This window comes from Oncorhynchus keta, chromosome 13 (assembly GCF_023373465.1).
Source record: "Oncorhynchus keta strain PuntledgeMale-10-30-2019 chromosome 13, Oket_V2, whole genome shotgun sequence".
Classification (NCBI taxonomy): Eukaryota; Metazoa; Chordata; class Actinopteri; order Salmoniformes; family Salmonidae; genus Oncorhynchus; species Oncorhynchus keta.
The window spans coordinates 48,568,600-48,640,688 of NC_068433.1; the positions used below are offsets into that span (position 1 = coordinate 48,568,600).

The 72,089-nt window shown below is 41.8% G+C and overlaps 3 protein-coding genes across 4 annotated transcripts in view; 1 reads left to right on the plus strand and 2 right to left on the minus strand.

The window, feature by feature from the left end:
* Window positions 1-8,019: 8,019 nt before the first annotated feature.
* LOC118373077 (synaptotagmin-10-like) lies at window positions 8,020-33,648 on the plus strand. 2 transcript variants are annotated; one of them, XM_052460462.1, is made up of 7 exons: window positions 8,020-8,296; window positions 10,108-10,510; window positions 18,792-19,353; window positions 27,624-27,744; window positions 31,090-31,261; window positions 32,150-32,279; window positions 33,135-33,648. In XM_052460462.1, exons 1-7 carry the CDS (start codon window positions 8,110-8,112, stop codon window positions 33,204-33,206), a joined length of 1,647 nt encoding a protein of 548 aa, XP_052316422.1. In that variant the 5' UTR covers window positions 8,020-8,109; the 3' UTR covers window positions 33,207-33,648. The 2 variants fall into 2 exon arrangements, with proteins under 2 accessions (XP_052316422.1, XP_052316423.1); XM_052460463.1 differs by having other exon boundaries at window positions 8,099-8,296; window positions 10,191-10,510.
* A 26,916-nt stretch (window positions 33,649-60,564) lies between these two features.
* LOC118373079 (troponin T, cardiac muscle isoforms-like) lies at window positions 60,565-62,319 on the minus strand. Its single transcript, XM_035759147.1, has one exon. It carries the CDS (start codon window positions 61,695-61,697, stop codon window positions 60,918-60,920), a length of 780 nt encoding a protein of 259 aa, XP_035615040.1. The 5' UTR covers window positions 61,698-62,319; the 3' UTR covers window positions 60,565-60,917.
* A 4,952-nt stretch (window positions 62,320-67,271) lies between these two features.
* Window positions 67,272-72,089, minus strand: part of LOC118373074 (nectin-1-like) — an 8,761-nt gene continuing 3,943 nt past the window's right edge. Inside the window, exons 2-8 of the mRNA XM_035759140.2 lie at window positions 70,926-71,037; window positions 70,472-70,819; window positions 70,000-70,314; window positions 69,788-69,896; window positions 69,558-69,694; window positions 68,738-68,862; window positions 67,272-67,835 (exon numbers count right to left, since the gene is read on the minus strand). Coding sequence (XP_035615033.1) covers window positions 67,812-67,835; window positions 68,738-68,862; window positions 69,558-69,694; window positions 69,788-69,896; window positions 70,000-70,314; window positions 70,472-70,819; window positions 70,926-70,992 — 1,125 coding nt within the window. The 5' untranslated portion in view covers window positions 70,993-71,037 and the 3' untranslated portion in view covers window positions 67,272-67,811. The remainder of the gene's footprint in view (window positions 67,836-68,737; window positions 68,863-69,557; window positions 69,695-69,787; window positions 69,897-69,999; window positions 70,315-70,471; window positions 70,820-70,925; window positions 71,038-72,089) is intronic.

Consider the following 72,089-nt stretch of genomic DNA (forward strand, 5'->3'; position numbering starts at 1 on the left):
TTACTAAAGCATTTTTTCGGCTCATGGAGAAACAAGTAAATGTCATTGAGCATGTCCTTGAATACATCTAGGAACCGGAACACCTCTAACTCTTGTTAGTTCACTGACAAATCCATTGATATTTCACTTGACACTTGACATTTACATAACCCTTTAGTCCTCCAAGCTAACAGACCTGAGAATACAGTGTTTTCCCCCAATGGCCGTGAGCTGGGCTGTCTCACTCCTGTATTTATGCAGCACAAAAGCCTGCCTCCGTCATTTAATAGTCATCACAGGTCTCTCTCCGCCTTACAAACAATGGCTTTTAACAGGGATCTTACAACTCGCAGCCGCCATAAAATCTCAGATGATTGATTTATGACTCTAAGGGCTATTTTCCTGCCTCATTCTAAGTAGCAATTTCAGCCTTTTTCAATCTCTGTTGGTCTAGCTGGCTCTGCCCCAAAATAGACATATTTTAATGCAAAACTCTAGGGTTTTTTTCATCAACAACCTCAGTACCCATTGGGGACAAACTGGTTGAAGCAACATTGTTTCAATGTAATTTTTCAACATATTGTGACGATGAATCTATGTTTGAAACACATTTAGCTTTTCAAAAAGTAATCAACCAGTAGTTTTCATACCATTTCAACCAGCGTTGCAAACATTGGAATTATGCTAAAACTTCAACTTTAAAACAATGACTAACAGGTTGTTACATCAATCTAATTTCAACATAATTATAAAAACGATGTATATGTTGAAATTGCATTGAAAATTCCACTTAGAATGGTTGAAAATGTCATGTAGAATCTATGTGGAAATTACAACACAATTAATGTTATGTGGTGTTGTAAATGCAATAAACATGCAACATCAGATCGACATCACATTTTCATCATATTTGAGAAATTTCTGCATATTCTCACTGTTTAATCATTGCCAGATTTTCATCCTATATTCACTATACACTGAGTATACAAAACATATTTCCATGACAGACTGACCACGTGAATCCAGGTGAAAGCTATGATTCCTTAATTATGTCACTTGTTTAATCCACATCAAATCAATCATATGTATTTACAAAGCCCTTTTTACATCCGCAGATGATACAAAGTGCTATACAGAAACCCAGCCTAAAACCCCAAACAGCAAGCAATGCAGATGTAGAAGCACGGTGGCTAGGAAAAACTCCCTAGAAAGGCAGAAACCTAGAGAGGAACCAGGCTCTGAGGGTTGGCCAGTTCTCTTCTGGCTGTGTCGGGTGGACATTATAAACCTAGAGAGGAACCAGGCTCTGAGGGGTGGCCAGTCCTCTTCTGGCTGTGCCGGGTGGAGATTATAAACCTAGAGAGGAACCAGGCTCTGAGGGTTGGCCAGTTCTCTTCTGGCTGTGTCGGGTGGAGATTATAAACCTAGAGAGGAACCAGGCTCTGAGGGGTGGCCAGTCCTCTTCTGGCTGTGTCGGGTGGAGATTATAAGAGTACATGGCAATTGAGGCAATTGTCTCAAGGCTTTAACCTGGATTGTGTATCTGTGCCATTCAGAGGGTGAATGGGCAAGACAAAAGATTTAAGTGACTTTGAACGGGGTATGGTAGTAGGTACCAGGCGCACCGGTTTGTGTCAAGAACTGCAACGCTGCTGGGTTTTTCACGCTCAACATTTTACTACGTTCATCAAGAATGGCCCACCACCCAAAGGACATCCAGCCAATTCGACACAACGGTGGGAAGCATTGGAGTCAACATGGGCCAGCATCCCTGTGGAATGTTTTCGACACCTCGTAGAGTCCATGCCCCAAGAAATTAAGGCTGTACTGATGGCAAAGGGGTGGGGTGCAACTCAATATTAGGGTATTCCTAATGTTTGGTATACTCAGTGAACATAGCACTACACTTACATTACAATTTAGCCATTCAGCAACCTCTCCCATCCAGAATGACCCACAGCTAGTGCATTTATCTTAAGATAGCCAGGCGAGACAACCACATATCCCAACCACGTATCACATGCATAATACAATACATAATAGTCACGCCCTGATCTGTTTCACCTGTCCCTATGATTGTCACCACCCCGTCCAGGTGTTGCTTGTTTTCCCCAGTGTATTTATCCCTGTGTTTCCTGTCTCTCTGTGCCAGTTCGTCTTGTATGTTTAGTCAAGTCAACCAGCGTGTTTTCCCCATACTCCCTTTTTATTCTCCATTGATTGTCTTCCCGGTTTTGGCCCCTGCCTGACTCTCGACAACTTTCCCGCCTGCCTGATCATCCTGCCTGATCATCCTGCCTGCCCTGACCTTGATTCTGCCTGCCCTTCGGTACCTGTTGGACTCTGGTTTTGACATTTTGCCTGCACACGACCAGTCTCTTGCCTACCCCTTTTGGATTAATAAACATTGTAAGACTCCAACCATCTGCCTCCTGTGTCTGCATCTGGGTCTCGCCTCGTGCCTTGATAATAATGCAATGCAGAATACAACACAAGATGCATAAAAATGTCTGTGTGTCTCTTCACAGTCCCTGTCGTGCCATAAAGTGTCCTTTCATAGTTTTTCTTATCTGGTTTAATTAATAGCTTGAGTTACCGGAGGTGGCAGAGTTCCATTTAGTTGTGGCTCTATTTAATACTGTGCATTTCTCAGCCTCTGTTCTGGACCTGGGGACTGTGGAGAGATATACATCTCCATTGATAGATTCTGAAGTTTCTTGTATTTCAGGGTTTCCATTAGATTCTATGCATATGGTGTGCTTGGGTGTCGTGAGGAGGATGTTGATTTTCCTTGAACGAGGCCCTAGAACATACAGACTGTCTCCATCTCAGAAAACCAAAAACAATTTGCCCGACAACCTCGGTCACTGGCATAATCCATTGGTATAAGTGACTGTCTGAATCAAGCAAAGTGAAACATTCTGCCAAGAACATCCAACCTTGCATCAAGAAAGACATATGAGATGGTTACTTCCTCCTCCAGGACCAATATGCATTTGTCAAAGAAATAAGAGACGATGGAAACCTTGTCTGTGATGTCATTGACCATACTCAAACTGGCAACTACTTCCATGTGCCTCCAAAGACTCCAAAGACAACATTGCAAGTATCTCAATTATCTGCAAATGCAAGATCAATTATTTATCCCCAGGGCCTTATCACAACAAAGCAGTGTCTACCCTATCATAGGCAATACACAGTGATCTCTCTGTTGCACAGTTTTGCCAAGGAAGATCACATCTATTGGAATAGTTGGGTTTGCAATTAGGCCTTTTATTATATTGACTGTCTATTTCCCCAGGTTGTCATCTCAGAGGATGTGGGCCAGAGCAGAGTGGATGGAAAATGAGAAGGAAGGTGTCATTCCAGAGCACTGGATCAAAGACCAAGCTGTGTGGTGGCCCCCAAATCAATAGGACAAAGCAATAAAGGATTGGTCCACACCCTCTCTGAAATGGAAGTAATTTCATACTTCTGAGGATAAAACTGACATTAGATAAATAGCAGATACATTATACTTGAAGATGCAAAAAGTAAAAAGTACCAAAAAAAGTAGAAAATGACTTTAATTGAAAGGTATTCTAATTGTATAAACAATTGGCATTATGTTGTCCAATCTTTTATTGCAGAGAATCATCTTGTTCTCTCACATGGATTAATCCTGGAGAATGAGGGCTCGGTCACCTTCTTAATTGAGGGATCTCCTCACCAAATCGCTGTAAAGGATCAGACCTTTTTCCAGTGACAAGACGCAAGTATGAAACTCTCCATTTATCATTTTGGTTTAAAGTTTGGTTGAAATTAGATTGTGTTTAGGTTGCCTTTTACATTGCCTTACAAATGTGTGTAAATTTTTTGGGCCTACCCAAGTCCCCACTAAAATCTGTTCTGAAGCGCCTGAAAACCAGTGCCATTAAAGCTTTGTTCACACTGTAGATGTGAATGCTCAAATCAGGTTTGATTTTCAAATCCGTTCTGGAATACTGACTGTCCAAACTGTAAGTTACAAGTGACCACATAGGATTTGTGTGTTCAGAAAGCAGTCATTTGCTGACATGCCTGAGCTAGTTGTCATAGTAACGATGGGTGTGTGCACAGTGGTGTAGGCTGATTGGTGGTACTCTAGCATCCTATCACTTAGAAGTTACAGAATGTAGCAAGCTAAGGTGACAAAAATGCTTTCCATGGACGTTTTCATACTGTCAGAAGACTTTTAAAGCCTCAAAGGATAAGATGTGACATGTGCTTGTCAACCAGTCAACAGACGAGACTCGCTAGCAAGCAACAATATATGAAAGTGGTTTGAAATGTGGCTTGAAATAGCCAATTCCATGTGCTTTTCGGCTGTCCAGACAGCAGGAAAAATAACGGATACAAATAATATATGCAAAAAGAATAGGATCGAGTCCCTTCAAACTGCCAATGTGAACAAGACTTATGAAGCAAAAGGCTACAATGCCCTGCCAGACAGCAAGTATTGGTGGTGAGGAGAAATAGCAAACTGAACTCTGACAAACGGCCTTGTGTTCTATACAGAACCCTGACAAATGGCCTTGTGTTCTATATAGAACCCTGAAAAATGGCCTCATGTCAACGATGACTATGAAAGGTAACAAATGGAAGAGGGCGTTTGAGGACTCCAAGCTTTGCAGTATCATTATAGGTACAGTGGAGTACAAATCATGACCTTTTACATGACGTGAATACCTTGTCGAGCTAATATTTGTTTTCTTCCTTTACAGCAGGTATGTCTTGGCGAGTCAAAGGCGACAGAGGCAGATGTATTACAGACGATGTCAACCTGCCTGAAATATGCACCTGACCGCAAGGGGGCCAGTGGTTGGGCCAATGAGAGTTCTTAAGAAGCTAAAGCATCAATGCCTGTTCTGACAGTACATTTTGTTGATTTATTGTATATTATAATTTGGTTTCCAGAAGCCTGTTCCAGAAACAGATTTTTTTTGTCCCTCAAAAAAAATGATTGGCTTTTACATCTATTTTGTGGTGCAATCCTTTTTCATTTCAACCATTCTTGCATTTGTTTTTACAAGGACAAAGGTTTACAGAATGATGTTCAAAACTACAGCTCTAACTGTGTTACACAGAATGACTATACCCTACAGTAATGTAGACCCTAAATCTAGAAGATACATTTTGCACCATGAGTAGAATTGTTTTATACACATCAGGGTGCTTTTCAAGAGTTGATACTGTTTGTTTTCCTATTCTTAGCTCAGGCTCTTATCCTTATTTAATGTAAAGAACCCTACATCCCAAAATGGCAACTGCTTCTAAACAGCTTATCGACACACTTCATAGATTAATTATGGGGTCAAAATCAGTGTTTAGGTCAAGTCAGATCATTCTCAACGCTGCTCCAATATCTGAATGTAGTTGATTTACTGGTCAAGTATAGTTTTCAAACTCTGAAGTACCAAAATAAAATAAAATAAAATAAGTGTTGCCTTTTTGAGTGGGTGAATAAAAGTTGAAATCTCATTGCTCAATGTCTTCACAATCTGTCAGATGTGTGCGTACTGGTAGCGAAGTCAGGTGCAGGAGAGCAGATATTTGTGAACAGGCGCACACTTTATTTGGCAAAAGTGCAAAATGCGCAAAACAGTCACAAGAATTATGTTTAACAATAAACATCTTCGTGAAAAATAACACGGAAAAAACAAGCCAGTCTTGCCCGTCAACAATACACACGTAACACAAATAATCTTACACAAAGACATGATGGGGAACAGAGGAGTAAATACATGTAGATTGATTGGGGAATGAAAACCAGGTTTACAGGGAACAAGACAAAACAAATGGATACATGACAAATGGAGCGGCGATGGCTAGAAAGCCAGTGACGTTGACCCCAGAACGCCGCCCGAACAAGGAGAGGAGCCCACTTCGGCAGAAGTCGTGACACCATCAAAATAAATTATTTTAAAGTGGTACTCCAGTCTCATCTTCACCTCATTTAACCCCTGGTTTACTTAACAAAAGTAACATCGCAATAGGTGGTCCAGGTATGTCATGACAGCACAAATGGGGGGATGGGCCTTTCCTCTTTTGTCCTCTATATTTACTCAATCAAGGGGAAAGGCTGATGACATCATGGATTCCCATCAGACCAGATCCTTGAATGCTCTGCCCGCCTCCTTGAAGTTTGCAGGTGTCTAAAAAACAACATTTACCTGAAAAATATTTATTTTGTACCCTTTAGTGTGGTACTTCACTGTATTTATACTTGGGATAAAACTTTTCAACAGTAATAGTTCAAAAATCACTGGAGGACGTCTTTAAAGAATATAGTTGTGTCACGACTTCCGCCGAAGTTTGTCCCTCTCCATGTTCCGGCGGCATTCGGCCATCGACGTCACCGGCTTTCTCGTCACCACCGATCCATGTTTCATTTTCGTTTTTGTTTTGTCTTCATTATACTCACCTGGTTTTCATTCGATAATCAGCCTTCCTTATTTAACCCTCTGGCTTCCCCTGTTGTTTTGTGCGTGATTGTTTTTGTCAAGATGTTCCGTATACGTGATCTGGATTGTTCATGTTTATCCTAGTTGGATTAATGTTGAATTTTAGTAAATATCGTGGCTTTACTCATACTTGTGTCCGCCTTATTCCATTCACCTAGACTACTTGACAAGTTGTTAGAATATGCCTGTAGAATGTAAATGTGACTGTAGAATATGGCTACAGTGGACGTTGTGATGAATGCAGCTATCAGTGGGACAGACCATACAGAGAAAGACATAAGATAGAGACAGACAAAATAGTCTCACAAATAGAAGTCAGTGTTGTCCTTACACAACCCTTTGGGCACAGTCAAGGACATGTTCAGAGAATGTTCCAGTGGAAATCTGTCAGAAAGTGGTACCCTGTGACTGCTAGTAAAAACATATTAGATTACACTATTAGTATTCAAGCCCTTAGTCCCTGACAGTTGCCTTATCACCCATATTTAAATATTTGCCACTTTGCCTACCAAGACTGCAAGAGACGGTGTGTGTGTGTGTGTGTGTTTGAGAGAGAGAGAGAGAGAGAGAGAGAGAGAGAGAGAGAGAGAGAGAGAGAGAGAGAGAGAGAGAGAGAGAGAGAGAGAGAGATGAATGAACAATGTGGGGGCCAGTTCTGCCCATACACCATCGCTCTCAACAGTTTCAGCAAACACTGATAGGGGAAGTTAATTTTTCCCAAGGAAGCTGCTCGTTATTAATGTCCTGTTGTCTAGGAGACTGTCTGCCTCTGCCGTTGCCTGAGTGGCACCTTACCTCCTCCTGGTCATGAGCTGTCATTGTGTTGCATTATGGATTCTTGGCAAAGGATCCTACTTTAGCAATTGCATAAATTCATTTATAAGTGAAAACTGCCCCATGCATGTTCTCAAAATACATTAATATTCATGAAAAAAACGACCTTTTCATGGCTCTGTGGCTGTGAAACTGATTGCGTTGTTGCATATGTAATTCACATATTTAAAATGTTGAATTGTACTGGTACTGTAATATTCGATTTCAAGCTGTTGTCCCCTGTGACTATTTTGTTGATACTGTTCTTACTTTGCCCTTTCAATATCTGTGGGCTCTTTTGGTAATTTAGTTGGCTAATTAAGATTCTGGTATTAGGTTGATATTATCATGACTATGTGATTCTGAAAGGAATATTTGTCCTCTCAAAAAAAGAGTAGTATAATGTAGGTTGAAGGAACCTAATCTTTGTTATTCAACCAAGGTTAGTTAAAATAGTATTTGTAGATGTCATTATAGTAAACTTTAGGCACCGGAATAATATTTGGAAGACTATTCAGGCTTCTGCTTGAAATTGTGGGCATTCACAGAAGTAATGTCAAGCTTCACCGGTATTAGTCCAAATCTAATGATGTCAAAAGGCTATTTGTCAGCGCAATAGCGTGTAATTCCAACACTAGGGTCTTGCTTAACCGGTGCTTCATTCCTATTGGACAGTGGCTGGTGGACACTAAGTGCTGAAGAATCTTTTGTTCAAACACAAGAAGCGCGCTGTAAATCAGTCCCGGCATTGCGCAGTGGATATGGATGTGGACGCCTCGTGCGCTCTGATCTTTGGCGCGGAGAGGCTGCACTCAGCGGCGCGCAAGGTGGCCAAATGAATCACCGCCCTCCCGGCTCCTCCAGCGTGCAATGGCTTAACAGAAGAGACATGAGTGTCCGAACGGAGGACAACTTCAGCTTGTGCCAAAAGGCCCTTCAGATCGTCACGGAGCTCTGTCTAGCGGGGCATGTAGATGGGGAGAAATGCTCGGCTATATTTCCCTTGGAGAGCAACATACAAGGTAAAGGGAGCGCAGGTAAATAGGTCAAAAGCAACGTTTTCTTCCTATCCCTCTCCTTAAAGCTTGCATCCTTCTATTGTGTCATGGTTTGGTTTCTCTGGCGTCAACCTGGTGCACAAGGTTGTGTGAGAATGATGAGTTGAACAGTGTTAAGTTCAACTTCAGCCTACTCAACTTTCCCCTTGAAGCGCTGCAATATAATCATATAAAATGCGCGACTAAGTATAGGACTAGAATAACTTCTAGGGGAAAACATGTTTAAAATGTTGAATAATCCTGGAGGTTGTGCTGTGTCCTCATGTCGCTTTGAGCTACGCTCAACAGGTGACACATCTGTGTGCAAAGGGAAAAGACTGCACCCGTTGCAGCATCAGCGTATGCTCGTTTTCCCATGTCATTGTGCTTGGTTCTGGCGTGTGCTATCTGATGGTGTGATAGTCTGATTGTGTGTGACTGATAGCTTGTTGAAAGAGGAGATGTGTTCTCAGTGATCTTGCATTCATTCACTCCACCATGCGCCAACTGACCGGCATGTCTGAAATTAGTCATACTGTTGGCTACCAGTTCGTGTTCTAAACATAGATCCCCTTCTGTCAAATAAACCCATTTGTTTGCTTGATAATGTCTCTCTCATTGATTTGGTGAAAGTTATGTTGTAGCCTTTTAATTTTATGGTAAGGCTTGGATAAGATGTTGAAACAGTTCTAAATTCTACATGTGTTTTTTTGTAGAGTTTACCATAAATAATAAGCTATATCATAACATGTCATTATTATTCCCTCTGGGTTGGTGTGAGGTAGCAGTGTTGTTTCTGATGCAATAATGTCTCTGATTTTGAGTAAAAGCCTAACAGATGGAAATTCAATTGGTCCGTCAGTCAGTCTGTCAGTCAATCAATCAATCAGCGAGATTGCATTTATTGCAGTAGATAGTTGCTCTTCTAAACTAAATGGCGTGAAATCCGTGATAATTACAACACAGTTACATCATGGCTTATATTACTTGAAGTGATAACTGCCGAGGCCTACAGAGCTTGTGTAATTTCCATAACTACACTTACATTTGCAAACAAATTCAAATGAACTGTAAATCTCAGCAGTCGAGCATGCCTGTTAAAAGTTATTAGCCTGAAAAAGAAATACATGGTTTTAGTGTCACGTCATATAAAGTGGACTGATTGTTGCCTATAGATCTGGATTCTTGTTTTCATGTAGGCTTTGGCTTTGAGATGGTGCACCACAAAGCATAAGTGTCCTTGTGAGAGTGAATGAGCAACAGGAGAGGGAATAACACGGAGACAGAACACAGCTAAGAACATGACGTCATGCAGTGATATCAGTGAGAAAGGACATATCTCCTGCACATTGCAATCCACACACAGGCGTATACTGTCCAACTTTATTTATAAGAAACCATACAATTGTGTAACATGCACACAATGGAATGCATCATGCATTTTGTATTATAGCCTGTGGTACATCTTGGTTTGTGCATAAAGCCTTGAACCATTATATATAGTTGCAGAAGAAGGGATTGTGGTTTCTGAAAGTTGATTTGTCAACTTGATCAAATATGGCCACGAAGAGCTATTTGTCTTTCCTGTCCATGTGAATGTCTTGCAATGACGCTGTATGACTTTCTAACTTCCTCTGATCTTTACCAAACGAGGGCATTTGCAGCCTCCTCTTTTACAGCTTGCTTTTTCTCTTCTCTTTTTTCTCTTCCATGTTTGTCTGTCACGCTCCGTCCATCGCTTGCCCGTCCTCTCTCTCCCTCTATCTGTCACTGTTGATCCCTGTGGTCGCTCGTAGACATCTCTATCAGTCTCCTTGCTGTTGTCGTGGGTTTCTGTGGACTCGCCCTGTTGGTAGTCTCTCTCTTTGTCTTTTGGAAGCTGTGCTGGCCCATCTGGAGGAGCAAGGCCCTCTCGTCCCACGTCGACAATGGCCCCCGTGTCGGGCTCCCTGAGGCCCCTCCGCCAGCCCCTCTGCCCGTCACACCCCTCCACAAGGTGGCACCAATGGAGGAGATGAAGCCTGTGCCAGTGGTGAAGGTGAACGGGCGTTGCAGCTCCGTGAAGCTGCTAGAGGCGGCCATGAAGATCAGCCAGACATCCCCAGACATCCCTGCTGAGGTGCAGACGGCTCTCAGGGAGAGGCTGGGCCAGCAGGCCAAGATTCAGAGGCAGACCACCGACCCCACCTCGTCCTCCAGGTAACATTATTGGACTTCTCCCAGAGTAGTGTCCCTGTCACTTTCCTGTTTCTAGGTCTTAACATTCTGTTGGTGTACATTTTTGGTTGCACTGGGTCCAAGGATTTCTGTGTTATGTTGTGTGATATGCATGCAGAGCTGTGCACACCTATAGTGAAGGCAGTGGAGGCTGCTCAGGGGAGGACGGCTCATAATAATGGCTGGAACTGAGCAAATGTAATGGAAACCATTTGTTTGATATATTTGATACTATTCCACTTATCCCGCTCCAGCCATTACTACAAACCCGTCCTCCCCAATTAAGGTGCCACCAACCTCCTGTGAGTGAAGGTTATGTACATGATGCTTTCAAGCAAGTGACAGGTGGCATAAAGTAGCAAATGATGACACTTGATCTGTACACATCAAGTATAGCCATGACAAATGTCAAGACAGTTCAGGAGAATTTGTGACGAATTACCTTAAAATGGCACAATAACTGCGAACTGGACGCTCAGTAGCGTCCAGTTCTCCCATAGTGCTCATCAACGGGGCGACAACACGCCCCCTTGCTCCTCACACACACAAAAACCCTGTAATCACCCCAGGCCACGTCTTGTGTTGGGCGGGCGTGAGTCACGCTGCCATGGCAACAGCGGTAAGCGACCCCGGTAATGAAACAATCAGCTCCTCGTCTTTGTTTTCGGGGACTGTGTTTAAACGAGCGCGTCTGTAATTAGCGCCACCGCAGGTTGAGAACTGACGTGCTGCGAGGCACTCGTCCTACCGAGACCCACTGAGCAGCTGCACTCCATCTCCTGCAGGAAGCCATTATTGACACTTGCTTTAGTTTGGCATTAGGAACGTTGATGCAATTTATCGAGCCTGGCACTTTTCATGAATTACACACTGACGAAGGGGGCAGACAGAGCTAATTAAATACAGTGGGGGAAAAAAGTATTTAGTCAGCCACCAATTGTGCAAGTTCTCCCACTTAAAAAGATGAGAGAGGCCTGTAATTTTCATCATAGGTACACTTCAACTATGACAGACAAAATTAGAATTTCTCCTCTAGAGCAGTGATGTTTTGGGGCTATTGCTGGGCAACACAGACTTTCAACTCCCTCCAAAGATGTTCTATGGGGTTGAGATCTGGAGACTGCCTCGGCCACTCCAGGACCTTGAAATGCTTCTTACGAAGCCACTCCTTCGTTGCCCGGGCGGTATGTTTGGGATCATTGTCATGCTGAAAGACCCAGCCACGTTTCATCTTCAATGCCCTTGCTGATGGAGGGAGGTTTTCACTCAAAATCTCACGATACATGGCCCCATTCATTCTTTCCTTTACACGGATCAGTCCTCCTGGTCCCTTTGCAGAAAAACAGCCACAAAGCATGATGTTTCCACCCCCATGCTTTACAGTAGGTATGGTGTTCTTTGGATGCAACTCAGCATTCTTTGTCCTCCAAACACGACGAGTTGAGTTTTTACCAAAAAGTTCTATTTTGGTTTCATCTGACCATATGACATTCTCCCAATCTTCTTCTGGATCATCCAAATGCTCTCTAGCAAACTTCAGACGGGCCTGGACATGTACTGGCTTAAGCAGGGGGACACGTCTGGCACTGCAGGATTTGAGTCCCTGGCGGCGTAGTGTGTTACTGATGGTAGGCTTTGTTACTTTGGTCCCAGCTCTCTGCAGGTCATTCACTAGGTCCCCCGTGGGGTTCTGGGATTTTTGCTCACCGTTCTTGTGATTATTTTGACCCCACGGGGTGAGATCTTGCATGGAACCCCAGATCGAGGGAGATTATCAGTGGTCTTGTATATGTCTTCCATTTCCTAATAATTGCTCCCACAGTTGGTTTCTTCAAACCAAGCTGCTTACCTATTGCAGATTCAGTCTTCCCAGCCTGGTGCAGGTCTACAATTTTGTTTCTGGTGGCCTTTGACAGCTCTTTGGTCTTGGCCATAGTGGAGTTTGGAGTGTGACTGTTTGAGGTTGTGGACAGGTGTCTTTTATACTGATAACAAGTTCAAACAGGTGCCATTAATACAGGTAACGAGTGGAGAACAGAGGAGCCTCTTAAAGAATAAGTTACAGGTCGGTCTGTGAGAGCCAGAAATCTTGCTTGTTTGTAGGTGACCAAATATTTATTTTTCACCATAATTTGCAAATAAATTCATTAAATCCTACAATGTGATTTTCTGGATATTTTTTTCTCATTTTGTCTGTCATAGTTGAAGTGTACCTATGATGAAAATTACAGACCTCTCTCATCTTTTTAAGTGGGAGAACATGGACAATTGGTGGCTGACTAAATACTTTTTTGCCCCACTGTAGTGTCTCATCACTTTTAGGGTTGAATCTCCCTCAGATGTTTTTGCAAGCTTTTCATCTAGGGGAAAAAATAACATAAGGAAAGATTCATAGAAGGGGAGGACTTGTTGTACAGTGCCATGCGAAAGTATTCACCCCCATTGGCATTTTTCCCATTTTGTTGCCTTACAACCTGGAATTAAAATGTATTTTTTGGGGGAAATGGAATCATTTGATGTACACAGCATGCCTACCACTTTGAAGATGCAACATATTTTTTTTATTGTGAAGTAAACAAGAAATAACACAAAAAAACGGAAAACTTGAGGGTGCATAACTATTCACCCCCCCAAAGTCAATACTTTGTAGAGACACCTTTTGCAGAAATTACAGCTGCAAGTCTCTTGGGGTATGTCTCTGTAAGCTTGGCTCATCTAACCACTTGGATTTTTGCCCATTTTTCAAGGCAAAACTGCTCCTTCAAGATGGATGAGTTCCGCTGTTGTACAGCAATCTTTAAGTCATACAACAGATTCTCGATTGGATTCAGGTCAGGACTTTGGCTAGGCCATTCCAATACATTTAAATGTTTCCCCTTAAACCACTCGAGTGTTGCTTTAGCAGTATGCTTAGGGCCATTGTCCTGCTGGAAGGTGAACCGCCATCCCAGTCTCAAATCTCTGGAAGACTGAAACAGGTTTCCCTCAAGAATGTCCCTGTATTTAGCGCCATCCATCATTCCTTCAATTCTGACCAGTTTCCCAGTCCCTGCTGATGAAAAACATCCCCACAGCATGATGCTGCCACCACCATGCTTCACTGTGGGGATGGTGTTCTCACGGTGATGATAGGTGTTGGGTTTGTGCCAGACTTAGCAATTTCCTTGATGGCCAAAAAGCTACATTTTATTCTCATCTGACCAGTGTTCCTACTCTATGTTTGGGGAGCCTCCCACATGCCTTTAGGCAAACACCAAATGTGTTTGCTTATTTTTTTTAAGCAATGGCTTTTTTCTGGCCACTCTTCCATAAAGCCCAGCTCTGTGGAGTGTATGGCTTAAAGTGGTCCTTTGGACAGATACTCCAATCTCCGCTATGGTGCTTTGCAGCTCCTTCAGGGTTATCTTTGGTCTCTTTGTTGCCTCTCTGATTAATGCCCTCCTTGCTTGGTCCGTGAGTTTTGCTGGGTGGCACTCTCTTGGCAGGTTTGTTGTAGTGCCATATTCTTTCCATTTTTAATAACAGATTTAAATGGTGCTCAAGGTTTCAAATATGTTTTATAACTCAACCCTAATCTGTACTTCTCCACAACTTGGTCCCCTCAACTTGGTCTTCATGGTGCCGCTTTCTTGGTGGTGCCCCTTGCTTGGTGGTGTTGCAGATTCTGGGGCCTTTCAGAACAGGTGTATATATAGAGGTCATGTGACAGATCATGTGACAGATTGCACACAGGTGGACTTTATTTAACTAATTATGTGACTTCTGAAGGTAACTGGTTGCGCCAGATCTTATTTTGGGGCTTCATAGCAAAGGGGGTGAATACATATGCACGCACCACTTTTCAGTTTTTTATAATTTTTTGAAACAAGTCATTTTTTTTATTTCACTCCAAAAATGTGTACTATTTTGTGTATGTCCATTACATGAAATCCAAATTAAAATCTACTTAAATTACAGGTTATAATGCAACAAAATAGGAAAAACGCCAAGGGGGATGAATACTTTTGCAAGGCACTTTATATGATTGAAACGTATGATCAGTAGAGTTGATGGCAGGTCAATCATCATGTTACTGTTTATATCTCTTGAAAGTACGTTTCCCAGTGCTCTGAGTAAGACACTTAACATTTTACTGCAGTGGGCTAAATCGGGGACACAGTGTTTTTTGGTAGTCTAATACAAATCTCCTTTGAAACAAAAGTGTACACCTCACACACATGGTTATAGGCTTAAAAAAAGACAACTGTACCATGTCAGATATAGAGTTGAAATGTATACAATTTGGAGTTTGCATCCCAATATTACACTTAATATATACACATTGTTGAAGACTGAAATATAACAAAACTGTTTGACATAGAAACACCAGATTTTCAGCTGTTTTTTTGATAATGTTTATTAATTATGAAATGATGAAAAATAGTAATAACATTCCACCCATGAGGCCCCGAGGTCATTTGACTGCAGGAAAGGGCTACGAATATCTAAATATATATGCATCAGTTCGGCTGAATCTAAAGCACAAATCTTCAATACAAATCATCATAATCACAACACAAGGAAGGACTGCATCTATAGTACACCCAAGTAATTAGGAATCATTTGATGATGATACACTGCATGAAGCATCCATTTTAGGAGACGTGGACAACGTATTCATTCCAGACGAGATGGGAGGAGACGCTTGGTGTCACTCTGGCCTTCGGGGCAAATCTATGAGGCTTTGCAAACATGTGACTTGCAGAGCGGGTGATTACCATGGAGAAGAGCAACAGATACATTCTTTTAACATCGATCCTCTCCAACAGCTACATCAGTATTCACTGCTCATGCATTGTGCAGACACACTCTAAACAAAGGCAAGGGCAAGGGCAGAGAGAGAGAGAGAGAGAGAGAGAGAGAGAGAGAGAGAGAGAGAGAGAGAGAGAGAGAGAGAGAGAGAGAGAGAGAGAGAGAGAGAGAGAGAGAGAGAGAGAGAGAGAGAGAGAGAGAGAGAGAGAGAGAGAGAGAGAGAGAGAGAGAGAGAGAGAGAGAGAGAGAGAGAGAGAGAGAGAGAGAGAGAGAGAGAGAGAGAGAGAGAGAGAGAGAGAGAGAGAGAGAGAGAGAGAGAGAGAGAGAGAGAGAGAGAGTCTTGTACATAATGTCTACTCTAATTGTGATTTTCAGACATACCTCCACCAATCGTCTCTGATGAAATGCTACAGAACAGTACATCACATCATCATATGTTCCATCCATGCACAGCGCCAGGTGGTATGAGATTAGAGATTTGTCATGCTGTTTTATTACTGTACAACAACTATGAGAGATTTTCATTGGTTCCTTTTTTACGGGCGGAAACAGAGATCTCTGAGACATGCGAGAAGTACCATATTTTGGGGGGCTCCCGAGTGGTGCAGCGATCTCAGGCACTCTATCTCAGCACTAGAGGCGTCACTACAGACCCTGGTTCAATTCCAGGCTGTATCACAACTGGCCATGATTGGGAGTCCTATAGGGTGCTGTCCGGGTTAGGGTTTGGCTGGGGTAGGCCTTCATTGTAAATAAGAACGTGTTCTTAACTGTCTTATCCAGAGCAACTTAAAGTAGTGAATGGATACATTCTTGTACTTGTTCCTCATACTAGTCCCCCCTGGGAATCAAACCCACAACCCTGTCATTGCAAGCACCATGCTCTACCAACTGAGCCACACATGCTCAATGTGAGTATTGAGACTGAGAGCCCATCCCTGATCCTGTAAGATTGAGAAAGTGGAGGATATAAAATTGGTTATCTTATGGAAGAAAATAATGAATGTGGCTCTGGTGAAGAAGTGTATGTAGGGAGAGGTAGAGAAAGAGAGAATGCCTTTACTGGAGTTGGGATGGCAGGCCTGATAAAACTGATTCTGGGTCAGGGCTGACACAACAGGGAGGAATATGTGGGCAAATGTGGATGAAATCCGCCAGCCTCCTCCATTATCAACTCTTCCAGTGTATACTATTCATCCTCTTGGATGCCGTTCGCTGAATGCTGTAGGAATCATGGGAGGTTGTAAATTGATGTCCCTTGTCTGAAATAATAGGACTCCCAAAGTATCCTTCACAAAGAACATTGTGTCTTATTATGTCCCAGAAAATGTGTTAGAACATGCAAGGCACCTCTTCATATGAGGTTTGAATATAACGTGATGTTTTTTTCATATCCCATATGTGTTGTCTTTCCCAGATTTGTATCATTTGTACCAATACTAACCGTGTCGGATTAATGTGATCTCCTTATTGGCGTCAGTAGGGGGGGGTGTTATCAGTTGCTAGTGACAACCAGGAGAAGTACAGAGCAGTGGTTTGCTCAAAAGTATGTAAGTTATTATCAGTAGATGGACCTGGGCTCAAGGTATCTCAGGTAATGTTATTTTCCAAAAGAAGTCCTGTGAAAAACTCACTCAGTCACGTAGCTCCTCCGTAAGTGTTCAATCATAAAATAACTCCCATCACTTTAAACCCAAAGCCGGTAACATCTTTCTCGTTAATGCTGAGAGAATAGCTTAACAACATTAAAGTATAAAAAAAATGTACAACAAACATTTTCCTATCAACAGTAATGCTATAATTACAAGAAGAAACAAGGAATTGTAAAAACACTTCTGAAGAATAGTAAACTAGTATCATCAACATGAAAAAATAATTGCAGCCGCACACACAACCATGCATCTTTTGTCTTATGGGTGGTGTTGGTTTCCAACATTTCAATAAGAGTAAGATTTAATAACTTCTCTCTCCTGAATCACTAGCTATGTTTCCTTTAACTGTTTCCTTAGATTTTTTTTGTCTACATTTAAAAAGTTTGCATAGAAAATAGAGTAGACAATTGCCTGCTACGGGGCGTTTCCATTGAAATGTTTTGTGTTTATAAAAAAGCTGGAGTTAATGACATCTGCCCCCCAGTGGTTGAAGTGTTCAAATTATCCATGAAGGAAAGTTGGTGACAGCTTGTATGCCATCCCACCTATCTGTTTCATGTCTCAGGTAGCCATCCCACCTATCTGTTTCATGTCTCAGGTAGCCATCCCACCTATCTGTTTCATGTCTCAGGTAGCCATCCCACCTATCTGTTTCATGTCTCAGGTAGCCATCCCACCTATCTGTTTCATGTCTCAGGTAGCCATCCCACCTATCTGTTTCATGTCTCAGGTAGCCATCCCACCTATCTGTTTCATGTCTCAGGTAGCCATCCCACCTATCTGTTTCATGTCTCAGGTAGCCATCCCACCTATCTGTTTCATGTCTCAGGTAGCCATCCCACCTATCTGTTTCATGTCTCAGGTAGCCATCCCACCTATCTGTTTCATGTCTCAGGTAGCCATCCCACCTATCTGTTTCATGTCTCAGGTAGCCATCCCACCTATCTGTTTCATGTCTAAGGTAGCCATCCCACCTATCTGTTTCATGTCTCAGGTAGCCATCCCTCCTACCTGTTTCATGTCTCAGGTAGCCATCCCACCTATCTGTTTCATGTCTCAGGTAGCCATCCCACCTATCTGTTTCATGTCTCAGGTAGCCATCCCTCCTACCTGTTTCATGTCTCAGGTAGCCATCCCTCCTACCTGTTTCATGTCTCAGGTAGCCATCCCTCCTACCTGTTTCATGTCTCAGGTAGCCATCCCTCCTACCTGTTTCATGTCTCAGGTAGCCATCCCTCCTACCTGTTTCATGTCTCAGGTAGCCCGCAAAAGCAAGCATGAATAGCATGCAATAAATTACTAATATTTGCCGTATTCTCATTTGCCAATGTATCGCCAAAGTCCATGCCATGGTGAAATTTGCACTCATGTAGATAATTGGATGGTGATACTTCCATCCAGCCAACCAGAAAAACAAGGCAACGCAATTCAGGAATTCTTGAAAGTCACTCCTTGTCCTTGCAAAGAAACATTTGAATATATGAAGGTAGATTTAGCCAGCAGTATGCATTTACAATGCAATGTGGAGTGAAGTTTTAAAGTTCTGTGATGACATCACATGCCGCACATACCTTCATTTATTAAAAAAACACAGTTTCCGTTATCATTTGTCGCAATAAAGTTAAGAAAAATCCACCCTGTCAAACAGATAAAAATGTTGCCGATCTTTAGTACATTTCCATAGCTGTTGTTTCCATTACACGTCTCAATGTTGTTGTTTTTGTTGCAACATTGCTTTTGTCTAATAACCCTGGGTCAATGGAAACCTGCCGATTGAAAGGTACCAGGAACCATAGATGACTGATGTCCTTTTTCAACAGGCACAATTCATTCCGCCGCCATCTGCCTCGCCAGATGAACGTGACAAGTGTGGACTTCAGCATGGACACGATCCCCATCCGCCAGTCGTCCACCGTAAGCATCGGCCGCATCAAGCCCGAGCTCTACAAGCAGAAGTCTGTGGACTCCGAGGACGGGACCCACGAGCCGGTGGAGACGTGCGGTAAGCTGAGCTTCTCCCTGCTCTACGACTACGAGGAACAGGCGCTGGTGGTCACGATCCTCAAGGCCCTGGAACTGCCGGCCAAGGACTTCACTGGCACCTCCGACCCTTACGTCAAGATCTACCTGCTGCCAGAGAGGCAGAAGAAGTTCCAGACGCGTGTCCACCGCAAGACGCTCAACCCCACGTTCGACGAGGCCTTCTGCTTCCCCGTGGAGTACGACCAGCTGTGCAACCGCAAACTGCACTTCAGTGTCTACGACTTTGACCGCTTCACCAGCCACGACATGATCGGCGAGGTGGTGGTGGACAACCTCTTTGAGCTCTCCGACCTCTCGAGGGAGGCAGTGGTGTGGAAGGACATTCACGCTGCGACCACGGTGAGTGGGCTGGGCCTCAGCTAGTTGAGATAGGTGTAGTACATGGAGGATATCAGTATGTGTGGAGATCATTGGATCAGTGATCTCAACAACTGATCGCTCTGTAAGTCGTAACTGTTAGTCGCTCTAGATAAAAGCACCCGATAAATGACTCAAAAATGACTCAATGATGGTGGAGTAGATTTCAGGGTGGAGCTGTGGTCAGTCTGCCATAGTTAACATTAGCATCATTTCTGATGGGGTCGTGCACTGCACATGGTCTGACTTTTTTAGGGAAACACTTGACAATGATCTCTCCATTTTCAAGTCTCTGTGAATTATTATTATTTGATTGGATGAGGTTTTAAGTCCTGGAATCATCCGCACTGTATTACATGACTGGTAAGTTGCATGTGTTGAATAACCCCATTGCCAGGAGCAGTGAATTTAGAATCCAAGCACCCACACAACACCCCTGAAAACTGAAGTACACACTGTAGACCTAAATATAGCCACAGGCACAATTCTCCTTTGTTCCTCACCTTTATCCCTTCACTAACATACTTGGGTATGATAGTGCAGTTTTATCTCAGCCCACTTACTTACTCCTCCCACTTACTTACTCCTCTACTTACTCCTCTTACTCCTCGGTAGCGTTATCACAGTTTGTTTACTCAACAGCTTCTGTTTATGAATATTATTGTTTGGTTGGTATTTATTGTGTCTGATGGTCATGGAGATGGATTAATGGTTAATTAATCAGTTGATCTCTGAACAGTGTACTGTGGAAAATCAAATCAAATGTATTTATATAGCCCTTCGTACATCAGCTGATATCTCAAAGTGCTGTACAGAAACCCAGCCTAAAACCCCAAACAGCAAGCAATGCAGGTGTAGAAGCACGGTGGCTAGGAAAAACTCCCTAGAAAGGCCAAAACCTAGGAAGAAACCTAGAGAGGAACCAGGCTATGTGGGGTGGCCAGTCCTCTTCTGGCTGTGCCGGGTGGAGATTATAACAGAACATGGCCAAGATGTTTGTTCAAATGTTCATAAATGAGCAGCATGGTCGAAATAATAATAAGGCAGAACAGTTGAAACTGGAGCAGCAGCACGGTCAGGTGGACTGGGGACAGCAAGGAGTCATCATGTCAGGTAGTCCTGGGGCATGGTCCTAGGGCTCAGGTCCTAGGGCTCAGGTCCTCCGAGAGAGAGAAAGAAAGAGAGAATTAGAGAGAGCATATGTGGGGTGGCCAGTCCTCTTCTGGCTGTGCCGGGTGGAGATTATAACAGAACATGGCCAAGATGTTCAAATGTTCATAAATGACCAGCATGGTTGAATAATAATAAGGCAGAACAGTTGAAACTGGAGCAGCAGCACGGCCAGGTGGACTGGGGACAGCAAGGAGTCATCGTGTCAGGTAGTCCTGGGGCATGGTCCGAGGGCTCAGGTCCTCCGAGAGAGAGAAAGAAAGAGAGGAGGAGAGAATTAGAGAACGCACACTTCGATTCACACAGGTCACCGAATAGGACAGGAGAAGTACTCCAGATATCACAAACTGAACCTAGCCCCCCGACACAAACTACTGCAGCATAAATACTGGAGGCTGAGACAGGAGGGGTCAGGAGACACTGTGGCCCCATCCGAGGACACCCCCGGACAGGGCCAAACAGGAAGGAAAACAGAACAAGAGTGGATTAACTTGAAAGGCAGGTTTAGGTGGGTTTAAAGACTGGGTTCTTAGCCATTGGAGGGGGACAGGCTGGTCATTAATGCAGTTAGCCCATGTCAACAGTCATGGTGTTTACTTCAACGTGTAGTTTGTCTCCAGGAAGTTTATACTGTTTATGTTACATAATGTTTACTGTGTGCTGTGAGGAAATGACACGTTTAAAAGCTTGAGCATCCATACAGACATCAAGTTCACTGCTACTTTGACTGTTGTTGATAGTGTTGAACATGAGAGCTACAATTGACCTCGGCTATTGAATATAATGTGAGACTTCTTTTAAGCTTGCCGACAGGATAGAAGAAAAATTAAGCAATTATAGTAAATATTCAAGGATCTATTTTGTCTCCCAACATTGTTGTTGATTGTTAGACATATCTTTTGTCTGGTATTCGGTTGTTATTTATGTCCATCTTGGGATAATTTTCTCTCACCTTCCAGCATTGATTTTGTTGATACTGTCCCTAGGCAATTAAATTGCCTGAATTGCCGTCCAGAGGGGAATGAGGATAAGGATGTTTGAATGGATATTGACTCATAGCAAATGCAGTTTGCCATACATTTTATTATGACAGTGTTTCAATCCACCTTTTTTAATTTAGATTAATGAGAGTCCTTTTAAAAGTGTCTTCCTTTATGAAATGTATTTGGAGATGATCATTTACGGTGACTGTACTCATCACTGTCTGACAAACAATGAACTGTTACAGACCTCTATCATGTGCTCTGGTGTATCAAAGTACTGTGTACTTTGTTGCCTCCTTCCTTGAATTCTCAACAACAACCTAAAAAGTATGCAACTACATATGAACAGAAAAAACACAAGAAATTAGCCTAATTCGAAAAACCCTCTGTATTTACACTTCAAGCAATTTTCTATTTAATGTGGAAGCAAAATTGCAGAAAAGTAATTTGCCACAACAAATGACATTACATTCAGCTGAAGATTAGTATGTATTGTATTTCAGAACCGAATTTCCCTGGGCTAGATTGATGTCTTTTTATGCATGTGACCTTTTGTGTCAATAGCATGGGTAGAAATATGGCAGGGAAATGAGAGGGGTGTCAATGCCTAAACCAACCTGTGACCTGCCTATGAGGGTCACGGTTTGATGAGACGTTGAGTTTTTCCCACCTTGCAGCTGTTTGTGTGGGTGTCCATGCTGAGATTGACAGTAGGGGACACAAAGGCAGTTGGACCCCACAATGGTTAGGTGGGTGGGGGTGGTGCTTTGGAACACACCATGGATGGAGGGCTGGGGGGGTATTGACGCTCTGTTATGATGTGCAGAACATCTGCTGAATGGCCAGAGGAGCTGGGTTTGGGAAGTCCTATTGCCTGTATGTGAGAGCTTCTAGGACTGGGAAGATATCCTCTGTTTCACATGTTATATTGTAATTGTGAAACTCCTGCATGTCAATACATTGATGACACTGGAAGACTTCGCGCAAACATATCTCAAGTAAGGATTCTGTCCATGGAGAGCAACTCTTATGCCACCCTTATTCTATTTTTATATGGTGACATTCTGCAGTCTTAGCACTAACTACAGTCTTAGTCTAGAACCTAAAACAGTTATTTGGCTGTCCCCATAGGATAAACCCTTTGAAGAACCTTTTTTGGTACCAGGTAGAACTCTTTTTGTTCCAGGTCAAACCCTACTGGGTTATATGTAGAACCCTTTCCCCGGAGAGTTTTACATGGAACCCAAAATAGTTTTACCTAGAACCAAATAGGGTTCAACCAGGAACCCTTTTGGAACCCTTTTTTGTAAGAGTGTATGTAAACACACATCTGTGCACGAGTGAGATGCCTCCCAGTCAGTCCTCCTGTTGGCTGGTTGGCCAATCAAATCTTATCTCTGGAGTGCCACCTTAGGGGCCTTTTTATTGACTCCGATTTGGTATCAGTACAATCACACCACGTCAGTACATCGAGTAATGTTCTTCTCTTTCAAGTCAGACCACCTGAGGCTCTTTGCTCAGACTACAGTAGTGCTCCAGTCTAAACTGATCCATAAACACATTGTATTGAGGTGGATGCCTCGTCCGGACCCACAGAAGGCAACTAGGAAAGCTGCCATTACCGTCAATATTACTCACCAACGTGCAATCATTGGACAACAAACTAGACGAGGTACGATCGCGAATATCCTACCAACGGGACATTAAAAACTGTAATATCCTATGTTTCACGGAATCGTGGCTGAATGACGACATGGATATTCAGCTAGTGGGATACACGCTGCACCGGCAAGATAGAACAGCACACTCCGGTAAGACGAGAGGGGGCGGTCTCTGCATATTTGTAGACAACAGCTGATGCACGAAATCTAAGGAAGTCTCTAGATTTTGCTCGCCTGAAGTAGAGTATATTGTGATAAATTGCAGGCCTAAAGAGTTCTCAGCTATACTTTTTGTGGCTGTTTATTTACCACCACAGACAGATGCTGGCACTAAGACCACACTCAGTCAGCTGTATAAGGAAATAAGCAAACAGGAAACCACTCACCCAGAGGCGGCTCTCCTAGTAGCCGGAGACTTTATTGCAGGGAAACTTAAATCAGTTCTACCAAATCTCTATCAACATGTTAAATGTGCAACCAGAGGGAAAAAAAATCTAGATCACCTGTACTCCACACACAGAGACGAGTACAAAGCTCTCCCTCGCCCTCCATTTGGTAAATCCGACCACAACTCTATCCTCCTGATTCCTGCTTACAAGCAAAAATTAAAGCAGGAAGCACCAGTGACACAGTCTATAAAATTAAATGGTCAGATGAAGCAGATGCTAAACTACAGGACTGTTTTGCTATCACAGACTGGAACATTTTCCCGGGATTCTTCCGATGACATGGAGGAATACACCACATCAATCACTGGCTTTATCAATAAGTGCATTGAGGACGTCGTCCCCACAGTGACTGTACGTACATACCCCAATCAGAAGCCTTGGATTACAGGCAACATTTGCACTGAGCTAAAGGGTAGAGCTGTATGGGGGTATGCCTTATGATTAACGAGACGTGGTGTGATCATAACATACAGGAATTCAAGTTCCTTCTGTTCACCTGACTTAGAATTCCTCACAATCAAATGTCGACCGCATTATCTACCAAGGGAATTCTCTTCGATTATAATCACAGCCGTATATATTCCCCCCCAAGCAGACACATCGATGGCCCTGAACGAACTTTATTTGACTCTGTGTAAACTGGAAACCACATATCCTGAGGCTGAATTCATTCTAGCTTGGGATTTTAACAAGACTAATCTGAAAACGAGACTCCCTAAATTCTATCAGCATATCGATTGTGCAACCAGGGCTGGTAAAACCCTGGATCATTGTTATTCTAACTTCAGCGCCGCATGTAAGGCCCTCCCCCGCCCTCCTTTCAGAAAACCTGACCACAACTCCATTTTGTTGCTTCCAACCTACAGACAGAAACTAAAACAAGAAGCTCCAGCGCTCAGGTCTGTTCAGCGCTGGTCCGACCAATCTGATTCCACGCTTAAAGACCGCTTCGATCACGTGGATTGGGATATGTTCCGCATTGCATTCAACAACAACATTGACGAATACGCTGATTCGTTGAGCGAGTTCATTAGAAAGTGCATCTGCGATGTCGTACCCACAGCAACTATTAAAACATTCCCAAACCAGAAACAGTGGATTGATTGCAGCATTCGCGGGAAACTGAAAGAGCGAACCACTGCTTTTAACCAGGGCAAGGTGACCGGAAACATGACTGAATACAAACAGTGTAGTTATTCCCTCCGCAAGGCAATCAAACAACCTAAGCGTCAGTATAGAGACAAAATAGAGTTTCAATTCAACGGCTCAGACACAGGAGGTATGTGGCAGGGTCTACAGTCAATCACGGATTACAAAAAGAAAACCAGCCCCGTCGCAGACCAGGATGTCTTGCTCCCAGACAGACTAAATAACTTATTTGCTCGCTTTGAGGACAATACAGTGCCACTGACACGGCCCGCTACCAAAACCTGCGGACTCTCCTTCACTGCAGCCGACGTGAGTAAAACTTTTACGTGTTAACCGTCGCAACGCTCCAGGCCCAGACGGCATCCCCAGCCGTGTCCTCAGAGCATGCGCAGACCAGCTGGCTGGTGTGTTTACGGACATATTCAATCAATCCTTATCCCAGTCTGCTGTTCCCACATGCTTCAAGAGGGCCACCATTGTTCCTGTTCCCAGGAGGCTGAAGAAATTCGGCTTGTCACCAAAAGCACTCAAACTTTTACAGAACTTTTACGGCAACTGCTCCGCCCACAACCGAAAGGCTCTCCAGAGGGTAGTGAGGTCTGCACAACGCATCACTGGGGGCAAACTATCTGCCCTCCAGGACACCTACACCACCCGATGTCACAGGAAGGCCATAAAGATCATCAAGGACAACAACCACCTGAACCACTGCCTGTTCACACCGCTATCATGCAGAAGGAGAGATCAGTACAGGTGCATTAAAGCAGGGTCCGAGAGACTGAAAAACAGCTTCTATCTCAAGGCCATCAGACTGTTAAACAGCCACCACTAACATTGAGTGGCTGCTGCCAACATACTGACTCAACTCCAGCTCACATTGATAATGGAAATTGATGTAAAAAAATCTATCACGAGCCACTTTAAACAATGCCACTTAATATAATGTTTACATACCCTACATTACTCATCTCATATGTATATGTATATACTGTACTCTATATCATCTACTGCATCTTGCCATCTTTATGTAATACATGTATCACTAGCCACTTTAAACTATGATCACACAGTCCTGACGACTGTGTGATCATGCTCTCCGTAGCCGACGTGAGTAAGACCTTTAAACAGGTCAACATACACAAGGCTGCGGGGCCAGACGGATTACCAGGACGTGTGCTCCGGGCATGTGATGACCAACTGGCAACATGTCCCTGATTGAGTCTGTAATACCAACATGCTTCAAGCAGACCACCATAGTCCCTGTGACCAAGAACACAAAGGCAACCTGCATAAATGACTACAGACCTGTAGCACTCAAGTCCGTAGCCATGAAGTGCTTTGAAAGGCTGGTAATGGCTCACATCAACACCATTATCCCAGAAACCCTAGACCCACTCCCATTTGCATTCCACCCAAACAGATCCACAGATGATGCAATCTCTATTGCACTCCACACTGTCCTTTCCCACCTGGACAAAATGAACACCTATGTGATCACGCCTGATCACCGACAACGACGAGACAGCCTATAGGGAGGAGGTCAGAGACCTGGCCGGGTGGTGCCAGAATAACAACCTATCCCTCAACGTAACCAAGACTAAGGAGATGAACAGGTAACCAAATGGTTACCCGCACTATTTGCATTGTGTGCCCCCCCCCCCAACGCCTCTTTTACGCTGCTGCTACTCTCTGTTTATCTTATATGCATAGTCACTTTAACTATACATTCATGTACATACTACCTAAATTAGCCCGACCAACCAGTCCTCCCGCACATTGGCTAACCACCCGCCAACCCCTCTTTTTACACTTCTGCTACTCTCTGTTCATCATATATGCATAGTCACTTTAACGATACCTACATGTACATACTACCCCAATAAGCCTGACTAACAGATGTCTGTATATAGCCTTGCTACTGTTATTTCAAATGTCTTTTTACTGTTATATTTCTTTACTTAACTACACACACAACTTTTTTTTCGCCCCATTGGTTAGAGCCTGTAAGTAAGCATTTCACTGTGAGGTCTACACCTGTTGTATTCAGCGCCCGTGACAAATAAACTAGAATAAACTACAACCAAACAATACCATTACTTTGAGGATTTTCACTAAATATAATCCATAGAATTGGTCCTTTGAAGGAAGGATTGTTGACATATTTGACATTTATATCAGGTTGTTAGCTAGCTAGCTAATGAGGTAACATGACTGAGCAAGGTGTTTACAGCCCGTGAGTAGTTTAAGAATGGCCCACAACATGGGGCCCTTTCATCTGCTCAGGTGTTGCCGACGCATGCCAGATCATTGAATGTAGCACTGGTAATATGGGTCAAAACTTTTGAACGGTTTGGGCTAGACAAACAGTTTTCACTGTGGTAATGGTTCAACGAACACGGTCACAAATATCTAGGGCACTCGGAAACCGTGGAACAACGAAGCCTAATCATTACAACAATTATTATCTGGCAGATTTTTTTTCTAGGCGCACTGGTGCTCCCAAATTAAAATTAGCATTGGTAGCGCTTTAAAACCCTGAATGTGACCAATCACAGTCCTCATTTTACTCATATTTTTGTACATCCTGCAAAATCACTAGCCGAGGGCGACCATTTTGAATACACATTCACTCTGCTGGTAATGCTTACAAATTAGATTTGTTCTAGTTTCGTGATGAATTACCCATTGTAAGAAAATCTATATGTTCTCTCTCAGTTGAGGACACCTCTGGGTGTTCATACTTTGTCGAAAGCAATTTGGGCTAATTGCTTTCCTAAAAGAGTTATTCTACAGCAACAGTGCCCTTTCCTTGACGCAGTGTTCCCCTTGTCTTTCTCCAGGAGAGTGTGGATCTGGGGGAGATCATGTACTCTCTATGCTACCTGCCCACAGCAGGACGGATGACCCTGACCGTCATCAAGTGCCGGAACCTCAAAGCCATGGACATCACTGGCTCCTCAGGTAACAACCACAACAACAATACAAAACTGGCAGCCATTTAGGCTGGACTTTAAAACACGATGGTTCTCTGACTAACAATGAGGGACGACTGTAAAGCTCTAAAGGAGCAAGCAGCGAATCAGAAGGCTTAGTTGCGTGAGGCAACATGCTGTGCCTTAGATAAGAGTAGGCAGGGAGATACTTCTTTCATGTGTTGTCATTGTTTGTGGTGAAATTGTAATAGAAGATACCTTGTCAAAAAAAGAACACTGAATTTAGCCAAACTGAATAATTGAATGTTGCCATCAGTAGCTGTGCATGGATAAAATCGCTGAGCAAGCCAGGCAAGTAAAAAAAGCCATATTACAACCTGTTGTGATAATTGCATTGTTTGCTCTATACCCCATTCATTCATGTGCCGCCATGATATTCAAGAAGGCCGTGACAACAGTCACACAGTGGCGGAAAAAATTAAACTACACATATGTTAGTGTCGTCATAAAACCGGAGAGCAACATCTGTCCGGTGAAGTCCACAAAGCAAATTGAATGTAACCAACAGTTATCACCTACAACATGATCAAGCAATTTAATGTTTTCGACAGTTAAGAAACAACTACTGATTTAGAACCACGGAGTTACCGCAAGTCAGCACAAAGACAACGGGAGCCCTGCCTCCGGTATTCCAGCACCATTTCAACTGAAACATGTAAACATCATCAAATCAACAAGGTGATATATGCTTAGTTTAATATACTGAAAACAAACTTAAAGAAACCAAAAACAATTTAGTCCAATCAATGTTTCTAAATATCATGTGGCAGTCCATGGTATGTATTTCTGTCTGTGTGTGTGTACGTGTGTAAGCAAATTAAACAAAACATTTTGACTCACCCTACTTGTAGACTAGTTGAACGCCAATTAGGGTTTATTGGCAGGAACCCTGTTTCTGAGATTTACCCCCGAAGGATGGAACATTTATTCTCAGGATGGAACATTTGAAAAATACAGAGAAAATATGCAACCCTAACTCCAATGCCATCCTCCACTCTTTCATGTTGGCAAAATGGTCTATGGATCTGTCATAAAGTACACTTTTAATTTTTTGTTGTCATAGGCTACCTAGCTAAAATGTTTGCTAGCCTAACTTCCTAGCATTGGCAGCAACGAGCCAGCTAAGTTAGCTAGCTAGTTAACCGGAGCCTACCAGGCTACATATTGAACTTCAATAGTATCAGGTCAGTGGCACAACATACTCATTTATAGTTAGATCAAAATCGCCTTTATAATCAGTGTTCTGTACCGAGTCCAAATCCCCATCTCCCCAACATGTTATAGTCTTTTGGTCAAGACAGCATCAGAAACATGGGCTACACATACTGAGACAGAGAGATTCTGTTTTCCTATCTCAGATGATTTATCCAGTGAGATTCAACCACTTGCGAATTGACAGACAGAAAAATATGAAAACACAGAGAGAGAGAGACGGAAGAAGAAAAAAAATATATATACACTGCTCAAAAAAATAAAGGGAACACTTAAACAACACAATGTAACTCCAAGTCAATCACACTTCTGTGAAATCAAACTGTCCACTTAGGAAGCAACACTAATTGACAATAAATTTCACATGCTGTTGTGCAAATGGAATAGACAACAGGTGGAAATTATAGGCAATTAGCAAGACACCCCCAATAAAGGAGTGGTTCTGCAGGTGGTGACCACAGGCCACTTCTCAGTTCCTATGCTTCCTGGCTGATGTTTTGGTCACTTTTGAATGCTGGCAGTGCTTTCACTCTAGTGGTAGCATGAGACGGAGTCTACAACCCACACAAGTGGCTCAGGTAGTGCAGCTCATCCAGGATGGCACATCAATGCGAGCTGTGGCAAGAAGGTTTGCTGTGTCTGTCAGCGTAGTGTCCAGAGCATGGAGGCGCTACCAGGAGACAGGCCAGTACATCAGGAGACGTGGAGGAGGCCGTAGGAGGGCAACAACCCAGCAGCAGGACTGCTACCTCCGTCTTTGTGCAAGGAGGAGCAGGAGAAGCACTGCCAGAGCCCTGCAAAATGACCTACAGCAGGCCACAAATGTGCATGTGTCTGCTCAAATGGTCAGAAACAGACTCCATGAGGGTGGTATGATGGCCCGACGTCCACAGGTGGGGGTTGTGCTTACAGCCCAACACCATGCAGGACGTTTGGCATTTGCCAGAGAACACCAAGATTGGCAAATTCGCCACTGGCGCCCTGTGCTCTTCACAGATGAAAGCAGGTTCACAATGAGCACATGTGACAGGCGTGAGTCTGGAGACGCCGTGGAGAATGTTCTGCTGCCTGCAACATCCTCCAGCATGACCGGTTTGGCGGTGGGTCAGGCATGGTGTGGGGTGACATTTCTTTGGGGGGCCGCACAGCCCTCCATGTGCTCGCCAGAGGTAGCCTGACTGCCATTAGGTACCGAGATGAGATCCTCAGACCCCTTGTGAGACCATATGCTGGTGCGGTTGGCCCTGGGTTCCTCCTAATGCAAGACCATGCTAGACCTCATGTGGCTGGAGTGTGTCAGCAGTTCCTGCAAGAGGAAGGCATTGATGCTATGGACTGGCCCGCCCGTTCCCCAGACCTGAATCCAATTGAGCACATCTGGGACATCATGTCTCGCTCCATCCACCAACGCCACGTTGCACCACAGACTGTCCAGGAGTTGGCGGATGCTTTAGTCCAGGTCTGGGAGGAGTTCCCTCAGGAGACCATTCGCCACCTCATCAGGAGCATGCCCAGGCATTGTAGGGAGGTCATACAGGCACGTGGAGGCCACACACACTACTGAGCCTCATTTTGACTTGTTTTAAGGACATTACATCAAAGTTGGATCAGCCTGAAGTGTGGTTTTCCACTTTAATTTTGAGTCTGATTCCAAATCCAGACCTCCATGGGTTGATAAATTTGATTTCCATTGATCATTTTTGTGTGATTTTGTTGTCAGCACATTAAACTATGTAAAGAAAAAAGTATTTAATAAGTTAATTTCATTCATTCAGATCTAGGATGTGTTATTTTAGTGTTCCCTTTATTTTTTTGAGCAATGTATATATATATTGTAATGAAACAGGCAGGGAGCAGGTCTCGAACCCTCAACCTCCTAGCCCGAGGTCCGGCGCGCTATCGACTGTGCCGCAGAAGCATGCTCGTGCGGCAGGGTCGATTTCCGCGCTTACAAACCCACGGTCGTTACAATATATATATATATTGGTCAAATATTTGGGGAAGCCTGGCTTCCCTTGGCATCCATGAATACACCCCACTGGTTGCCATTACCTGCAATCTACACGACTGACTTCATGGAGATGTTATTTGTGGCACACAGATCCCTATGTAAAGGTTTCCCTGCTCTGTGACGGACGGAGGCTGAAGAAGCGGAAAACCACCACCAAGAAAAGCACACTGAACCCGGTGTACAACGAGGCCATCATCTTTGACATCCCCCCAGAGAACGTGGAACAGGTCAGCCTGTCCATCATGGTGATGGACTATGACCGGTGAGTGAAACCATACAACGCAACACCCACAATTCAACACATATGGTGGTCATAAGCATGCTTGTACACCACACACGTACACTGAGTATATAAAACATTAACACCACCTGGTCTTTCCATCACATAGACTGATCAGGTGAATCCAGGTGAAATATATGATATCTTATTGATGTCACTTGTCAAATCCACTTCAGTGTAGATGAAGGGGAGAGACATGTTAAAGAAGGATTTTTAAGCCTTGAGACAATTGAGACATGGATTGTGTATGTGTGCCATTCAAAAGCTGAATGGGCAAGACAAAATATTTAAGGGCCTTTGAACAGGGTATGGTAATAGGTGCCAGGCGCACCGGTTTGTTTTAAGAACTGCAATGCTGCTGGGTTTGTCACACTTAACAGTTTCCTGTGTATCAAGAATGGTCCTCCACCCAAAGGACATCCAGTCAACTTGACACAACTGTGAGAAACATTGAAGTGAACATGGGCCAGCATGCCTGTGGAACGCTTTTGACACCTTGTCGAGTCCATGCCCTGACGATTTGAGGCTGTTCTGAGTGCAAACGAGTGGGGTTGCAACTCAATATGAAGGTGTTCTTAATGTTTGGTATACTCAGTGTATATAGTCAACAAACAGGAGCATTTTTTAAAACATTTGCATCAAAGGAGGAAGGAGTAAGGTTCTAACTTTGAGTTGAACTTGAACTTCATCAACAGAACTTTTCACTCAAATCCTGCAAGCGTCGCTAGACAATATAATCATGACCACTTACCAGAATGCTCAGGAGCCACATAATTCACTGTAATTACCAGAATTATTTCATCAAACTAGCACTCATATTTTTTTGTGCACTCAAGATATTGTGTGTGTGTGTGTGTGTAATGTCCACAGGGTGGGCCACAACGAGGTGATAGGTGTGTGTCGGACGGGGCCAGATGCTGAGGGCCTGGGGAGGTACCACTGGAACGAGATGCTGGCCTACCCACGCAAGCCCATTACTCACTGGCATGCCCTGGGAGAGGTAGAGGACTGTTCGTTTTTTTCCTTCAAAGTAAGAGGTGCAAGTCAATTGCAGGACTTTCCAGAGCTCCCACAATGCTTCGCTGCATCACTCTGGTTTTCTGAGAGAGCAGATAAAGCCAGAGGTTTTGCAGCCAATCATAGTGCTTATGGAAATAACCCTGTCAATTTCAACAGAAATGTGTAATAGTGCAGCATGACAAAGACGCAAGGATGTTGTCTGTACTAGAACAAAGACCAATTTGATTCTAGAAACTTAAGGGCTAGTTTGAACTAGAAGCATTTAAAGTAATTGGAGAGTTGGTGCCTTGATATCCACCCAGGATGGTTGGATGGGGGCACTAGCTTAATTATTTACGTTGTGTTCCCATAACTGGGGACCACATATTATAGTGGTGGGCCATCCCTTTTCATTGCTCTTCAGAAGTAGTAAAGAATGGAAGTTTTAAAAGCACAATCTATAAACAGTCTATGAACACAAGACGATATCCTTGACAAATGCATGAAACATTCCAATCTTTATTATCCGGAGAAATACTTATTGACAGACGAGTAGTTGAATTTAGACCCATCGGTTGCATAGGGAAAAGACTTCACCTTGTGGTTGTGCATTAAACAAAGAGCCTTGTAATTCTATTTAGCTTGAACAAAGAAACAAGAACTGGAGGAGTACTCACCCTATAACATGGCGTTCCTCTAAATTGAAAATACCTGTAGGATACAAATCTATTGTTAATGCTTTCTTGAATCCAGGTACTTTAGAAAATTGATATTAAAACACAAACCAATAGCAGTCTTGGAGACCGAGCCAACTCTTGTTGAACTAACCCTTGTTAATTGTCTGTTTTGTCCACAGTGGCCAGGAAGAGCGACAAGCTTTGAGAGCCAGGGGTCCTGTCCTTCCCCCAAACCTCCACAAACTCCATAGGAAATGCGAATAGAACCATATGATCTGATAGCAGATTAAGTAGATGTGTACAGCTGTAGTAACCACAAATCTATCACTTAAATACAGAAATGTCCAGTGCCAATGTCCGACTCATCCAGATGACAGCATTATACATTACCATTCAAGTTTGGGGTCACTTAGAAATGTCCTTGTTTTTAAAAGGTAAGCACTTTTTTTTTGTCCATTAAAATAACATCAAATTTATCAGAAATACAGTGTAGACATTGTTAATGTTGTAAATGACTATTGTAGCTGGAAACGGCAGATTTTTAATGGAAGATCTACATAGGCGTACAGAGGCCCATTATCAGCAACCACCACTCACTCCTGTGTTACAATGGCACATTGTGTTAGCTAATCTAAGTTTATCATTGAAAAAAGGCTTCATTAAATAGTGCCTGAAAAACACCAGTCTCAACATCAACAGTGAAGAGGTGACTCTGGGATGCTGGCCTTCTAGGCAGAGTTGCTCTGTCCAGTGTCTCTGTCCTTTTGCCCATCTTTAATGTGTTATTTTTATTGGCCAGTCTGAGATATGGCTTTTTATTAGCAACTCTGCCTAGAAGGCCAGCATCCCAGAGTCTCCTCTTCACTGTTGACGTTGAGACTGGTGTTTTGCGGATACTATTTAATGAAGCTGCCAGTTGAGGACTTGTGAGGTGTCGGTTGCTCAAACTAGACACTCTAATGTACTTGTCCTCTTGCTCAGTTGTGCACCGGGTCCTCCCACTCCTCTTTCTATTCTGACTAATGATCAGTTAGTCTTTTAAAATAATAAACTTGGATTACCTAAAACAACTTGCCATTGGAACACAGGAGTGATGGTTGCTGATAGATATTCCATCAGAAATCTGTCGTTTCCAGCTACAACAGTCATTTACAACATGAACAATGTCTACATTGTATTTCTTATAAATTTTATGTCATTTTAATGGATAAAAAAATAGCTTTTCTTTCAAAAACAAGGACATTTCTTAGTGACCCCAAACTTTTGAACGGTAGTGTAGGTTGTGTTTAATCGTATAGGTCTATTGCATTAGTCATACTCTACATTACAGAGTTGTGACACAAACAACATTGGCAATGAAATGATGTCTTGCAGGAAGGGTTATTCTACTTTTCAGGTAAAGGTCCAGTGCAGTCAAAATGAGATTTTTCCTGTATTTTGTATCATTGTACAACAGCTGATGAAACGAACACTGTAAAAGTATGAACACATTTCCTAAGAGTAGCTGGTTGAAAATACAATAAATGTGGTATTTTATTAGGATCCCCATTAGCTGTTGCAAAAGCAGCATCTACTCTTCCGGGGGTCCACACAGAACATGAAACATAATACAGAATGACACAATACAGAACATCATTAGGCAAGAACAGCCCAAGGACAGAACTACATACATAACCGGTAATACATTTGATGAATAGAATCAATAAGAAAGAGTTCCAAACCTCTCTGCCCATCACAGCTAGTTTTCAGTTTCCCCCTCCCCACTCAGACCACTCCTAGAGAGCACTCGCAAAACTATTGCTTCAGAAATAGTATTTAGCTAAAAAGTCATTTATCCATTTTAATGGAAATCTATTACAGTCAGGTACTTATTTGTTAACCAGAAATGATTTGATATTGATATAAAATGACTGCATTGGGCCTTTAAAAACATTCTACAATATGGCCTGATTTTGAAATGCAGTTATGGACCACACATGAGAATGCCTTATTCGTGGGATCACGACATTTTACATTTAAATGTGAATTTACATATTTCCAAAGTTTGTGTCTTGAGTAGTGTTATCCATGATGAATTCTCAAATTTATTTAATTGCTTCAGTAACCTTTATCACATGCCATTTACAGTATTATATTGCTTGACTGGAGTGGAAAATTAATCTCTGTTCTTACCGTGGCATTAATCAGCCAATGGTGGTACTCAGAGTAAATAGTTTGAATCATCAAAATTCTGTTTCCTATTCAGTATAGAGCTGTGGGAAAAAAATATTTAACCTCAAGAGTTTTATTTCCATTGTACATTGTGAGAGGCACTTGGGTTCAAAAGGCATCGTATCAGATGATAGCTTTGCAAAATGGAGATGTCATCCTCCTCTCATTCCAATAGCATTGTATTTGCTTGCTGAACAGCAAGTTATTACCACAGTACTACCAGTGGGCATTAAGATAAGTAAACTTTGAAACAATCTTTGTAACATACTTCAACACTTTCTGGTTGATACATTTGCCCAAGGCATTCTGCTCCGCTCAGTTATTTAGTGAGTTGCCATTTTCATTTGGGATGATGTGATGCTAAAGGGCTAGGCTTGGTTCTAAGACCACATGTCAACATAGACATACAGTAGACAAGCCAATCAGATGTGCCCTGGGCATAGCCACAGGGAACACAGATAACCTATCAACTCAAAGGGCTAGGTGAATCTCCAATCCCAGAGCATACAGCAGTTTGCCAGTGGCACATCACTAATGAATGCCAATTGATCCCATTTAATGAAAGAACATGGTGCATCTCTCTCCATATCACAAGTGGGTTGCAGATGCACTTGTCATAGGATCAACGAGAGTGCAATACGTGGTAAGAGCAGCAGTATTCTCTCGTGGACAGACTACGTAACATAAATGCTGTTAGGGGCTATGGGGTAGTTTAGGTTCTGGGGTTTTTCCATCTCTGGTTGTTTGTATGCATCAGGATTGGGTGAAGATGGTGAGAGTTTCTGTTTACGAGTGTGTACTGTAGACTTCACAAGTTGTGTTAGTACAATTTCATCTCCCCAAGAACTTCATCTAGCATCTGGATAAACTGAGATTAGAGCAATAGTAGCCACACAATGTAGCATAGTGTTTTCAACTCTCTTGTGGGAGATGAAAGTGAGACAAGCGTTGAAATAACAAACTGTTGAAAAGTACAGTGCCTTCAGAATGTATTCACACCCCTTAACTTTTTTCCACATTTTGTTGTGTTACAAAGTGGGATTAAGATGGATTGAATTGTCTTTTTTTGTCAACGATCTTAATAAAATGCTCTAATGTCAAAGTGGAAGAAAAATTCAAAGATTTGTAAAAAAATATATATATTTTTTTTTTTTGTAAAACACTAATATCTTGATTAGGTCATTATTTACCACCCTAAATCAATACATGTTAGCACCTTTGGCAGAAATTTCGGAGTCTTTCTGGATAAGTCTCTTTGGGCCCGATTCCGATTTAGGCTTAATTTTCTTTCTTACACACAGCTTTCCTACGCACATCTCAGTAGTTTGTATTCAGACATACCTTATGAAGGTGCGTAACGGGCTTTGCAGGCATGGTTCCCTTGCGCGTGCTGAATAAATGTAATTTGACTGCTGAAAACCCTCCTACTTGCTGGCCAACAGTTTTTCATTCAAGTCTGTATCTTTGTATTGACTGGGTGTACATTTGTGTGTGGATGGGTGAAAAAATATATATTTAATCCATTTTGAATTCAGGTCGTAACACAACAAAATGTGGAATGTCAAAGGGCCTACATACCTTCTGTAGGCACTGTGTAAACAAAAAGTTCTTATTTATTGATACAAATTTGAATTGCAACCTTTCCCACTGTTGCTACACAAAAGATTAGAAGCATTTATATCTGACTCGGCGTAATTTGCTTCCTCAAGAACTCAATACATTCAGAAAAGCATGTCTGACCTCGTTCTCAAGTCACTTCTTCAGAACATTTCAGTGTCCAAGAATATTTTTCTCTGAGACTTTGCCCAACATTTTATCTGCCACTGTAACGGATAGGGATGTTTATAAGATTGCTGAAATGAATTCTACTAATTCATCTGGGAAAAGTAAAACCATGCAAATGAGGTCAAACTCCTTCATGATGGGTTTGAAGCGAGGTAATTCATTTTTTTAAAGCTAATGACTTTCCTTTTTTCTTAAAAATATTGTCTTTGTGTATGTCACGTGCCAAATATGATTTCAGATAGCAACAACAAAAAATTAGATTAATAAAATTGTCTCTGACAAATGAATATTTGTAAGAGTAATTCGTTCTAGTTGTGGAGACAAAAAGCATTACAGGGAGAAAGAAAACAAACCTCCATCAATCACTATAAGGTTCTATATGCAAAAAGATGATTCTGAGATAATTGGTTTTAAAGTTCTGAACCCTCATTGGTTTGAATGGTATCAGCAATTTGATCTTGAATTATTTTGAACTTAACATGAATTGGGGTGTTTAGAGTACTATAAAGGAATTGAACAGAACAAGGCTAAGTCAATAAATACATTTCGACAAAAATGCAGATAGAACCTTATAGTCCGAATCTAGATTAGTTTAATATGAGTACATTTTTCTTTACAAATAGGCCATTGTAAATGCATATGGCCTAGCCCCAGATTCCAATTGTGTCTTCTGCAATCACTTTATGTAATGCATTATGACATAAAGCCTTATGATATCGAGTTTAGTACTCAATCGGAAAACATTACTAGAATGAATTTCAGTTGCACATGTGAGTAATAATATGAAATAGTGATGGGCATAGTCTTTTCAGTGAGCCGAAACTCTAGGCTCCGTTCACCTTGCGGATCCGTTTGGCTCCTAAATGGCTCTTTGTTCAGTAGTGCTTACAAATCTAATGTAAAGGCTTGAAAGACGCATACTGTCATCTCAGATTGGGAAATGTGAGTAAACAATTATAATTCCTGACAAAATTAAATGGTTGCAAAAACAGAATTGAGCGGGGACCAGAACAAGGCTTTATCCTATCTATTTGTTACTGAAGCTCAACAAGCAGTAGTAGCAGTATGCAAATCAGGGAGCCAAATGAACAGCTCTTTCACAAATGCGATTTAGTTCCTGACGTTCACCAAAAAGAGCCGTTCAGAAAGAGCCGCTAGTTCGAGAACGACCCAAATACTAAGGCTGTGTACTGTTAACTTTATTTTGCGCATTAATTAAAATAATAATGCTTCTGTTCCCAGGCTGGCCCCAATATAAAAACCATAAGTATTTGTATTTGTAGCACGCTAGTCAATATATTGAAGTAGTATGAGAATATCAAGTCTCATGAATATATTATATAGTATTTTATATTGCTAATATTTTACGTTTACATTTGTACATAGACCTCACAATGCGAATTCTTGTATATATCTAAAGTTTACTTCTAAGAACATTTGTTGTTGAAAACTTGTTAAAATGAAAATGTTACTGTGTATTTATATGGATCGTTTGGTGATCATTTGTACAGCTCAAGCTTGTGTTTTTGGGTGACTTTATACACATTCCGTATCAAATTGTGGAATGATTTGTCATATTGTAAGCATATCTAAGGCAAACCTCTACTTTTTCGGGACACTCCATGCGTAGGAATTTTGTGCTTTTTTTGCTGAGATTGTGTGCATAATGCTAACATCAATAGTATATTAAACAAGAACAGCAATTGCAACTATTTGTCATGAAGTGTACAGTTTGTGATAACTTTTGTAACAATTTGCAGTAAACATTTGAAATATAATTTTACTGTATCTGTTTCCTATGTATTTTAAATAAATAAACAAAGAACATTACTGCTGTCAGACATTTTCTGTGCTGAAAAATGTGTGGGTGTATTTGATTGAATGTGTGGTGGATGCATGAATAAGTAAGTAGCCTCCTTTAGGAAATGAATCAGCCAAGCACAAAGTTCCCCATAAGTATAGTGAGACTGCCCTTACAGAAAACGCAATTTGGTGAAAGAATGACCTAACAATGGATACGTACTGTAGTGACCTTAACCAAACACTTGGCGATCTCATATAGAGATTCATACCACTTGGTGTAATGGTTAAGGTGTAGACTTGACAGTTGCTGGACCTGGGTTAGAGTCCAGGTTGGAGCTACCCCCCCCAAATTCACTATAGCCCTTAAATTTAACTCTGGACCTCGAAGTCAGTTCCACTGCTTGTTTTCATTGTTCCCCTCTAATCAGGGACTGATTTAGATTTGGTGGGGCAATTCATTATCAGGTAGAACAGAGAACCAACAGGTTCCAGACCTTGTAGGGAAAGTTTAATACCCTTGTGCTACAGTATGAAAGATAAGTGCATTTTTTTTGTGTCTGTTTCAGAATAATTGCTTCAGTCCCCCTGTAATACATTTCCCCATTATGTAACCCTGCAGAGTGGATATCTCTGCAGCTGTCTGTGTGTCCCAATAATATCTTCCGCCACCAATCCAATCCTTTTAGGTTTGTGGGAAGTAGTGAACGAGTGCACACTGCAAGAATAAGGAGATGTCATTGGGACGTACAATATAACATTATCTAATGCCACATTGAGGTATGGTATTGTGAAGAGGTCCCAGCACTACACACAACCTCTGAATGGTAGACAGTAAATGTTCAACATATATTCGCTAGTCACAACATATCCGGTTTATGCAACCCATACTATGTGCACAGGATACCGAATTGAGTGCCAGATAAAAATTGGCAAACAAACAGCACTGATAATAAGCCCATTTACTCAGCAGCTTCACACTCCAAATGACCTGCAGGCTAACCAATGTATCAGCACGATGTGTAAAGCAATGTACAAAAACATTTAAGAGTTGAACAGAGTGTCAGGGACAGAGACCTTTTGTCTGGGGATGTTTACTTTGGAATTTTTGCAGTGTCCCTTCTTGCAACGGTGGCAGATGTCCTCGTTTCAGTGATTGATGGTGTTGTCTGTGTGTGGCAGACAGTGCTGTTGTGCTCACCATGGGCAAGAGGTTGATTTCAGCCCTCCTTTATGGAGCCGCTTCAGTAATGGGCCTCTCGGTGCTCAAACATGTAATTTGCCTCCCTTTGGATATTCAATTATTAAAGATGGAGGGACGAGTGAAGGAGCCATGGAGCAATTACAGGTGTGATGATGGGAGATGGAGACCAAGATGGGCTGAGGTGAGGTGGGCGGAGGTCAGGCCCTGTTAAACAGCTCTCATATTTAAGGGCTCATTAGGTTTGCTCTGTGATGAGGGGTATGCTGTGAATCATTGTCTTTTGTACACGTACTGGAGCTTACCTATGTTTTCGTCTGTCTCTATGGAAGTCTGCCTTTCCGTCAGTCACCAGATTTGATGGCTTCAATGACAACAACTGTTTCATTTCATTGCTACGGCATGTTCATTGTTGTACGCAACAGGTTCAATTTTGACACCAAGTTCCAGTAAGGATGAGAATGTCATAACATTCACATAATTCAGCACCTCAGTCTCCGTCTTCAGAGAGAACAGCACACTGCAAGCTCAAAGGACAGGGAGCTGTGAATGTGTCTCAGATGCTTCCCGCCCCTCGGCTCCCCTCGACTGAAAAAAAGAAACCTCATCAAAGTGCGACAAAGCATGTTGGGTATTTAAGTGCACTTTGATCTGCCGTTCCCTTTATAACTAGGTGGATATAAAAAGAGCCATCTGGAAGGGCGGTTTCTGAGACAGCCAGGAAATATATAAAGACCTGTCGGTATAGAGGTACATCAGACACATGCTAGGGATGCAGGGATACACACCTGGACACGTCTAGAGCAGCAGAGTAAGAGACAAACGAGAGCAGGAAATAAGGATCGGGTCACACAAGGAACCTTTTACTGCAGTGGGCTAAATGAGGGTCACACAGTCATTCTTGGTAGTCTTAACTTAACTAACTTGAAACAAAAGTGTACATCTCACACACATGGTTATGGCTTAAAAGAAAGACCCCTGTACCATGTCAGATATAGAGTTGAAATGTATTCAATGTTGAGTTTGCATCCCAATAATACACTTTATATACATCACAGAAAACTGAAATTTAACAAAACTGTTTGACACCTTATTTGACATTTTTTTAAGAATCTGTATTAATGATGAATTTATGAAAATATGAATAACATTCCACCCATGAGGCCAAAGAGAGCACTTTTGGTCACTGTCTGCAGGAAAGGGCTACACACATTCACTTACCAACAAGGAAACTATTTTGTCTGTGTAGCTTAAAATACAATTTCACATTGCCTCTACTTTTATGAGCTGGAAAATAAATACTCTGAACCTGAAACGTAACAATGTATTAAACTTTTAAACAAACACAGGCACAGACAAATCCCTGCATCAAAACCTCTAATCGTTCAGTTGGATATGGAGCCCATGCTATTCACAACTGCATTGATCCGTTTGTCATTTGTTTGCTTCTTTCATTTGAGAGAAGAGGTAATCAGCCTTGAGAAGAGAACATTGCAAGAAACTGCGCATTGGAATGATCACGCTAACAATGCAGAGAGTCAGTGCAGAAATCAAAGTGACACGGCTTCCGGAATGGAATGTCACATCATGTTAAAAACATGAATTTTCCGTTGTTTTTGCCACGTTTTTTTCGCTGACAATGAGTAGCCATCATTGACAGTTCAGCAGAGATGGTTGTTCTGATGGATAGTTTGCCATGTTTGAGGATAGATAACATTTAGTGCAATCCACACACGAGTGAGTGGATGGAAAATATAAAAAGACAAATGGATTCCATTATAGAGCTAGTTTTGAATGTCATTATGTAGCATGTTCTATGTGCTGTATATCTATGATTAACTTGGATCTTTTTGGCCACTTCACCTCCGACAACATTACCTCCTACTACCTTGGTGTCGTGGAGGGTAAACGCAGCTTACCCACTTCACCTCCGACAACATTACCTCCTACTACCTTGGTGTCGTGGAGGGTAAACGCAGCTTACCCACTTCACCTCCGACAACATTACCTCCTACTACCTTGGTGTCGTGGAGGGTAAACACAGCTTACCCACTTCACCTCCGACAACATTACCTCCTACTACCTTGGTGTCGTGGAGGGTAAACGCAGCTTACCCACTTCACCTCCGACAACATTACCTCCTACTACCTTGGTGTCGTGGAGGGTAAACGCAGCTTACCCACTTCACCTCCGACAACATTACCTCCTACTACCTTGGTGTCGTGGAGGGTAAACGCAGCTTACCCACTTCACCTCCGACAACATTACCTCCTACTACCTTGGTGTCGTGGAGGGTAAACGCAGCTTACCCACTTCACCTCCGACAACATTACCTCCTACTACCTTGGTGTTGTGGAGGGTAAACACAACTTACCCACTTTTCTTTTGTGGGACCTTTTGTGGAAAAATGTATTGGAAGTATAGGTAGAGTTACTTTCTTCACTGCCACTGGTGAATCAGTTTACCCACATATTTTTGTAGTACTATATCACTGTTAGCATATCCTCTATACCATTACAAACAACTTACTGCCCAGGGGTACGACTTCAGGAAGTACAAAAGACCTTCCGTTGCCCTATTACAACATGCAGCAGCTTGATTCGCTCCCGAGGCCAAAGGCCTGGCATAGCCAGTTCCATTAGCTACTCAAGACAGGAATAGACTGTTTTCCAGCCTCTCTAAAAGTCGGATGCATCTCACCCCTGGAGTCAGCCAGCCTTAACAAATGAGAACAAATAAATGTGTGTTGTGTCTCCTCAGTCCTATTTTGAGGGATGTTTACACCAAGTTCCCACAGCGTTTGTAATAAAAATGCATTATCAGAGCTATACAGACAAATGAGACTACCCTTTTCTTATTTCTAAGGTGTGAACAAACATCAGATGTACAGTATATGTACAGTATCTGCCAAGTAATCCCAACAAATTACAGTGCAGTAACAGATGCTCATTAGCCCTAGGCAATAGTACAGGCTTTCCCATACAAACAAGTCAAAAATACAATTGACTTTGTATCACTCGCTGTGAGTCACACCTAATGAGAGTGTAACTTTCTTTTGATTCGCCTCAGAACTTCCAGCCCTGAGCTCATAATTGTGGCAGTAGTCAGTCAGTCACACATTGCGGTGGCACCACCAATGAAAGGCACCTTGTTGCAGGACTCTTGGCCTGTGGGGTGGGCCCCGGCCAGCACGATGACCTGTCACTTTAATTGCAGCGCTGTCACTCAGGCCAAGTGCAGAGATTCCTTTTATTCTCCCATAGCCCCCTTGCTCCTAAAGTGGTGTCTGACACGCGCCACAATGTAAGCATTTCGCCACGCTCTGACAAGACGATAATAAGAATGACTTACCCCCTCCCCTGGACTGGAAGGCATTATGTGTTCTTCTAAGTTTAGAGGGCATAATTTATGATAATTACAGTGCTTAGAACCAAACAGCTCCAAAAGGATCTTGCAGTGAGCACAACTATGCCAGAAAAAAAGAAACAAATGAACAGAAATAGAGAAAATGTTAGATTTGAATTACTCTTCTCTGCTGCTATTTGTTTTATATCAAATGTGTGGGCAGGGACTCTGTGTAACGGTTTTCTTCTGGTGAAAGAGAGGTGGACCAAAATGCAGCGTGGTGGTTGTTCATGTTTAATTTATAAAGACACCATACATGAATAAACTAAAAAAAACAATAAACGTGGAAAACCAAAAACAGCCCTATCTGGTGCAAAACACAGAGACAGAGACAGACAAACACACAGTGAAACCCAGGCTACCTAAATATGGTTCCCAATCAGAGACAATGACTAACACCTGCCTCTGATTGAGAACCATATCAGGCCAGACATAGAAATAGACAAACAAGACATCCAACATAGAATGCCCACTCAGATCACACTCTGCTGTCCTAGTTTCAGGGGAAGCTGGTTCCACCATTAGGGTGCCAGGACAGAGAAGAGCTTTGACTGGGCTGAGTGGGAGCTGCCCTCCCCTAGGGGTGGGAGGGACAATAGACCAGAAGTGGTAGAACGGAGTATTCAGATTGGGGGGTAGAGTTTGAGCATAGCTTGAAAGTAAGGAGGGGCAGTTCATCTTGCTGCTCAGTAGGAAAGTGCAATGGTCTTGTAGTGGAGGAATAAGGAGGGAGGAGAAGGTGAAAAAGAGTTTAATAGCGTTAGAGTGATAGAAATTTAGAGTGATAGAAAGTGTCTTTAGCAGCGGGTACAGAGGAAGAGACGGTAGAGAGGCGGGTGTGAAAGGATGGTAGGTCCTCCGGAAGTTTCATTTTCCCCAATTTTCACTCAGCTGCCCTGTTCTGTAAGCTCACAATGAGTCACTTGGCCTCTGAGCAGTAGGGGAGGGCCTAGACAACTAGGAAGAAAGGGGACAGAGCGAGTCATATGATGCGTAAAGGGAGGAAAGTAGGGTCGAGGGAAGCAGAATAAGGAGACAGGAGGGAGAAGGATTTAGCAGAAGGGAGAGATGATAGAATAGAAGAGGAGAGAGTAGTGGGAGAGAGAGAGCGAAGATTGCGATGACACATGACACATGACCATCTGGGCAGGGGCTGAGTGGGTGGGTTTGGAGGAGAGAGAGACAGAAAAGAAGTGATCATTAATAGTGAACTGGAGGGGGGGGGAGTGCGATGAGATTAGTAGGTGAACAGCCTCTAGTAAAGATGAAGTCAAGGATATTGCCTGCTCTGTGAGTGGAAGGGAACTTAGAAAGGGTGAGGTCAAAAGAGGCAAGGAGGAGAAAGTAAGACGTTGAAAGAAATGAATCGAAAGCAGATGTTGGGAGACTGAAGTGGCCCAGTGCGGTGAGCGGTGAGCCACCGTCAGGAAATTAGCTTATCAAGGTGTCAAGCTCATTGAGGAACTCTCTAAGGGCACCTGGTGGGCGATAGATGACATTAAAAAAAAAGTGAGTGACAGCATGGAATTCAAATGAGGAGATGGACAGGTGGGTCAGGGAGAGAAGAGGAAATCTCAACCTAGGACAAATGAGTAGCCCTGTGCCGTCACCGCGATGACCAGTTGCTCTTGGACTAAGAGAGAACACGTGGTCAAATGAAAAGAGAGCAGCTGCGTGATCCATGTCTCCGTCCAGGGGCAAAAAGTCTAGGGACTGAAGGGCAGCATAGGCTGAGATGAACTGGGAGTTCTTGACCGCAGATCGGCAGTTCCAAACATTGCGAGAGACCAGGAATTCCACATAGGGTTGTGATCGCAGGGTACACTAAATTAGAAGGGTTGTAGCCAAGGGGTGGGGAGCTTGTGTAACAGGAAGAAGAGTGGACAGGTATTGAAAACACACACAGTTTACAAAGCTACAAAAGAGCAAAATTAGATCTGTAAATAGCTAGGTAAACTATTTACCATGTATTACAGATAAGTCGCTTGAAAGGAAGAAAAGGTGCAGTAATTTCACTTCCCACTAGTTCCTAAAATGCACTAGCGGGAAGTCTGAAGTAAAATATAGTTTTATATTTTGAATGCTTCAATGTAATGTGAATAGCATAAACAAACACCAAAAAATGTAGGTTATGTCAATGTGTAAATCAGGACAAACTACAGCCTCCCTTGGTCAGTCTGACCAGACACAGTATTGAAGCTTTCTCATCTCTTTCTGATGAGGATAATATGTACACTGGGCAGAGATGTTTTGATCTCTCAGTAAGGGTACCAGATAGCTCAACTTCCTTTTGATCGACAACATGGATAAAAACAGGCTAAAGAGGGGTGGTTCAATTTGTCTTCTTGTTAATGAAAGCTACCAAGTAGCAGTGTTCTCTGAGGTGAGGTCCTTTACTAAACCCCTGTTAGCATTTAGATGCATCGATAGTCAGCGTTGGCTAATAGCTCCACATTGGCCTATTGATGCAACACGTCATTAAAGCTTTGTCATTTCCTGAGCGTCTGATAGTTCCTGGCATTCACTCAGCAGGACTGCTGTTAGAAGAGGACTTGGAGGAGAGAGGACTGGCCTAACAACAACAAACCACCTGCTACATCAGCTACAATTTAGGGGAAATTGCCAAGAATCAACTCATTGTGCCCTCAGATTGTTAATATTGACGAGGTGGACGCCGGGGGAAAGGAGTGTTTTATCTAAATGATAAAGATACGATAGGGGCGTGGCACGCTATGACACGTGATGCTGTTCTCTCCAATAGGATGAGAAACAATACAACAAGCGGTTGATTTCCGGTCTGGTGACTTCAATAAATGATTTCATAAAATATCATTCCAAATGCATCCATAGATAAACATTGCTGTTTGAATACAGTAAATCTGTGTTATGTCAAAACAGAAATTAAAATGCAATGCGCACTGATTAAGTTAAGTCCAGGACCTATTACTGATTACCTGTCTCACTCTTACTGACAGTTGTGGCTGCTTTGCATGATGTATTGTTGTCTCTACCTTCTTGCCCTTTGTGCTATTGTCTGTGCCCAATTATGTTTGTACCATGTTTTGTGCTTCTATCATGTTGTGCTGCTGCCATGTTGTGTTGCTACCATGCTGTGTTGTCATGTGTTGCTGCCATGCTATATTGTTGTCTTAGGTCTCTCTTTATGTAGTGTTGTCTCTCGCCGTGATGTGTGTTTTGTACTATATTTTTATAGGCAGTAAATTGTAAATAAGAATTTGTTCTTAACTGACTTGCCTAGTTAAAGGTTAAATAAATCAAATACAAATGATATACATTTACTTGGTGGCAGCTCTATTATATAAGATAACTATTATATATTACTGTATATAAGAGGCAAGAGCTAGCAATGACTCTTCAACAACACAAAGCTCTCTATATTGTGAAAAAAACAAGTATTATTCTGGATGCACTCTGTGGTGGGCGGCTGTTTGAGCAGTGAAACAGGGGTACAGAGGGTGAAAGGTGAAAGGTGAAGTGATAAATTACATTGGAGCAGTGACAGACACCTGGCAGCCTGCCCTCGTTTCTCAATTAGAAGAACCATTGTCAAAAAAAGGACTCTACAGTGACATTATAAATGTGTCTTTTCTAACTTGTTTTATTACTGGAAGACATGGACATCACTTTATTTTTGTCCCCCACGATGAGGAGGGGACTGTGTATCTGTCTACGTCTTTATTTATTTTTGTCCCCCACGATGAGGAGGGGACTGTGTATCTGTCTACGTCTTTATTTATTTTTGTCCCCCACGATGAGGAGGGGACTGTGTATCTGTCTACGTCTTTATTTATTTTTGTCCCCCACGATGAGGAGGGGACTGTGTATCTGTCTATGTCTTTATATATTTTTGTCCCCCACGATGAGGAGGGGACTGTGTATCTGTCTACGTCTTTATTTATTTTTGTCCCCCACGATGAGGAGGGGACTGTGTATCTGTCTATGTCTTTATTTATTTTTGTCCCCCACGATGAGGAGGGGACTGTGTATCTGTCTACGTCTTCATTTATTTTTGTCCCCCACGATGAGGAGGGGACTGTGTATCTGTCTACGTCTTTATTTATTTTTGTCCCCCACGATGAGGAGAGGAGGGGACTGTGTATCTGTCTATGTCTTTATATATTTTTGTCCCCCACGATGAGGAGGGGACTGTGTATCTGTCTATGTCTTTATATATTTTTGTCCCCCACGATGAGGAGGGGACTGTGTATCTGTCTACGTCTTTATTTATTTTTGTCCCCCACGATGAGGAGGGGACTGTGTATCTGTCTATGTCTTTATTTATTTTTGTCCCCCACGATGAGGAGGGGACTGTGTATCTGTCTATGTCTTTATTTATTTTTGTCCCCCACGATGAGGAAACTGTGTATCTGTCTCGTCTTTATTTATTTTTGTCCCCCACGATGAGGAGGGGACTGTGTATCTGTCTAATCTTCTGAGGAAGTACAGTTCCCGAGCCCAGTCAAAACTGTTCGCTGCTCTGGACCCCCAATGGTGGAACAAACTCCCTCACGGCCAGGACAGCGGAGTCAATCACCACCTTCCGGAGACACCTGAAACCCCACCTCTTTAAGGAATACCTAGGATAGGATAAGTAATCCTTCTCACCCCCCTTTTAAGATTTAGATGCACTATTGTAAAGTGACTGTTCCACTGGATGTCATAAGGTGAATGCACCAATTTGTAAGTCGCTCTGGATAAGAGCGTCTGCTAAATGACTTAAATGTAATGTAAATGTCTTTATTTATTTTTGTCCCCCACGATGAGGAGGGGACTGTGTATCTGTCTACGTCTTTATTTATTTTTGTCCCCACGATGAGGAGGGGACTGTGTATCTGTCTATGTCTTTATTTATTTTTGTCCCCCACGATGAGGAGGGGACTGTGTATCTGTCTACGTCTTTATTTATTTTTGTCCCCACGATGAGGAGGGGACTGTGTATCTGTCTATGTCTTTATTTATTTTTGTCCCCACGATGAGGAGGGGACTGTGTATCTGTCTATGTCTTTATTTATTTTTGTCCCCCACGATGAGGAGGGGACTGTGTATCTGTCTACGTCTTTATTTATTTTTGTCCCCCACGATGAGGAGGGGACTGTGTATCTGTCTATGTCTTTATTTATTTTTGTCCCCCACGATGAGGAGGGGACTGTGTATCTGTCTACGTCTTTATATATTTTTGTCCCCCACGATGAGGAGGGGACTGTGTATCTGTCTACGTCTTTATATATTTTTGTCCCCCACGATGAGGAGGGGACTGTGTATCTGTCTACGTCTTTATTATTTTTGTCCCCCACGATGAGGAGGGGACTGTGTATCTGTCTATGTCTTTATATATTTTTGTCCCCCACGATGAGGAGGGGACTGTGTATCTGTCTACGTCTTTATTTATTTTTGTCCCCCACGATGAGGAGGGGACTGTGTATCTGTCTATGTCTTTATTTATTTTTGTCCCCCACGATGAGGAGGGGACTGTGTATCTGTCTATGTCTTTATTTATTTTTGTCCCCCACGATGAGGAGGGGACTGTGTATCTGTCTACGTCTTTATTTATTTTTGTCCCCCACGATGAGGAGGGGACTGTGTATCTGTCTACGTCTTCTGAGGAAGTACAGTTCCCGCTCAGCCCAGTCAAAACTGTTCGCTGCTCTGGACCCCCAATGGTGGAACAAACTCCCTCACGACGCCAGGACAGCGGAGTCAATCACCACCTTCCGGAGACACCTGAAACCCCACCTCTTTAAGGAATACCTAGGATAGGATAAGTAATCCTTCTCACCCCCCTTTTAAGATTTAGATGCACTATTGTAAAGTGACTGTTCCACTGGATGTCATAAGGTGAATGCACCAATTTGTAAGTCGCTCTGGATAAGAGCGTCTGCTAAATGACTTAAATGTAATGTAAATGTCTTTATTTATTTTTGTCCCCCACGATGAGGAGGGGACTGTGTATCTGTCTACGTCTTTATTTATTTTTGTCCCCCACGATGAGGAGGGGACTGTGTATCTGTCTATGTCTTTATTTATTTTTGTCCCCCACGATGAGGAGGGGACTGTGTATCTGTCTACGTCTTTATTTATTTTTGTCCCCCACGATGAGGAGGGGACTGTGTATCTGTCTATGTCTTTATTTATTTTTGTCCCCCACGATGAGGAGGGGACTGTGTATCTGTCTATGTCTTTATTTATTTTTGTCCCCCACGATGAGGAGGGGACTGTGTATCTGTCTACGTCTTTATTTATTTTTGTCCCCCACGATGAGGAGGGGACTGTGTATCTGTCTACGTCTTTATTTATTTTTGTCCCCCACGATGAGGAGGGGACTGTGTATCTGTCTATGTCTTTATTTATTTTTGTCCCCCACGATGAGGAGGGGACTGTGTATCTGTCTACGTCTTTATTTATTTTTGTCCCCCACGATGAGGAGGGGACTGTGTATCTGTCTATGTCTTTATTTATTTTTGTCCCCCACGATGAGGAGGGGACTGTGTATCTGTCTATGTCTTTATTTATTTTTGTCCCCCACGATGAGGAGGGGACTGTGTATCTGTCTACGTCTTTATTTATTTTTGTCCCCCACGATGAGGAGGGGACTGTGTATCTGTCTATGTCTTTATTTATTTTTGTCCCCACGATGAGGAGGGGACTGTGTATCTGTCTACGTCTTTATATATTTTGTCCCCCACGATGAGGAGGGGACTGTGTATCTGTCTTCTTTATATATTTTTGTCCCCCACGATGAGGAGGGGACTGTGTATCTGTCTACGTCTTTATATATTTTTGTCCCCACGATGAGGAGGGGACTGTGTATCTGTCTCGTCTTTATTATTTTTGTCCCCCACGATGAGGAGGGGACTGTGTATCTGTCTACGTCTTTATATATTTTTGTCCCCCACGATGAGGAGGGGACTGTGTATCTGTCTACGTCTTTATATATTTTTGTCCCCACGATGAGGAGGGGACTGTGTATCTGTCTACGTCTTCATTTATTTTTGTCCCCACGATGAGGAGGGGACTGTGTATCTGTCTACGTCTTTATTTATTTTTGTCCCCCACGATGAGGAGGGGACTGTGTATCTGTCTACGTCTTTATTTATTTTTGTCCCCACGATGAGGAGGGGACTGTGTATCTGTCTACGTCTTAATTTATTTTTGTCCCCCACGATGAGGAGGGGACTGTGTATCTGTCTACGTCTTTATTTATTTTTGTCCCCCACGATGAGGAGGGGACTGTGTATCTGTCTACGTCTTTATTTATTTTTGTCCCCCACGATGAGGAGGGGACTGTGTATCTGTCTACGTCTTTATTTATTTTTGTCCCCCACGATGAGGAGGGGACTGTGTATCTGTCTACGTCTTTATTTATTTTTGTCCCCCACGATGAGGAGGGGACTGTGTATCTGTCTACGTCTTTATTTATTTTTGTCCCCCACGATGAGGAGGGGACTGTGTATCTGTCTACGTCTTTATTTATTTTTGTCCCCCACGATGAGGAGGGGACTGTGTATCTGTCTACGTCTTTATTTATTTTTGTCCCCCACGATGAGGAGGGGACTGTGTATCTGTCTACGTCTTTATTTATTTTTGTCCCCCACGATGAGGAGGGGACTGTGTATCTGTCTACGTCTTTATTTATTTTTGTCCCCCACGATGAGGAGGGGACTGTGTATCTGTCTACGTCTTTATTTATTTTTGTCCCCCACGATGAGGAGGGGACTGTGTATCTGTCTACGTCTTTATTTATTTTTGTCTCCCACGATGAGGAGGGGACTGTGTATCTGTCTACGTCTTTATATATTTTTGTCCCCCACGATGAGGAGGGGACTGTGTATCTGTCTACGTCTTTATTTATTTTTGTCCCCCACGATGAGGAGGGGACTGTGTATCTGTCTACGTCTTTATTTATTTTTGTCCCCCACGATGAGGAGGGGACTGTGTATCTGTCTACGTCTTTATTTATTTTTGTCCCCCACGATGAGGAGGGGACTGTGTATCTGTCTACGTCTTTATTTATTTTTGTCCCCCACGTTGAGGAGGGGACTGTGTATCTGTCTATGTCTTTATTTATTTTTGTCCCCCACGATGAGGAGGGGACTGTGTATCTGTCTACGTCTTTATTTATTTTTTATGTGTACATGTATATAATGATTGCTCTGTGTTATTGTTGGTTTGGTCTGTATGGGAAATGTCAAATCAAATGTTTGAAAGAACCATCACAGGTAAAAGGGTTGATGATGGTTGAAGCCAGACTGTTATATAAAGCCATCCCATTAAAACCCAACCAGCATTTTATAGACGGCACTTGGGAATGGCAACGCTCAATGATCAGAGTTACGACCATCTTATATAACATGGTGTTTTGCACGGTAGTCATGACAACACAAAAGTAACAGAAGCAGGTATTTTGTTTCATTGCCGTTTTTGCACTAATTATTATTATTGCAATAATGTGATATAATTCTGTATCTTGACATGTACCTTGAAGGCAGCTTAGTATTTTCCCTGACTGTTTCCCTACTTTATTACTATTCCAGGTGTCAGTGCAATATGAATGATCTAGTCCACAAGGGTAGAATGTATTCACACCCCTCAACTTTTTCAACACATTTTAATGTTACAGCCTGAATTTAAAATGGATTCAATTGAGCTTTTTGTTGGTCATTGGCCTACACACAATACCCATAATGTCAAATTAATAAAAAATGAAAAGCTGAAACGTCTCGAGTCAATAATTATTCAACTTCTTTGTTATGGCAAGTCTAATTAGGGTCGGGAGGAAAAATGTACTTAAGTCACATAATAAGTTGTATGGACTCAAAATCATCTGTAAGGTCCCTCAGTCGAGCAGTGAATTTCAAACAAAGATTCAACCACAAAGACCAGGGAGGTTTTCCAATGCCTCGCAAAGAAGGGGATCTATTCGTAGATAGATCAACATTAAAAAAAGCAGACATTGAATATCCTTTTGAGCATGGTGAAGTTATTCATTACACTTTGGGTGATGTATCAATACACCCAGTCACTACAAAGATACAGGCGTCCTTCCTAACTCAGTTGCCGTAGAGGAAGGAAACCGCTCCGGGATTTCACCATGAGGCCAATGTTGACTTTAAAACAGTTACAGAGTTTAATGGCTGTGATGGCTGTGATATGAGAAAAAGAAGATGGATCAACGACATTGTAGTTACTCCACAACACTTACCTAATTAACAGAGTGAAAAGGAGGAAGCCTGTACAGAATCAAATTATTCCAAAACATGCATCCTGTGTGCAATAAGGCACTAAATTAATACTGCAATTCACTGTTCATCCTGAATACAAAGTGTTATGTGATGTATTAGATTTGCCCCAAACATTACTGAGTACCACTCTCCTTATTTTCAAGCACAGTGGTGGCTGCATCATGTTATGGGTATGCTTGTGTCATTAAGGACTGGGGAGTATTTCAGTATAAAAAAAATAAATGGAATTCAGCACAGGCAAAATCCTAGAGAAAAACCTGGTTCAGTCTGCTTTCCACCAGATACTGGGAGATGGATTCATCTTTTAGCAGGACAATAACCTAAAACACAAGGCCAAATCTACACTGGAGTTGATGACCAAGAAGACAGGGAACGTTCCCAAGTGGTGGAGTTATAGTTTTGACTTAAATATACTCGAAAATCTATGGCAAGACCTGAAAATGGTTGTCTAGCAACGATCAACAACCAATTTGACAGATCTTGAAGAATTTTTAAAAGAATGGACAAATGTTGTGCGATCCAGGTGTGGAAAACTCTTAAAGACTTACAGCTGTAATCGCTGTATCACGGCTGTTATCCTGGAAGGAATAAGTGGACCAAAGTGCAGCGTGGTGAGTGTACATTTTCTTTTTATTTTAGTAATGTCACCAACAAAACAAGCTTACAGGGCTTAGTGCCACAAACAAAGTTAACTACCCACACTGAAAGGAGGGAAAGGGCTACCTAAGTATGATTCCCAATCAGAGACAACGATAGACAGCTGTCTCTGATTGAGAACCATACACGGCCAAAACATAGAAATAAAGAAACCTAGAAAACAAAAAATAGAATGCCCACCCCACATCACACCCTGACCTAATCAAGTAGGGAAATAAAACGTCTCTAAGGTCAGGGCGTGACACACTGCCAAAGGTGATTCTACAAAGTTGACTCAGGGGTGTGAATACTTATGTAAATTAGCTATTTATGCATTTAATTTCCCCCCAAAATGTTTTCACTTTGTCATTATGGGGTATTATGTGTAGATGGGTGAGAACAAACATAGAGATTTAATCGATTTTGAATAACAACAAAATGTGGCCCTAGCCCTCACCCTCCGATCCAACATGATGTTCGGATGCCCCCATCCTGTGCAGGTGTTGTTACACGTGGTCTGCCACTGCCAGGACGATCAGCTGTCCCTCCTGTCTCCCTGTAGTGCTGTCTTATGTGTCTCAAAGTACAAACATTGCAATTTATTGACTTGGCCACATCTGCAGTCCTCATGCCTCCTTGCAGCATGCCTAAGGCACATTCACACAGCTGAGAAGGGACCCTGGGCATCTTTCTTTTGGTGTTTTTCAGAGTCAGTAGCAAGGCCTCTTTAGTTTCCTAAGTTTTCATAACTGTGACCTTAATTGCCTACCGTCTGTAAGCTGTTAGTGTCTTAACGACAGTTCCACAGGTGCATGTTCATGAATTGTTTATGGTTCATTGAACAAGACTGGGAAACGGTGTTTAAACCCTTTACCATGAAGATCTGTGAAGTTAATTGGATTTCTTTTAGAAATGATCTTTGAAAGACAGGGTCCTGAAAAAGGGACGTTTCTTTTTTTGCTGAGTTTATAATATTCAGACTGGCAGACACAGGCTCATCAGTAGGAGAGACAGACACACTGCTGTTATCTGCTGAGGGATTTCCCCTGATTGCAGCTCATCTAGAACACAGCGTATTGATTTCCTATTAACACGACTCTCATATCCGTGGAAAGAGGCTGCTAGGCCTGATGATAAGGTGGTGAAAGGTGGTGGTTAAGGAGGCGGACCAGAGTTATTAACTTCTTATTGGCCTGTATTCATTACATTATCTTGTTTCTGGACAGTAATTGCTTCAATCTTGTATATGTAATAGGTTTTGACAAAGATTTGATTGTACATTTTGTATTTCTGAATTTACATTTGAAATAATTTGAATATACATATATCATCCAGTGGATGAAAGCAACAAGAAAAAACTAAACCGAGGGGCCTGTGGAGCTGTCAGTGTCAACCACGGCTGTTGAAACCCTTTTCTTCCACCGCAATCACAGGGACGAAAGATGAAAGGTTGTGATGCAAACGTATTGATATAAGTGGCCCAAAATAGACGTTTTACCCAGCGGACAAGAGCACACTGAAATCAACTTTCATTACACTTCCCACCGCACTGATTTGCTTTGACACGAGCATCCAGTCCCATGAATAACCACGACATGTTAATTCATGTTTACTCTGGCGATGGGGATTCTGAACTACACGTCTTCAGAATGAGAGCTGCTCAAGTCTCAGCAGGGTGCCACGTATGGGCATTTGGAGACAGCAACAGAAACTGGCGGAACATTTTATAGTTGATTATGCACTGAATGCGGTTGTTATTAATTAAAGTATTCTCCTGTGTTGTGTACATTGGGGATAGGGTCTGGGATCAAATGACATCCTGTGGTGAACAGGGCCTCCATTAGAGAACCCAAACTAATTACCAGAAATAATTAAGAACATTTTATATAGAAAAAAACAAATCTCTTCCTCCAATTTATCAAGCTAGCTGCAGTGTAGGTCATAACTATCCTAACTCCAAAGACATGAATCAACTCTTGTTCTCTCTAAACAGTGTTTGGCCGTGACGCACACAGGCTTCTCTCTAGAGACCTCATCAGCTAAGGGAAAGACACGATGCCACCTGGCTGGTGTTCTGTGTACCCGTGTGCCTGAGCTACCCTGTTCCCTTGTCTCACAGTCAGTGCTTCACCAAAGCCTGTCTGAGAATAGTAATTAAGGGACGTGGGAGGCCTTTTCTCTTTCTGTCGTTTAAATTGGAAACCTGAGCCTTCACGGCCATCACTGTGTTATAACCGGCACAACAGGTGCAGTTTGGTGGTACACTCCTGCCACCGCCTCTGAGTCCCAGCAAGTGATAATAACAGGATGGAGCTGGGATCAGAGCCCTCCACTTGTTGGGTTGATTTACATGCTGTGCAGAGATGGCGAGGCGGCGTGAATCACCGGGAGAGACAGAGAGAGGACACGGTGGGAGGACATGAGCATGACTCTTGATGCAGCTGTTCATCAAGTCCATCAACTCACAAAGATGTACAGCTCACCTCCCGGCAGCTCACTTATCCACAAATGTCCGCAGGAACAGCTGCCCCGGGAAAATGCTTCAGCATCCCGAAAACACCACGAGCATGCAGAGAAACTCACACTGGCACTACTAAGATACAAAAGATTCCAATGTATCCACACACTACTTACTGGGCTTAGCTAACAATGATTAGTAGATGGATAGCAATTATTCACTAAAGGAAAACTATTTCTTAATGCAACTTTACCATGACGCACAACACCCACAAGCCGTTCATTGAGGAGGCAGCCAGGTCAGTGGGCTGTGTTAGCCCTGACTTGTTCGGCTAACCCCTGCGCTAGCCTAGCATACAGCTGATGTCAGACAGCCGGTATTGTAGAGGAGCTGTGTTTTTTATGAATGAGCTGCCAGACTCCCACTTCTCTAAAGCGATGAGTCATCCATTGGCCCTGTGTCTTACAGTATGTCAGTGGGCTCAGCTGACGGTCCGCTGTTAGGAATAATGAAACGGGTTTATATTTAGCGTACACACACATGCCAGGGCGCGTGCACACACACACACACACACACACACACACACACACACACACACACACACACACACACACACACACAGACACACACCAGAGGAGCTGGTGGGAGGAGCTATAGGAGGACAGGCTCATTATAATGGCTGGAATGGAATCAATAGAATGGTACCAAACACTTCAAACACATGTTTGACTCCGTTCCATTGATTCCATTCCAGCCATTATAATGAGCCCGTCCTCCTATAGCTCCGCCCACTAGCCTTTCCTGCTACAAACAAATACACGTCTACGAAAGTAGAAAGAACAATGCAATGATGCAACGATGCCAGCAATGCAACAAGACAAAGTGCACTACATCCTCTGAGGTTTTACGTCTCTGCCTTAATGAATGAGCTTATTAACCAAAAAACGCTCTACTCAGACTCTCTGGAACAGAATGTACTGCGCATCTGTTTATTTTGCCACTCAAGTTGCCCTCATTTGTGCACTTAAACTGAGACTCACAGAGAGCTAAGTACTGTGTTAAAGCAGTTAGAGATGTTGCATAAAGTTCACAGGGAATATCCATCATAGACTGGGTACACACATGAGATCACCCCTATCATCGTGCACATTATAAAGCCTCACTGTCTGCCTGATTGAATGATACCAGTACATTATTTCCCCCGTCCTCTGAAAGGCCTATGATGAGGTGGGGAAGTGGTCCTAATGGTATGCATGCTGGAGGAGTGACACGGGCTCTTTAAATGGCCAGAGGGATCAGGGCCTGTAAACGCAGAGGAGACTAGGAGGCGTGGAGATGAATGCCCCTGTCAGAGGGGATAAATCTGCTTCATACCGCTGGCTGGTAGCAGGTCCCACCTCAATTTGGAGCTGGGTGGAGATAAGCCCTAATGACACTGTCTCCCGGGCAGACTAATTTATCCACAGGCTTGAGAGAAGCAGCTCTGATATCTTCCCTCTGGCGCACGCTGTTTGTGTCACTGCAGTATCTCTGTCTGTCTGTCTGTGTGTGTATAATGTACAATAAACCTTACATCCAGATAACAACCCAACCTCATATACCTACCTCACAAGTCTCCTGATTAGTCACAATAATCTAGCAAATACAATTAGCCAGATGAGATGGTTACCTCAGTGCCTCCCTGTGGTTCTCCTAATACCAAATAGTGGGCTCATATCAAGCCGATATTGAGGATTCCATACGCAAAATAATTAAAATCAACCTAATGATTACTTCAAATACAGGTTATTTGATTTGGGTTCATCTCGAGAAAATGTGTCTCTCCAAATCCACTGTAAAGAGTGGCTCCATAATAGATTCAGCCCACTGTTCAGTGGTTGTTGGGTCTCCATAGAGATGAAAAGACAGACTTATAAATGCCAAATGAAAGAGGGCATAGCTCAGACACCTGCTGTGATCACAAGATGTTTGAAGTTTCTGTCCATTTCCTGCGTTTCAATCTCTGTCCATTCTAAATCGATGAGGCTCCTTGCTCTTATAATTACTATAGGCCCGCTGATGTGTCCTTTAGTCTACCAGGGACAGGATGTACCACATTCCCCCTGAAATAACGGTTGAGTCACAGATGCAATAACACATCGGCTGTGTGAGTGGCACAGCACATTATACTTTGGGACTGAAATGTGGTGGGTAGCCCTGACTTTCTCAGACGCCTTTCCTCACACAGACAGACAATAGTCTCTTCTACTGCACTTAGTGGTTGTTATTCACACTTATCTTGACAGATTGCAATGTTCTGTGTTATTCTAAGTTGTTTAACCAACTAAAAGTTGCGCTTTTGTAAACAAAAGGCTTCAGTGGATATTTAGCTCCATCTCCCGAACCCCAGGAGCAGATTCTAAGTGTTATTTCTCCGGCAGTAATTACTCACCGGCTATCTAATCATGACTCCATTTAACCAATTAAAGGCCACTTTCCACTACTGACAATGGTAATCATTTAAAGGCAGCGTGCAAAACCTGCAACACACAGGCCCTTAATGAACCTACAGGTGGATGCCTACAGTACAGTATCATATGGCGTCGTCACAGCATCATGTCCTTTCAACCACCCACCAACCTTCTCTTTCCAAGTCTAATCATGGATCCACATCTCTACATCGAACAAACAGATTTCCTGTTCATAACTGGTATCGACTAAATGCTTGTGATTCTCTGTGCGATCAAGAGATAGCCCTACCTTATGACAAGGGCAGTGTGTGTGTTGTAGATGAATGTGTGTGTGTGTGTGTGTGTGTGTGTGTGTGTGTGTGTGTGTGTGTGTGTGTGTGTGTGTGTGTGTGTGTATGTGTGTGTGTGTGTGTGTGTGTGCGTGTGTGTGAGAGAGTGACAGCTGTCAGTCGCTGTGTGGGCAGAGGCCCAGAATGTCCTATGGTCTCTGCCGGGCCATAATGAGCAGGTGACCCTGCATCTGCTGTCACTCCTCACACACAGACAGGGATGCGTGCTCGCACACACGCACACACAGATCTAGCCTCTAATCACACAAACAGGGTCACGTTTCAAGAGTGCATGTGCATCCCAACACCCTAACAGGAACATTTTAGGATTTGAAATGCTAATTGATGAAGAATAGCTCTGGTTAGAGCTATATTGTTTTGAAGATGCTCTTGAACAAGCATGCAAGCTTTGGATTGGGAACCATGTGTCATTCTGTCAGTTGATGTGAGATTGTTGAGCCTGTGTTTAAGACAGCACATTTCATTTCTCATTATCCGTAGTGGGCGAAAATAAATGACTATAGTGTACACATAATTAGCAGTTTCAGCTTGTCAGTTGAACCCAATAACTATATGCATAATCCTTTAACCTAAACAAAGCACCTTTAAATCATCATAATAAACAAAACATAATAACAAAATTCAGCAACAATGGATGTTCATTCCATGAATTCAATGCTCCCACACATACCCACATGGACTTGCTTGCTGATGCAGAGAAAAGTAGTAAGTAGATCAACTGCCTCTGAACTGATCCTGTCTGAGCTGTAGTCAATCCAGACGTTTCAAGACTTCTATCAATATCAACTTCCAGCCCTTTCAGCCGAGTGGGGAGGGAGGGGCCCTGGTTGCTGAGTTGGCCTACCGCACAGTCTCTATGGAAACCTGTTGGCATGTACTGTAGCAGCGCCTGGGAGGCTTTAATTTGTTCTTATGGTTACAAGCAGCTCTTGGCAATAGTGAGGCCAGCCTAAATGACAATCAAAACTGGACAGCAGAAACATTGTCCCCAATTGCATTCCCTATTATGACACAGCTTTCATTTCAGTTCATTGATTTGTTGTTGCCAAGTGACAATTTGATTGTTTTTCAGAATAGTTCAGAAGTTGAGGGGAGAATTGCCAGTAGAAACAAGTAATTGTGAAGCACAGCGCTAAGGGTTCACAAGTGTAGAGGAAAATGGGAGGGGAGGAAACCTCTTATGGATGAGGTATGCAGTGCTCATTACTTCAATGAGCGCCAAGTTATGCATGCTATCGACGGTGTAAAGAAAAGGTACATTCAGACGTTCAAACTGTAAACTGGTCACTTGGCGCCCTCTAGTGGTTGTCCAGACTGTCTCGACACAACGACACAACTCCAGCTTAATAACGTCTCAGTAGTGCAAGTACATCTGATCATATTTGTTGATACTCTTTAGCACTAAAATTGGACGAGTAAATTATACCGCCTCATATAATGGATTGATAGGCCGTAATTATAAATAAGAATTTGTTCATAACTGACTTGCCTAGTTAAATAAAGTTTAAATACAAAAATACAGTACATTATTGCCATTGAATACCATAGATGCAGCCATTACGTCTCCTGTTGATTGAAGGTGGATGGCCCGAGATGGCTGACTGTAAACACCCATCAATGGAATGACATCTATCACTCAGAGGGGCAGTTAAAGTAGTGGGCTCCCCAGAAATAGAATTCTGGATTATGGGTACACTCAATATGGGCAGCATATCGGATTTTGAACCCATAGTTAACTCCTTCAGGCCAATACAACTGCATCCCCCACCCTGAGCATGGCAGAGACTAAATGAGCTCTTTACAATTCCATGTGTGCCACACCTGTCAGGCACGAGCCACGTTTCCACCCTCAGAAATGGACCAAGACAAACAAATAAACATTCATGACGTGTACGTTAATGTGTAAAAAAAACATTTTGCAATGTAGTATATTATCCTTTGTCTTGCATTTGACTGGTTCAGTAACCCTCACAGTAGAAAGAGAGGAATTTAACTAACCAGCTACAATGACTGCTTAGGTATAATAATGACCAAAACTGCACCCAACATTCACACATTTTATTAGAATGATCAAATCAAAACTGTGTTAACAGCATTCAAACAATTAGCTTGATCTGTGAATACGATATCAGGAACCATATACCTTGTGAACCATACTAAAATGTTTACATCAGACAACTACAGTCCCCAAAGAAAATTACAGCCTGTACAAAACCTGTAAATACATTATGTAGGCTGATCAGTTATATACCTGCTTAGCTAACTGTAGAAACCCCCAAACAAACAAACAAGCAGGCCTATACCCAATCCTCAGGAAATATGATAAAGCAGAAGCAGGTGGATGTACCTAAAACGTCCCAAAGACAGCTCGGCTAATCTGATTATGTTGGGGTTGTTGCTGTGTGACTAACGTAACTTCTTCGCCCCGCGGGTCGCCCTGGCCACCTTGGAGCCCCTCTGGTGGTCACTGATGCGGTTCCGCAGCACGTTCACGTCGTACTTCTGCCTCTTCAGCTTCTCGGCCAGGTCAAACTGCTCAGCGTGTAGTTGGCGCAGCCACTGCCAGAGCTCGCGGGACTTCTCCGCCAGCCTCTCCTGGTTGAGGTGGTCGATGTTGAGGGGCTTGCGGCGTTCCAACAGAGCCTTGGTCTTCTTCTTGCGCCCCGTCAGCTTCTTGCCCTTCTTCACGTCCCCCTTCTGTATGTAGCCGCCGAACGCCTTATTGGAGAAGACGTTCTTCTTCCTGGCATCCTCCTCGGCGAGGAGCTTGGCCTCCTCTTTCCGGCGGGTCCACACCTCAGCAAGACGGGCCTGGCGCTCAATGTTTTGCTCGGCACGGCGGCGCTTGATGCGGCTGCGGAGGGCCACCAGCTCTTCCTCCTCTTTCTGGCGGCTGGAGAAGTGCATCTCGATCAGGCTCTGCAGGTCATTGAAGTCCTTCTCCAGCCTCTTGCGGTGGAGGTCATCAAAGTCTAACTTCTCGCCGTCGGGCTGCTTGGGAGGAGCGATGTTGGTAATGTACTTGGTCCATGGCTTGGTCTCCCACTCAACATGTTCCCTCTCCTCCTCATCTACCTCGTCCTCCTCATCTTCCTTATCCTCCTCCTGCTGCTCTTCTTCAGGCTCCTCTTCCACCTCAGGTGCCTCCTCTACTTCTTCCTCCACAATATCCTCTGTGTCAGACATGATGTTAAGCCTCCCTCTGAGACAGTCAAGAAGTCAAGTAAGAAAGACCAGCGGAGACACACACAGAGACCAACTTGTGTCCCAACAGTCAAGAGGGGAAGTGAAGTGAACTTTCAGGCGTGGCTGCTTGGGCTCTTTTAAAGCTTTATCCTGAATATGTATCCAAACACCACGGTCGAGCAGAGATGTTCAGACAGATGGAATGGAGTCTATTTTCTCCTTCAACAAGTCTGCCCCCTCTCCTGAACCCCGACCCCAGACTCTCCCCATCATTCCTTTCTAAGGACAATCGGAGTGCCCTATTTCAGACGCACAACAGATGCACTCAGGTGCCACTCAAACCTGTGCTCTCCTTCAAGCCCGCAATCGAATGTATACGTCACGGTCACAGCGTGATTTTTGTCGGGGTCAAGAGAAGTTCTTACTCATACACTATGGGGTTATTTATGCACTTGGTCATCAAGAGGGAGAAAAAGAGAGACAGAGTATATGGTAAGTACACCTGTAAAAAAAAAAAAAAGTCATACTGATCAAATAATCAAACTGATGAAGTTTCCTAATTTCAGCTTAGAAGAATGGAGAGTAATAGTTTAATAGTGGTATGGTCACTATATCAATAAATATATAATGAACAGTCTATATATCAATAACTATATAATGAACAGTCTATATATCAATAAATATATAATGAACAGTCTATATATCAATAACTATATAATGAACAGTCTATATATATCAATAAATATATAATGAATGCTCACTATATCAATAACTATATAATGAACAGTCTATATATCAATAAATATACAATGAATGCTCACTATATCAATAACTATATAATGAACAGTCTATATATCAATAAATATACAATGAATGCTCACTATATCAATAACTATATAATGAACAGTCTATATATCAATAAATATACAATGAATGCTCACTATATCAATAACTATATAATGAACAGTCTATATATCAATAAATATACAATGAATGGTCACTATATCAATAACTATATAATGAACAGTCTATATATCAATAAATATACAATGAATGGTCACTATATCAATAACTATATAATGAACAGTCTATATATCAATAAATATATAATGAATGGTCACTATACCAATAACTATATAATGAACAGTCTATATATCAATAAATATATAATGAATGGTCACTATATCAATAACTATATAATGAACAGTCTATATATCAATAAATATATAATGAATGGTCACTATATCAATAACTATATAATGAACAGTCTATATATCAATAAATATATAATGAATGGTCACTATATCAATAACTATATAATGAACAGTTCAATAAATATACAATGAATGCTCACTATATCAATAACTATATAATGAACAGTCTATATATCAATAAATATATAATGAATGGTCACTATACCAATAACTATATAATGAACAGTCTATATATCAATAAATATATAATGAATGGTCACTATATCAATAACTATATAATGAACAGTCTATATATCAATAAATATATAATGAATGGTCACTATATCAATAACTATATAATGAACAGTCTATATATCAATAAATATATAATGAATGGTCACTATATCAATAACTATATAATGAACAGTCTATATATCAATAAATATACAATGAATGCTCACTATACCAATAACTATATAATGAACAGTCTATATATCAATAAATATATAATGAATGCTCACTATATCAATAACTATATAATGAACAGTCTATATATCAATAAATATACAATGAATGCTCACTATACCAATAACTATATAATGAACAGTCTATATATCAATAAATATATAATGAATGCTCACTATATCAATAACTATATAATGAACAGTCTATATATCAATAAATATATAATGAATGGTCACTATATCAATAAATATACAATGAATGCTCACTATATCAATAACTATATAATGAACAGTCTATATATCAATAACTATACAATGAATGGTCACTATATTAATAAATATATAATGAATGGTCACTATATTAATAAATATACAATGAATGGTCACTATATCAATAACTATATAATGAATGGTCACTATATTAATAAATATATAATGAATGGTCACTATATTAATAAATATACAATGAATGGTCACTATATCAATAAATATACAATGAATGGTCACTATATCAATAACCATACAATGAATGGTCACTATATCAATAAATATACAATGAACAGTCTATATATCAATAACCATACAATGAATGGTCACTATATTAATAAATATACAATGAATGGTCACTATATCAATAACTATATAATGAACAGTCTATATATCAATAACCATACAATGAATGGTCACTATATCAATAACTATATAATGAACAGTCTATATATCAATAACTATATAATGAACAGTCTATATATCAATAACCATACAATGAATGGTCACTATATCAATAAATATATAATGAACAGTCTATATATCAATAACTATATAATGAACAGTCTATATATCAATAACTATATAATGAACAGTCTATATATCAATAACCATACAATGAATGGTCACTATATCAATAAATATACAATGAATGCTCACTATATCAATAACTATATAATGAACAGTCTATATATCAATAACCATACAATGAATGGTCACTATATCAATAAATATACAATGAATGCTCACTATATCAATAACTATATAATGAATGGTCACTATATCAATAACCACACAATGAATGGTCACTATATCAATAAATATATAATGAACAGTCTATATATCAATAACCATACAATGAATGGTCACTATATCAATAAATATACAATGAATGCTCACTATATCAATAACTATATAATGAATGGTCACTATATCAATAACCACACAATGAATGGTCACTATATCAATAAATATATAATGAACAGTCTATATATCAATAACCATACAATGAATGGTCACTATATCAATAAATATACAATGAATGCTCACTATATCAATAACTATATAATGAATGGTCACTATATCAATAACCACACAATGAATGGTCACTATATTAATAAATATACAATGAATGGTCACTATATTAATAAATATACAATGAATGGTCACTATATCAATAAATATACAATGAATGGTCACTATATCAATAAATATACAATGAATGGTCACTATATCAATAAATATACAATGAATGGTCACTATATCAATAACTATATAATGAACAGTCTATATATCAATAACTATATAATGAACAGTCTATATATCAATAAATATATAATGAACAGTCTATATATCAATAAATATATAATGAACAGTCTATATATCAATAAATATATAATGAATGGTCACTATATCAATAACTATATAATGAACAGTCTATATATCAATAAATATATAATGAACAGTCTATATATCAATAAATATATAATGAATGGTAACTATATCAATAAATATATAATGAACAGTCTATATATCAATAAATATATAATGAACGGTCACTATATCAATAAATATATAATGAACAGTCTATATATCAATAACTATATAATGAACAGTCTATATATCAATAAATATATAATGAACAGTCTATATATCAATAAATATATAATGAACAGTCTATATATCAATAAATATATAATGAACAGTCTATATATCAATAAATATATAATGAATGGTCACTATATCAATAAATATATAATGAATGGTCTCTTATATTCCACATAGAGTGATATATCAAGCACATATATGGGTCATGCACCAAAGATAGACCATTGAAAAGGCTTGTTGCCAGTTAAAGTAGCACTTCATTGTTAGAATGTGAACACCAGACAACGTAATTGCGGTCACCTGACTTATGCCATTATGTCATAACCACCTCATCTTGACTGAAGCACATTCCTCTCGAGGCCTCGTTTTTCCACTGCGACTTACAGAGCTTACCGCTGAGCGCATCCAAGAGCAAAGCATGTCATTACAATATATAAAGTACCCTTTGCAAGAACACCAAAGCTGTGTGTGTATAATCTTTTCAATAGTTGTCCTTCCTACAACTATTTGAAATATGTTCACTTTGCTAATTGACACCTCAAATTAGTATCAATTTCCCCTAAATAACAAAGAAACTATGAAGAAATGCTAACCCACTGTTCCATTTTCATGTTGAACTTTGTAAAAAAAAGAATAATAATATAACCTCTTCCAGTTTGCCAGCCAAAGACGACCCTACCATAGTAAATACTATTTGAGCGCAAGCTTTCAACTGATCATCCTGGAGTGCTGACAAAAAACACCCGTCCAAGAAAGATGGGCCCTAAAAACACAACTTCCAACCAGAACCATTTCTGAACACTGCCTCGTCTCCACTTCGGAATGTAATTCAAACATTCTTGCAATAGATGACTCCAGCTTTCAGGGTCGAGTGGATAGCTTTTTCAATGTTTACTTCTTGGGCACTGATGGCAACAATAGAATACAGTGGTCAGCACTTAAATATCCAGCCCTTGAGTTAGGAGCGCGAAAGGACAAATGTGGTTTTAGTATGGGATAATTGACAGGTGCTGTGCGTTGTCCACGGGTGTCCCCTATGAACACTGAGAATTCCAATAAACCACTGTGCCGTGGAAGATTGATCCTCTTAGTGAATATGTAGCCTTTTCCTCAAAAGACAACAGCAAAATGGCAGAGTACAGGCCTTGGACTAAGGGCTAGGATTTGGGGACAGACAACAGAAGGATTTTGAAAGTGTCCCTGCACTCCACAGCCTGAGACTCACCCCTGAAGATTGCCAGCCATTACCCACAACTAAGAGTCACAGTATTATTAAGGCCAGTGCAGAGCCTCATTAAAATAGTAATAGCATCAGCACAAGCATCCGGTGCAACACAGATGTCAGTTTAAATGGGTTGAGAGAACATTTCAAACGTTTGTGGACTAAAGCTCTTCAATTTCTAGGGGAACGCCCCCAGTCCTCCATACCTAACTATTTGCCAATTGACACATTTCAGTGAGCAAAAGAGGAACCCTCCAACCCAAAGAAAAAAAATGACCAAACTTCAACCCTGCTGATTGGTCAATTATAAGTAGCAGGTGGTGGTCTGGTTTTAAAATGTAGACTTTTGGTCACTGATGGCAAGGGACAACTGTGTCCATCAATAGGAGCAAGGAGAAGCACAATTGACCAGGACTAGACTATAAATAGCCACACTACTGCCTCCCCTCTCTAGTATTAAGACTAGTGAAATGTGTCTTTTCATTTACAGTATTGTTTAGTTATGCGTTACAGTATTATTTCTATTCAAATTCAGAGCTCACCTGTCTTTAAAACAGATTATTATCCTCTCTTTTGTAAGGCATTCCAGAGTAGTTCTTTGTTAGCCTCTAATTAAATATTGAGATGAAAAAAACAAGTGGGTTTTTTTTAGCTTGTGTTTTAAATAGATCCCATTTAAGATAGTTACATAGATCTGTCAGACCTAAGCCTGTAATGTTGCCACAGGCACATACAGAATATAGTAGTATACTGAACACACTTCCAACAGGTCAACCCCATAAAATCCTTTGCACTAGGAATGAAGGAAACGGTGCCCTCAAATGGTCAAACCATGTAGCTATTTTATACAAAAGTAACTGCTACATTCCAACACAATACTGTATGACATAATAGGCCTACACAAATACAGTGATATTTAAACTTGTTTGAGGAATTTTTATAATTCAAACGATTAATGCTGTACACTCTTACGCCTAATACAATCTCGTATGTCGAGGTGCAGTTTTACCATTACAAACTCATAACAGAACTGTGTCTGAACATTTTTACATAAACAGTCAAGACCATAACAAAAACGTATAAATCCCCATAGAAATCATCTTCACACATGTGTACAGTAGTGTGGAATTCTAGACAGTTTAGATGCTCGTTAGAACATGTCAACATTTTTTTTAAAGGCAAGAACACAAAAACAAAACATGACCCTGTTTCTAACATCGAGAAACCCCTCATGTTACCCAATCAACACAATCCTTATCAAACCGCAACATTCTGTTTCTCAACCTCAACAGACTCACACGCTGGAGAATCCTGCAGTTCTTTATGGCTTAACCTTCCTGGGTTTTGGGTGGCCTCTCCACTACAAAAAAACAGTGCCATGGCTCTGCAAAGAACACATAGTGCCTTCAGAAAGTATTCATACCCCTTGACTTATTCCAATGTACTTTGTGTTACAGCCTGAATTCAAAATGGATTAAATATACACTACCGTTCAAACGTTTTTTTTTTGTCCATTAAAATAACATCAAATTGATCAGAAATACAGTGTAGACATTGTTCATGTTGTAAATGACTATTGTAGCTGGAAACGACAGATTTTTTATGGAATATCTACATAGGTGTACAGAGGCCCATTATCAGCAACCATCACTCCTGTGTTCCAATGGCACGGTGTGTTAGCTAATCCAAGTTAATTACAAAACCCTTCTGCAATTATGTTAGCACAGCTGAAAACTGTTGTTCTGATTAAAGATGCAATAAAACTGGCCTTCTTTAGACTAGTTGAGTATCTGGAGCATCAGCATTTGTGGGTTCGACTACAGGCTCAAAAGGGCCAGAAACTAATTTGTTCTGAAGCTCGTCAGTCCTCTCTTGTTCTGAGAAATGAAGGCTATTCCACGCGAGAAATTGCCAAGAAACTGAAGATCTCGTACAACGCTGTGTACTACACCCTTCACAGAACAGCGCAAACTGACTCTAACCAGAGTAGAAAGATGAGTGGGAGGCCCCGGTGCACAACTGAGCAAGAGGACTGGGTGTATTGATACACCATCCAAAGTGTAATTAATAACCAGCTCAAAAGGGATATTCAATTTCTGATTTTTTAAATCTAAATTTAATCCAGTTTGAATTCAGGCTGTAACAACAAAATGTGGAACAAGTCAAGAGGTGTGAATACTTTCTGAAGGCTCTGTAAATATAAAATTAGACAAAGCAGCAGCATATAATGATACTTGTCAATAAAGGTGTGTGTGCACGGTTTGTCCTGAAGTTGTACTATGTTACCTCCCTCTCAGGGGTCCTCTGGAAAACAACAGCCAGCCAGAGTGATACAGTTACAATGCAGAGGAAGAGGAGGAGTATGGGGAGGAAAACCCACAAGGCTACTGGTACAATGGAGCGCTGATCAACTGCAAATAGGAAAAACAGAACCTTCACTTTCCAACAATCTACCTTTTCTTAAATATTATAAGTAATAATAATGGAACATAACTTTGTGTTGAAAACAGAGCTGGAGATATAAACTGAGTGAACAAAACATTAGGAACACCTACTCTTTCCATGACAGACTAACCAGGTGATCCCTTATTGATGTCACTTAAATCAGTGTAGATTAAAGAAAGGAGACAGGTTAAAGATGGATTTTTAAGCCTTGAGACAATTGGGACATGGATTGTGCATGTCTGCCATTCAGAGGGTGAATGGGCAACACAACATACCTTTAAAAACGGAATACGCTAGTAGGTGCCAGGCGCACCGGTTTTAGTGTCAAGAACTGCAGCAAGTGCTGGGTTTTTCACGCTCAACAGTTTCCCATGTACGCTAAGAATGGTCCACCACCCAAAGGACATCCAGCCAACTTGACACAACTGTGGGAAGCATTGGAGTCAACATGGGCCAGCATCCGTGTGGAACGCTTTCGACACCTTGTAGAGTCCATGCCCTGACGAATTGAGGCTGTTCTGAGGGCAAAAGGGGGTGCAACTCAATATTAGGGAGGTGTTCCTAATGTTTTGTACGGTCAGTGTATGTTCAAGTTTTGCAGAATGTATGCTTCAAATAAATGAATTAAATGTCAAGGCGGCTAAGTTACACACGCCATTACCTTTATGCACATATAGGAAACCAGATGCTGCTCCGTATGGGTTGGACACCTCACAGCTGTACAGACCACTGAAGTCAGGGCCCACCTTCACTAACACCAACAAGCCCCCAGTCTCATTGAGGTTTGATCTATTCAGTCTAAGACAAGTGTAGACGCATAGCAAAACATAGATGTAGACACTGATCCTCAGAAAATGGGTTGGGGGAAATTAAATATGGTGAACAACTGACCTCTTCCATGTGAACTCTGATGGAGGGGGGTTGGCGTCTACTAAACACTGAAACGCCGGTGCCTGGGGTGCGCGCTCATTAATGATGATTTTGACCGAATTTGGAGGATCTATAGAATAGGCATAAAGTTGTACCACGTTATTTATGTGCTGTTACTGTTGTGTCTAATAAGGAGTAGAAACACTGTGCCTGTTGTCATTCAGAATACTCACAGTGTATATCTATCTCGTAGGGAACGACCTTCTGCTGGCTCAGAGTGGTGTGGTTCACCAGGCACTGAACCTCCTGTTGGTGCATGACCCTGGAGGGCTCTCCTTTCAGGTGGACCCTCACCGTGGTGGTGTCGTCTGGGTTCAGTGTAGTGTTGGTTGAGGTTGTCAGACTCAGTGGTTGTCTTGCACTGGCCGTGCTCCACCGTACATCTGCAGGGGGCTTGGCGTTAGCCGCTGTGCATGTGGCCAAGATGCTCTCCTGCCCCTCAGCAACCACGGGTGGAGTATCCACAGCAACCGAAATCACAGGAGGAACTATTGGGAAAAAACATAATACACACATTGACTTAATATGAATGTCTTTGTATACTTTAAAACCTAAACCTTGGATAGCAGGTAAAGGAGCACCGCTAACATAATTGTATCAAGCGATTCATTACATTGGGGAAATACATGATAAATAACCTCTTACTTTGGACATTGAGGTGGATCTCTGCCTTGTACGGCCCACTGGGGAACACAGTGAAGATGCAAGTGTAGACGCCCTCATCAGTCAGGGACACATCCCCCAGTCGGATAGAGCCCACCAGCGCAGTGGTGTTCCCAATGAAGCCCACCCTGTCCCCCCGCCCCTTGACATGTGATGGACCCTGGCTAGGGGTGATGAGGAAGAAGTTGTGGTTGGCACGGTAACCCCTGGTACTCTTCTGCCATGAGATCTGGATGAGCTCCTCGTTTGTCTCCATGAGCTCACAGGTCAAGTCTGCGTGTTGTCCCTGAGTCACTGTTGGGCGGCCATTGTAAGAGATGACTCTGATACCTAAAGGAATATTAGCAGGATGCATAAGAGAGCAAATTCTCAGACTCTTCTTGATATTGTGGAGAACAAATGTTATGGGTTTGCTTTGCATCGCTCCTACACTCACCAACTCCAGTCTCAGTCAGCATGAGACAGAGGTCCACCAGAACCCAGAAATATGTTTGATTTTTCATTGGTATGCGATCTTGTGTATGACAACTTCAAGTAAACGTTCTAACCTGGGGGAGGGGGACACACAGTTTAGACCTATGCATAAGCACAATGAAACGAGCCTGAGATGTAGACCAAGAGGCAAGATCACAACACCAGCAACCTAAAACATGGGTACAGGGGCAGAATGGGACAAGAAACCACAACGACACATTTTTCTCCCTTGAAGGCCGCGTTATTATCTAAATACTGAGAATGATAACATGCTGACTAACACTTCAATGTTAAACTGATTGTGGCAATAGGCCGAGTTTATCATTAGTCATGTAAACACATTACTCTGATTATCTTAACTCAGCAAATCATAATTCAAGTAAGCACACGCCTAGATTTCTGAGTAATCTTTCTAATTACTCGGACATGTAAACACCGTAAAATCGGAGTTCCAGCAGTGTATTGGATCTGCACGTGTGGCAGCACCAGCAGCACCAGCAGCACCAGCAGCACCAGCAGCACCAGCTAACCTCTTTTGCGCGAGTGAAGTCAGTTCTGAAAAACTTAATGCATCGTAGAAATTGTTTTCATATTCAAACTTTATGTCCAAACTCAGAATGAAATAACCTTCCCAAAAATAACATAGTCGCTGTGATAGAATCTTTATGTTGATTGCAGATGATTTTCAGCATTTATCAAAGTCCCACCAGGTCGCCCGATTTCAGATGTGTCCATGTAAACAGGATTATTAGGGAAATCGTTCTTCTTGCAAAGCATGTAAACATTTTAATCAAACAAATATATTAATCTGCACACACAAACAAGTTCGCCAGGCCTACTGGGCTACAAATTGGGTGGGTAGGTTGACCTCAGGTCTCCCCACAGGAAGCCTGAGGTATGGGGAGCGGGGGGGAATCTATCAAATAGCACACCTCTAACTTTGTACAGTACTAATGCAATTAGAAGATTTATTTTTATTTTTAAATAAATAATAAAATCGGTCACACTACAAAATGCTACCAAATAAACCAGAATTCCTTCATAATATTGTGACTATATAGTTTCACGGACATATTGTTGCATTTTTTTCAGGTGTGTGTGAAATATAAAACCAGTCTGCACACCA

Bases quoted from the DNA above. Each gene is read 5' to 3' on its own strand.
- LOC118373077 (XM_052460462.1), top strand. From the start codon at position 8,110: ATGAATCACCGCCCTCCCGGCTCCTCCAGCGTGCAATGGCTTAACAGA. The intron at 31,262-32,149 runs GTGAGTGAAACC...TAATGTCCACAG, and splicing joins ATGGTGATGGACTATGACCG to GGTGGGCCACAACGAGGTGA. The intron at 32,280-33,134 runs GTAGAGGACTGT...TTTTGTCCACAG, and splicing joins ACTGGCATGCCCTGGGAGAG to TGGCCAGGAAGAGCGACAAG.
- LOC118373079 (XM_035759147.1), bottom strand. From the start codon at position 61,697: ATGTCTGACACAGAGGATATTGTGGAGGAAGAAGTAGAGGAGGCACCT.